The sequence below is a fragment of the Nicotiana sylvestris genome, chromosome 9 (genome assembly GCF_000393655.2).
Source record: "Nicotiana sylvestris chromosome 9, ASM39365v2, whole genome shotgun sequence".
NCBI lineage: Eukaryota > Viridiplantae > Streptophyta > Magnoliopsida > Solanales > Solanaceae > Nicotiana > Nicotiana sylvestris.
Genome location: NC_091065.1, coordinates 184,310,770 through 184,382,858, shown reverse-complemented (window position 1 = coordinate 184,382,858; position 72,089 = coordinate 184,310,770). Strand labels below are relative to the sequence as shown.

At 37.0% G+C, this 72,089-nt stretch overlaps 4 protein-coding genes across 4 annotated transcripts; 1 reads left to right on the top strand and 3 right to left on the bottom strand.

The window, feature by feature from the left end:
• The first annotated feature begins 11,632 nt into the window (after positions 1–11,632).
• LOC104221463 (uncharacterized) lies at positions 11,633–31,749 on the top strand. Its single transcript, XM_009772538.2, has 15 exons — positions 11,633–11,845; positions 12,389–12,563; positions 18,790–19,308; positions 20,043–21,128; positions 21,224–21,548; positions 22,383–22,638; positions 22,719–22,935; positions 23,304–23,659; positions 23,756–24,313; positions 24,508–25,699; positions 26,885–27,226; positions 27,344–27,581; positions 27,945–30,640; positions 30,937–31,082; positions 31,259–31,749. Exons 2-15 carry the CDS (start codon positions 12,444–12,446, stop codon positions 31,527–31,529), a joined length of 8,322 nt encoding a protein of 2,773 aa, XP_009770840.2. The 5' UTR covers positions 11,633–11,845; positions 12,389–12,443; the 3' UTR covers positions 31,530–31,749.
• Positions 31,750–39,337: 7,588 nt separating this feature from the next.
• On the bottom strand, positions 39,338–40,117 carry LOC138878701 (uncharacterized). Its single transcript, XM_070158386.1, has one exon. The coding sequence runs from the start codon at positions 40,115–40,117 to the stop codon at positions 39,338–39,340; it is 780 nt and encodes a 259-aa protein (XP_070014487.1).
• A 319-nt stretch (positions 40,118–40,436) lies between these two features.
• Positions 40,437–41,201, bottom strand: LOC138878700 (uncharacterized). The gene has a single exon (XM_070158385.1). The coding sequence runs from the start codon at positions 41,199–41,201 to the stop codon at positions 40,437–40,439; it is 765 nt and encodes a 254-aa protein (XP_070014486.1).
• A 19,739-nt stretch (positions 41,202–60,940) lies between these two features.
• On the bottom strand, positions 60,941–61,846 carry LOC138878699 (uncharacterized). Its single transcript, XM_070158384.1, has one exon. The coding sequence runs from the start codon at positions 61,844–61,846 to the stop codon at positions 60,941–60,943; it is 906 nt and encodes a 301-aa protein (XP_070014485.1).
• Positions 61,847–72,089: the final 10,243 nt, after the last annotated feature.

Genomic DNA, 72,089 nt, shown 5'->3' with positions numbered 1-72,089 from the left:
TTAAGAAGAAAACAACAGCAACAAGACAGTAGCAAGCGCAGTGATCAGCAGCGGTTTTCAATCAATTTCCAACCCAGAAAAGTGAAATACCAGCCCAGGAGAACACTTTCAATTCAAACAACTGAACAAAAGGACCTTAACCTGTCTTGACTTCAACTTATTTCAACTATCAACTAACCAGAAATTGTTTCAGCCTTAAGGAAACTTTAGAAATCACCAATCACTCAATGGAACAGTGTTACTCCTTAGAGTTCTCAGAATGTTCTCCTTTCAATCTCCTAAGCTCTCCAACTCTCCTTTTTTTCTTCTTTTCTTTTCCATCCCCCTACTCTGTCTCTTTTTTTAGCCCTCTTCAGGTCTGACCAACCCCCCCCCCCATTCTAAGGTCTGCCTTGTATTTTTATACCCTAAGACATACCCCTTTTCCAGCCTGTTTTAATACTTAGATCCTTAAGAAATGTCTTTCTTCCATCATATTCCCTGACAGCCACTACTAAGTGTCTAATTTCATTATTTAATTCAAAGGTGCATGGGCAGCCTGAATTTAAAACTCAAGCGTGCCCTGACAACCAGAATGGGCTTCCACTTGATTTTAACACTCTCACTTCAGTGATTTACACTTAACTTCATTAACTAATGATTCCTATACCGACTAACAAGCATGGTACAGATTCAAACAACAGCTAAAACAAACAAATTCACAAAACTCAATTGATTAACCAATTCAGTGTTTTATTCCAACGGCAAAAGAAACAAGACCACACTGAATTGCCCATAAGATTGTTTGACAATACGCACGAGCATGGGATGAACAAGTTCTATTAAGTTGAAATGAACCAGTTTTACTGACTAAATTATTAAACAAGGCAGGATTTCACACAACTGACTATACAGACTTCTAAGACCAAGAGCAGATTCCCCAGATATTATGATAAACAAAATGCCAAAACAGAGGACTGGCCAAGTTTCAACCCGAAAACGACCAGAGAAAAGAAAAAGAGACGGGGAAAGATTGACAACAGAATAAACAAAAAGGAAATAAACTCACCGGCCAGGCTCGAACTGGGAAATGACATTCTGAGTCAACACAATATAATGCCAAACGTTTGTTCTTGTTGGAGAACCAATGGGCATCATTATTTTATGCTGAAACAGACTTGAATAAACCAAGAAATCCAAACAAACGACCCCCTGGTGCATTGGTCCCAATTTAGGGTTCTAAGGCTTGAACATAGATTTGATATTCGACGAAATTTGGTCCGATTCGAAAGGAATCCATGACGAATTCGTTATGAAGGAGTCACGGGGGTATGTGGCGTTGACTTGGGGTCGATTTGGATGAACTAGGGTTTGGGTCGATTTCTTTGATCTAAGATTCGAGGGGCTCGGGGGTGATTCGAAGAAAAATGAGCATGGATTCGGAGAGAGGATGGTTTGGTGGTTCAGGGGTGTGATTTTGGTAGTTATCGGAGAAGGTGAGGTTTTTGGCTGATTCTTTGATTGAAGATTCGAGAAGATCGGGGATGATTCGAAGGTAGTGGTTTGAGGGGTTGGGGTGGGGAGGTTGAGGGGAAGCTATGGTGTGAAATTGGGGGTCATTGGACCATCGGAACCGCCGTAAGGCGATTTCCGGTGGGCGGAGCACGGTGGTAAGGGGCGGAGGGTTCGTTTGGTCTCTAAGGCTTAGAGACGAAGAGGTGGGGGGGGTTTGGCTTGGGGGCGGGGTATGGTTTGGGCTTATATATGTGGGAAAGTGATTTGATCCTAGCCATTAGATCAATTGAGATCGACAGCTTGGATCAACTCACTTAAAGAGACGGTGTCGTTTTGTTTACCTCGAGACCGGATCGGTCTTTGGATGGGAATGGGTCGGGGCATGGGGTCGATTTGCGGCCGTTGGATTAAATGAAATGAACGGCCTGGATCGATAGGCTTGAAACGGCGTTGTTTCTTCGATGCTCGGGGTGGACTGGATTGGGGTGAGTATTGGGCTAATTTTTGGGTAAGAATTGGGCTGTGGCAAATTTGGCCCAGTCCGGTTTCCATTTTGTTCCTTTTCCTTCTTTTTCTTTTATTTCCTAATTAATAAAACTAAAATTCTAAATTAAATTATAAACCAAATTAAAAATACTAATTAATTCCTAATAATAATTATCACACACAATTAAATACCAACTAAAATAAAATCACACAATTGGAGATTAAATGCTTAAAATGCCAAGTACATATTTTGTGATTTTCATTCTCGCAAATCCAAATATTGTTTAATTAATTTCTAATTGTATAATTAAATCCTAAATGCACATGCAACACATATTTTGTATTTTTTCTTAATTAAAGTAAAAATAAACATGCACAAACAAATATAAATAAATCACAAGCAACACAAAACTATTTTATTTTGAATTTTTGGGAGTAGTTCTTGTAGGGCGAAAATCACGTGCTCACAATGTGCACTATGCTAAATGGTTGTCCACTAGTTCCCTCCATCAAAGTTTTGGTGACCATGGCTAGCCTGGTGTGGATCCTTGATTTCTTCATTGGAAACACTATCATCCCCAAAAAGCAAAACATGAAGACAAAAACCTTTTGGTGAATATGCCCCAACGATGTAAGGGCGAACTCATCCGGATAAGTACGGTAGGATTTGCTGTGACCGTACCTCTCGTACAAATAATCAAAGGGAATGTAGGACTCCTTCAAACATGTCAAGTCTGGATTCTTCTTTAGGCCCATCATTTTGAGAAAACCTCTACCCTTGCGATTTTTCGGCATTAATAAGCCCGGGGTCTCCCATGGTATATCAGCCAATCCTCTTATTTCCTCTAGCAGAGGTGTCATCTAGCAGGATGGAAGGTATATTTCCTAGGTATTTCCGGACAAGAGTCTGATCACTGGAATGAAGATCCTCCCACTAGCTTAGCAACTTTGGGTGGATGTTTGTGACCATGCCGAATCTGGGGACTTCGTTCCTCATGTTTCTGCAAGACAAATGGGTTAGGCCCTTACCCCCACCAGACTCGACTATTAAATACCAATAATTGGCATAAAAGCATTTAGTTCTCCAAATAAATGCACAAAACGTGATAGTGTCAGTTTGGGTTTTTGGGAAACCCAGCGGACTTTGGATAAGGCTATCTTAAAGAGTCATTATGCGAACAACATAACTGACTTGGCTAGGTTTGACCATGATGCATGCACAATTAAACAGAGTAAGGTTTTCTATGGAGTATTAGACTGGTTCCCTTGAGCGAACAACTCAAGAGGGAAAGGCACAAAACCGTCAACTACACCGTTGATCGACTGGTTTTACCGCAAATATACCGTTGCCGGATTTAAGGGGTGATATCGGAAGAGCGCAACCATTCATTATAAGCGTTGCTATGGTATTTTGTTTGGCATGAGTGGAATATGATGTTGAATGTGCAGTTGCAATAATTAAACAAGTTGTCACGTATTTGCACGTTCATAAAGTAATAATTACAATTGGGTAAGGGCTTGAAATTATCCCGAGGGGAAGGTGTTAGGCACCCCTCAGGATCCACTAGTATGGTTCCCGGCTAGGCTATGGTTATGATTTTAAGTACAAATAACATATAGGCAAGTAAGGCTTTCAAATAAGAGGGGGTTTTCACATAATGGTTGCTTGCAAATAAATGAAGTTAAAAGAAACGAAAAAAAGTTGAAATTTTGAAAAAAATAGTTTGAAATTTGAAAGTAAACAATGAAATAAACAAGTCCTAGGTTTATAAATAATATGGATCACCCCATACAATGCCCGGTAATCGCTCCTCGATGAGGGGTTACACGTGATATTATCGTGTGGTCATCATATCTATATCTACCCTTCCCACCCCATTAAGGTATTAAAGCGCAGATCGGTCTCGTTTACTTATTGCATGCTATTACCCGCCCCAATCCTATCAGCCCCAGAGGTACTTGGGATTACTATTCCTAAAAGGGAGGAGAAGTCAGGCTTATTTGTGGTTTCAAAGGTAAAAATACTAAGGCGACAAGCAAAAACATATATATAGCAAGTATGGGGAAGCACATAAACAAATAAGGCTCAAACAGACCTCCTTAAATCAAAGAAAAACATATAGTTTAGCATGTCTTACACGTACTGATTAGGGTCTGATTAAACTTAAAAGTTGGGGAAAACTGATTTATTGCATATTTCAGATACGAAGCCCGAATCAGGCCTGCCTGCTGGTTGTAGTTAATAAAATTTGATTCAGTTTATAAACTGTCCTATGGCTTGCCTAAGTATTAGACGAAAACCTATAGGCATGATATCTACTGATTTCAGAAAAGATGAAGTATGCTGATTTTAGAAAAGATTATCAGTTATTCCGGAAAGACGAGTTTTGACAAAAGATCATAAATTATGCAGACGTTAGACAATGATTTTAGATTTGTAGGCGAGTGAGACGTTTCAGACTTGGTTATTAATTCCTATAGGCATGCTTTCTAGGTATTGTTGATTTTAAACACTTTTACAGACATAGCAAGAGTGCAGAAATCCTATAGGCATGGCATCTAAATGTTGTACTTCGTTAAAGCCTATGAACATGATATCTAAATGCAGTTAGTTATTTAAGCCTGATAAACAGGTTTGCCTAGTGATAGATACATATGCAGATTTTGGATTTCCAGTTAACTATGGCCATAGTATCTATATGAGAGATGCAGAAATTTAACTATAGGCAGGATATCCATATGAATGCAGAATTTCAGAAACCTATAGGCAGGATATCTATATAGGTGCAGAATTCCTTATAGGCATAGTATCTACATATGAAAGTACAGAATTCCTATAGGCAGGATATCTATGTGATATGCAGAAATCAGAGATTCCCTATGAGCAGGATATCTATATGGGTGCGGAATGCCTTATAGGCATAGTATCTACATATGAAAGTGCAGAATTCCTATAGGCAGGATATCTATGTGATATGTAGAAATCAGAAATTCCCTATGAGCAGGATGTCTACCCCTTTTTCATATATAGTTATTCCCCCCTTTTTCAGTAGTCATCCCCAATAGTTTATTACAAAGTTATTATAGTCCAGAAAAATAAAATAAACAAAATACATTAGAAGTCGAAAATTACAACCAAGGAGCGCCTGATTCTGACTTCCTGTCTGAAGTATGAAGTAAACCAACTCCAAAGATCATGTTTCAAAGCCTTTCTACCACTTAGGTGTGTCAGAGTTCCCTAAGAGTTTCATAAGAACTCCGGGCAGTGCTTACACCCAAATGTATCGCCATATTAAGCCAGTGCAGTATGGAAGGGCCAGCCCTCAAGTATACAAGTTCAGAGGGAACTCAAGGTCCCAAGGCAAGGCTCAAAAGAGGGGGGCGGGCAGAACTTAGAGACTAGGAGAGAGTGCAAGTGCAAAAGTGAAATTCTTAAAGGGAAAAGGGAATAACTTAAAATCAGTGCACATAGGGGTATAGGGGAGTGGGGGAATTTGCAAGAACACAAAAAGAGCAGGCTGATGGGCATACCCAACGATGGGATATGCTGGCACACCCTCCAGCCTATTTAGAGGTTAAGACCCCATTGGTTCAAAACTCAGTTCATGGACAACAACTCATATTGTCATGCCCTAAGCCACCATTTACAAACACATAGGGGTAATGAGATAGGGAGCAAAGATTCATAACAGAAAAAAGCAGTAGAACATAGGCATACTAAGCTAAATATCGAACTCTACAGAAAACAATGAAATAGACATGGATACAAAGACTGTAAGTAAACATATTGGGGTGATGCTGAAACTTAAATCAGGACATACCAGTTTCAAAGAAATAAGTAGAAAAACAGTAGTCTTGTAAAAGCAAAGTGCAAACAGGAAGACAGAATACTATAAGTGTGAGTTCAGAAGAGATTGTGAAATTGTGAAGTCTGAAGTGTGTGTTTGTGAAAAGGGTCGTGCCTTTTATAGTGTAGAAAGCAGGCAGAAATAAGGTAAGAAAATAGTTTGAAAACTGATTGTCAATCAATTACACAAGGCTTCCCTTAATTAAGGGATTCAGATTCAAAACGAGTAAAACCATTTAAGTAAAGGAATTGAATAAACACTTTGTGTAAAACATGAAATTGAGGGCAAATATATAAAGGTTATTTAAGGATAGGGTTTTGACAGTACACGGTTGTGCAAATAAGGTAAGAGAGTCAATTAACAGCCAGTAAATCACAAGCTCTGAGATTTGGTATGAATGAATCAAGTCAGAAAAGATGAAGAAGGGTCTTACTTAAGTCGAGTAACAAAGGAAATCAGTAAAAGATGGAAAGAAATCAATCAAGCTATATTCAGAAGAAAGTTTGCACTAATTGCAAATTTGAAAACTATTTAGAGGAAAATTCATCATATATAAGGAGCATGTGAGCATGAAAGAAGACTGTCATGTGAATCAGTAGAAAAAAAATCCAGTGTAGAAGAGTTTAGCAAAAAGTTCAGCATTGTATGAAAACAAAGACATCCAAACTCAGTTCAGAGACTCAAAGTCAGTCTGAAAGAGTTAAGGGTTCTAAAATAAAACCCTAGTTCAATCAAACCTCGGCAGAACCCCTAGATTCTAGGGTTTCCACCTTGAATCAAGTACAGAGATGAGGAGGCAAGTAATCAAACTGAAACATGTTTAAAGGTTTCAGAAAAGAACTGAAACTTCTAACATGCTTCTTCCAGCAACAGAACTCATGAATAGCATGTAAATACAGTAGAGGGGTTCAAGGCAAATAGAGTAAAGAAACTAATTCGAAACATGATGAGAAAAGACTCATAAGAACAGTAGAAGAAAGCATGCTTAAGAAGATCCTTTTAAAAGAAACTTAAACAAAGTTCAATAGAAGAAAAATAGTAAGAACACTTAAGAACATGGTAGAAGAATACAGTAGGCGAAACATACCAGAACATAGTAGAAGAAAATAGCAGGACATAGCAGAAAAGCATGCAAGAACATAGTATAGAAAGCACAATAGAAGAACATACAAGAATAGAATATAGAAAGCACAGTAGAAGAACATACATGGTAGAAGGAAAGCATAGAACACAGTAGAGGCAAATACACACAAAAGAAAAGGAAAAGAAAGTTAGAGAAACAATTAATCATTTTCAGAAAACCCTAGATCGTAAAAGAAAGACTTTGAAAAGTAATTTTTTTTAAAGAAAAGTTAAGGAAATAGTTTGAAAACTCAAGTAGAGTATAGATAAACAACAGATCTAAAAGAAAAATCGGAGAAAACCTCGAAGGGTTAGGGTTTCGGAAGAACCCTAGAAATGATAAAGGCTTTGAAAAGGTCACCGATCTGAGTCGGAGAGGTCAGAACCAGGCTCAAAACACCATGGTATGCCGGAGCAAGGCCGGCGATGACTCTGTAACCTTGAATTGGTAGAGGTCTGGGTGCAAACCTTCGAGGCCTGGCCTCGAACCTTCAGGTATCAGGTGTGTAAGAGTAAGGGGAGGTGAGTATAGGGCCCTCACAGCTTGGGAAGCCATGGTTTCTGGTAGGTTTCGAGGTGGAAGATGATGAGAGGCGACTAGGGTTAGGGAAGGTTCGAGAGAGTTTGAGAGAGGAGAGGGGTTTCGAAGGCGGCGGGTGAATAAAAATGATTTTAGGGTTGGGGTGTTTATGAATTAAAAAAAAGAAAGGGGGAATTGTGGCCATTGATCAAAATGATCAACGGCCTGGATCAAAAGAGGAGCCGGGCAGGTTGAATTAAATGGGTCAGGGGTCGGGTAATTTAGAAATAGGGCCAGGTAATTTGAAATGCAATTAGGTTCAATTAGGGGGGTTGATTTGGGCTACAATTGAAATGAAATAGGGCTAGTATCTAAATAGCCACTTTTCCCTTTTCATTTTATAAAAAATAGTAAATGATTTCTGGAAAATTAAAGGTACCAAACTAATCAATAATGTATAAAATATTAAATAAAAATACTGGAATCAATTTTGTAATTATAAACGCAATTAAATCTTACAATAGGCTGAAATTGCAATTATATGCAACTTAGCTTTAAAAATACTAAATAAATTTGTAAAAATTACATAACTATATTTCGGTATAAGTATGAGAATAATATAAGTTAATCACCAAAATGATAATTTGAGGAATAATTATTGGTTTTTGTACTGCTAAAATTGGACAATAAATTAATTTAAAAATCTTTAAAAAATTAGGAAAAATACTAAAACATTTGGACATACATATATATGCATACATATGATATTTTGAAAGTATTTTGCATATATATAAAAAATATACAGGAAAAAAATGGGTATCAACAAATACTGTATGTCAATATCATACACTCCCAAAACCCGGTGTCACTGAGTACATGGGCATCTACATGACAACATAGTATGACCGATAAAAACATTGTTTAGAAATATAGAACAATACAAAGAACTTGAAAGGAAAGAGAGTCAAGGTTTGCGGACGCTAAGGCAACTACCTCGATAGTCTCCAACAGATAAATCTCCAAAATCTAGCAGTCGTCGTATCCGGAAATACTTGAATCTGCACACGAAGTACAGAGTGTAATATGAGTATAACCGACCCAATGTACTTAATAAGTAACAAGACAAACATTCGAGATAAGAGTAGTGACGAGCTCAACAATGTAGTAAAAATACAAATTTAAACAATATAGGAGAAATGTAGACATGCTTTCAGGTTTAAAAGTTAAGTTCATCACATATAAAATATGTCAAGTATGACTGATAAGAGGAAAATGACATCTCTATATCCACATGCCAATATGAATACCGTATATGATACAACACAGTGAAACCCCAAGTACTCACACTTTCAGAGCACTCAATATGACTGTCTCAATTCTCGCTCGTCACACTCAATCACTTAGCACTGTACGATACCTATTGCGGCGTGCAGCCCGATCCATATATGGACCTAAGGCATGTTACGATGCACAACCTGATCCTCATATGTCCGTAAAGCTTGTTGCGGCGTGCAACCCGATCCAGATATAGGTAGCCATAAGGCTTGTTGCGGCCTGCAACCCGATCTACATATATATGGCCATAAGGCTTGTTGCGGCGTGCAACCCGATCCACATAGATATAGACATAAGGTTTGCTGCGACGTGCAACCCGATCCACACACACATGCCCAACTCAGTCATCAATCTCTCTAGTCTCTTGAGCTCGTAAATCTCATGCCAACTACCCAAACAATGATACATGACACAACAATAAAAGTAACAGAGACTGAGATATGATATGCAAATAATGGATGTGACTGAGCACAAAATTATAATTTAAGCAAATAATTTAACATTAACACGACCTCTGTGGGTCTCAATAATATTGGGATATAGCCTTAGCATGATTTTAACAGGAGTCTCAACTCAGTCTCTATAACACGTGGAGAAAACATGGATACTGACAAGATTATTTGACTTCATAACTCCACAGAATCAATTAGGCCACAATTTATACGGTGCACGCCCACACGCCCGTCACCTAGCATGTGCGGCACCTCCATACCATTCATATAACACGCAATTCATGGATTTATACCCTCAGAACCAAGTTTAGAAGTGTTACTTACCTCAAACCGTGCAACTTCTTTATTCCAATAAGCCTTTTCCTGGCTATTCGGCCTCCAAACGCCTCGAATCTAGTCACAAACAATTAAATATACTCAACTCGAATTATAGGAATCAATTCCATATGAAAATGCTAAATTTCACAATTAAAATCCAAAAAGTCGACTCAAAAGTCAACTTGTGGCCCACGTTTCGGAACCCAAGAAAAATAGACGCTCATTCAACCATGAGTCCAACCTTACCAAATATACCAAATTCCGACATCAACTCGACCTCCAAATCCTAAATTCTTATTTTCAAATCTCTATGTCCAAATTCTCAATTTACACCTCAAAATCACGTAAACTAGTTGGATAATTCGGTGATAATTCAATATTATTGAATAAAAACGATCACAAGTGACTTACCTATGAAAGTTCAGTGAAATCTCGCTAAGATATTTCCCCAAACTGAGCTTCTATCGTCCAAAAAGGCCAAATTCAAGAAATCCCTTCGAATATATTCTGTCCAGGAGTCTTCGCACCTACGACTCACTAGCCGTATCTGCGGTTTCGCATGTGAGGACATTTACTCTGCTGCGGTGCCCTTGAAGTCCACTTCTTTCACTTTTGAGAGACATGTTTCCCTTCTGCGGACTCGCTTATGCGAGAAAATGTCCCTTCTGCGGACCAACCCACTAGGCCCCTTCTGCTTCTGTGCTGCTTCCTCTGCATCTGGACTCGCAGGTGCGGAAATTTCGTTGCACATGGGACAACTGCCCACTCTGCTCCAGCACGCTTCTACGACCACATTGTCGCTTCTGCGGTCGCTCATCTGCGACCATTTCCATCTTAGGTGCGATCGCACTAGAACTGAAAAATTTCCAGAACTTCTTCAAGTCCAAATTTTAATCCATTAACTATCCGGAATCCACCCGAGTCCCCCAGTACCTCAACCAATTATACTAACAAGTTCTAAAATATCATACGAACTTAGTCGAGGCCTCAAATCACATCAAACAACGCTAAAACCACGAATTGCACCCCAATTCAAGCCTACAAAATTAAGAAATTCTAACTTCTACTATCGATACCGAAACCTATCAAACCAATTCCGATTGATCTCAAATTTTGCACACAAGTCATAAATGACATAACGGACCTATTAAAATTTTCGGAACCAAAATCCAAGCCTGATAACCACAAAGTCAGCTCTCGGTCAAACTTCTCAATTTCTAAAACATCTAATTTTCCAACTTTTGCCGTTTCAAGCCAAATTCGACTACGAACTTCCAAATAAATATCTGGACATACTCCTAAGGTCCAAAATTACCATACGGAGCTATTGGAACCATCAAAATTTCATCCCGGAGTTGTTTACACATAATTCATCATCCGATCAATTATTTCAACTTAAACCTTTAATCTTGGAACTAAGTGTCCCAATTCATTCCGAAACATCCCCGACTAGTCACATAATCGAAGCATAAAATAAACGGTAAATGTGGAACGGGGCTGTATTGCTCAAAACTACCGATCAGATCGTTACATTTACGAAGTTCAATAGTTTTTGCATAGATAAATTTAAGAATTTACTAAATATTTATAAATATTTGATTGTGTATCTAAATATATATATATATATATATATATATATATATATATATATATATATTAATTATTATAATTTAATACCATAACTCTACATGCTATGCTATTTTGTAAAACAAGTGTTAAAATAAATATTCCTTCCATTCCAATTTATGTGAACTTGTTTGATTGAGCACGGAGTTTAAGAAAAAATGAAGACTTTTGGAATTTGTGGTCCTAAACAAGTAAAAAGGGGGCCAGAGTATTTGTGTGGTTATAAAAGCTTCTCGTTAAGAGTAGAATTGTAAGTTTAAACTAAATTGTTTCCAAATTTAAAAAGGGGTCATTCAATAAATCCACATAAACTTAAATTGAGGGAGTATATTAATAAGATAACTCCTTCACATCAAACGAATATAATCGTGGATAATGACCCAAGAAAAGAGAGGAATAATTAAAACAAAGTTAAAAAAAGCAGTAAATGAAAAGACCGCACTTCCGATTCCCAAGAACTAGTGTCCTTTCACTCTAAGAAGACTAGATTGCTGTTGTTTGCTTTTCCTTTGCTGTTAAGAAAGCAAGTGAATTACCAGGAAAATAGAGAAAGACAAAAAGAAAGTTTGATCATTCCTTTGGGTAGTAGAGAAAGATAAAGAAAGTTTGATCATTCATTTGAGATCATCTCTTCTTTGATAATGGTTTGTACATAATCTTGAGATTGATTTCTCTTTTCCTTTATTGTTTTTTCTTTTGTTTTTGCCTTCAGTTCATGACCTTCTCTTTTGTTTTTTGTGGTCAATGTGTAATGTTTAGATCACCATACACTACAGGTCACATGTTGGAACGATGAAAGTAGCTGTTAATCGGGGTGTAGGCACCTTGCTTGAAGTTGTGTCACGTGAAACCACTTCGTCCAATATTTTTCGTACTATTTATGTATAAATAAAATTAAAATATTGGATATAAATATAAAAAATGACACTGGTCTTGCGATAATTTGTCATTTTTTCAAATATTGATACCGCTTGCTGAAAATCTTGCTTATACCTTTGTTCTAATTCTTGCTTTAGAGTATGTCTACGTCACACCCTTGAGCTGCTGTCCTTCCGCAACCCTGCATGGATACGTAATGCTTTATATACCGGGATGTCTTTTTTTTTTTTGTATGGCCTGGATGTAGCAGTTTTGACAGTAATATTGATGTGGGGTTTTGTTTTTTCTCTTTTCTGTGTGTGTTTCAGGTGTGTTTGAGAAGAATCTGATTTGTATGGTAGATTTGAGTGATTTCTTATTAGGATGGGAGGGAGTTCTTCTACGGAGAAGAAGAAGAGAGAACGGCCTAAAGATGATTTTATTGATTTGATATTCAAATGGTCTATTAAAGATATTTTTGATGAGACTCTATATGAAAATGAGGTAAGTGTACTTTTTTTCAATGCTTTTATCATCTTTCTTTTTATTTATTTGTTTTAATCACGGGAAGAGTAAAATGGAATTAAAAAAGGAATAGGGAAAAATAGGCTGTCGGAATCGAACAGATGACCATCGCATTACAAATGCGATGCTCTAACCTCTAAGCTAAGCGGGCCCTTAACCCGAAATGGCTGGGAGAGGAAAAGTTCCTTTTTTTAGGGTACTCCCTCCCGGGAACAGATCCAGTGGAGACGGGGTGGGGCCTGTAGCTCAGAGGATTAGAGCTCGTGGCTACGAACAAAGTGTTAGGGATTCCAATCCCTCCTCACCCACAACCGGCCCAAAAAGGAAGTACCTTTCCGTATGGGATAGGAAAATCATGATCGGGATAGTGAACCAAAAACTATGGAACTTGGGTATGGATCTTTTGTCGAAATGTTAGTGAACCAAAAGCTATGGAACTTGGGTGTGGATCTTTATATATATATATATCAACGCACGTGTATTTTGCGTTTGTTAATAAAAAAATATATGGAATATAGAATAAGAATAAATTGAGCCTTCTCAGCCAATTGACAAGCTTTTACTTCAAAACCCCTCTAAATGCACCTCTTGAACAATTTGCTTTACGATGGACCAAAAGTCATTCTTTGTATTTTGGAATACCATTTAATTCCTCTTGCGCCAAACATAATATACCACAACAGTCATAGCCATTCTAAACACTTAAACCCCAGAAGATTTTTCTCCAACACACTCCTCATAATACCAATTCCGAATTAATATGTACACATCTCTCTCTAAAATCCTCCTCATTCTCTCTAGGAAGAAGGGTGAATAGTAATTCCGTCACTATTCACGCGCAAAAGGCAGCAAAATTCCAAGAACATAGGTGATCATCTCACTATTTCGAAAGACATTTTTCGTGTTGATAAGCAAAAGGCAGAGGCACACAGTTCAAATGCACCTACAATGCATTTTTCCAACCCTCAAGTAGAACAAATCATCAAAGATGCTCAGAATGAAATGATGAAAAATTCTACTGTTGTGAAACAACATGTGGTCACTTTGAACACCTCCTTATATGATATCCCTTCTCAATCTGCGGAGTCGTTTGGGGAATTAGAAGGTGAATCTAGGCAGTTTATGTTGTCAACGGGGAATAACAACGAGGTTATACAAACAAACGTGAGGCTTAAGGCTATTACATCCAAACTGTGGCAAGATCAACGAGACAAAGATGAAGAGGAGGACTGGGGCGATGGTTTTGCAGGATACTCAGCTGAAGAAGGTAACGAGGAGGTGGATCAGGAGAGTGCAGGTGAGGAGCTTGACTCTCTAGTTAAGTCAAAGTCTCATGGGAAAATTGCAGCAGTCCCCACGAGCAAATTAAACCTCCATGCTCCTGCATTTGTTCCCAGAATGTCTCCTAGTGTTGCAATTCAAAATGCCCCAGCTGGAATTTTGCCTCAACATGTAGCAACTTCTTCCAAGCAGCTTACTATAGGTGCTAAGAGCTGTTCCCCAAATACAAGTCCAAGTCAAGCTGCAACAGCAGGTACAAGGCAGACTGTTAAAGCTGCACATCCTACAGCTGATCGGGCAAAAACTGGGCAGCAGCAACTGGTCACCACTAAACCAGTTATTTCAGAGGAGGAGAGAAAGCTTTTGGAAGCTATGGTAAGTTCCATACCTGTAAATCCTATTACATCTAGCACAGGTCCTGTAGGTAGGAATAACAACAAATTACAACACATTGGACAACAACAAAGTAAGGCAATGGTGGTAACTGGAGAATCTGCCTTGGTGTCACTAGATACGATTCAAAATGAACCACAACCTGCGAATTTAGGGAGAGAGTTTTTTGAACAAGGAGAAGAAGATGCAATGTTACAACAGTGTAGAGAAGAGGCGGCAAGAAAAGGGGATTTATCACCAATGCATAGTGGAAAAATTTGCAAATCTCATACAAGGAAGAATAGTTGGGATGACAAGGTTAGTGATTTTTTAAATGTTAGGCGACCTCCAATGAGAGTTGCCAAACAAAATAAGGCCGCCCCAACTACATCAACAAAGTCCAATCGTTCAAAAAAGAAATCATGAATTTTGAATACATCTTGAAGAATTGGGATTGTGATGAAAAAGAGTTACAAATTGAAGAAATTACAAGTTCGGACAAGAAGGGACAACATCTTCATCATTTTATTCTACCATTATGTTAGTATACTCATTTGTAATATCATCACAGAGTATGTTATAAACTCTGTGATGATAATTAAATATTTGGTTCTTTCCAGTTCTTTCATTTTACATGCTTGTTAATAAGCGAGACTTTTTATTTGCCTCAATAGGATTAGTAAGGTAAGGTTTAGCCCAGTTTGTGTTGCCTTGGTCCTATGCCTTTGGAAAATATCCACACAGTTATGAGATTATATGACCTCGTGAGACGTTGCCGACATCTACACCATGAATCCTCTACATGAGGCTGTCATCATAAGGCAGTGTGAGGCGCAAAGGAGTGATTATATAGCCAAGGCATATAGGTAACAATACCGGTGCTATTGTCCCCCTTATTTGTACTTTTCCTATTTGTTGTATTTTTCTGTTCTTTTATTAATAAAAAACTTAGCCCTAGGCGCTTGCCTAACGGATTGCCAAAAAAATAAAAAATAATACCAATTCCGACATCAAAATAATTATACTAAATATCTTGGACATCTAATCTAGACCATAGACATTCTACCCATTTTTCTTCACAAAGTTTCTACACATGGGATTTTCTTATCTTTATTCACAGATTTAAAAAATAGGCGATATAATAATGATAACTATTGAGGATACTCATTGACGAGCGCAAAACACAACACGAAATTCATGCTCGCTAATCAAAGATAGTATAGTATAATATCGTCTCCACATGCATTGGATTTAAACAATGTTCGAGTAATTCTTGGTTTAATTGCTATTCAAGAGGATCAACACTTGAGTTAAATGATTATGAACTAAGTTTAACTACTAAAATAAAGCAAACAATTGATTGCAAAGATCTAAAGATTAGCAGAGTTGGTTTCTTATAAATGTGAGGAATAAAGGGTTGCCAATATAGCTGCAACATAGCTATTTGAGACTTAACTCTATTTTAATTCACTTTAATGTTCTAATGATTCTCACGAATTCACTCGATGATTAGTTCAAACGTTTAGTCAAGACTTCTCTCTCAATTAAATCTTAACTCTACGAGATGAACTAGTATAAGCACTGTGAAGTATGCAAAAATGCGTAAATGGAAGTTATCTCAATTGTAATTGAAGAATAAAAAAGCATCAATCTAACTTTATAATCCAAACTCTAGTATTGAATCGATGGGAAGATGATGGATTCCCGTGTCTTGTAGCCTCCAATGCTCTCCCAAATGTTCCAAGTTCAAAAGTCCTCTAAAAATCGTGTTTTTGATGTGTTTATACCATGTAGAAACGAGCCGGATGAAACTACCCTTTCCAAGCAGAAGTGGGACACTTGGACCGCGAAAATACACTTGTGCGCCGCCCCATGCGCCACAGTAGTGAGGATCTTAAGAGAATTGATTTTTTTCCACTTTGTAGGAATTTTGCACTAGCGCTATGAGCCCCGCGGCGCGGTAGTGCAATTTTATCAGAGTAATTTTTGTTTTCTCACTTTTTGATATCTAGACTTGGTCCTCACTCCCCGAACGTGGTCCCGACTTAATTTCTTGGTCTTTTACTCTGACTTCAAAGCTCCACCTTGTTCGATTTTGTTCTAAATTATCTTTTTATCTCGGAATCACTTCTTGCAAGGCATAAAACACATAATAAGTGCAATACACTAACATTTAAGCTCAAACACAAGTGAAATGCAGTAATTGGAGTGCAAATTATTACTAATACACGGGTTTCTAGCCTACCATCACTCATAGCCACATTTTTCAATGCTCCGTAAAACTTCTTTTGTAGCTGCCAGTTTTATTTAGACTCTCGTCTCCAACTATCACATATCGTTTTAGATACTTACAAATCATATTCAGATAAACATATTATTATTGAGGTTAAAAAACGTACACTCCTTAAGAGTTTGTTCTCTTCTTGACAACATTGTAGAGAAAATTACTCGACATATTTATGAAATACTTCATCTATGTGCGTACAAAAAGTCTAGGAGAAAAAGAACGAAAAATATTTTGATTATTTGTTTAAGATTGGCTAATTTTAACATAATTAATGAAAGATAGTGATTCGCTACAATTTAAGTGTATTAATGTAATAATAACTTCAAAGCAAAAAAAGTTAATTAACGAACCTACAAAGAGAAATCCTCTAAATGATTGGCATTTTAAACCTAATCAAAATTTTAAAAGCCACAACACAACAAATCAGTGAGGTATTGAAATCCAAATAATATGAGGCTACTTGACTATGTGCAACCAGATACTAATAGATTTGTAGAAAATGCACATTTGTATTGTAGAAGTACAAATTAATAACTTATAGTTATTAAAAATACAAAACAACTATAAGAATTCTGCAAAACAACAACAACAACAACAACAACAACAACAACAACAACAACAACAACAACAACAACAACAACGACCCAGTATAATCCCACAAGTGGGGTCTGGGGAGGGTAATATGTACGCAGACCTTACCCCTACCCCGAAGGGTAGAGAGGCTGTTTCCAGGAGACCCTCGGCTCAAAAAAGCAACAGGAGCCGATATATTAGTACCATAAAAATGCATAATAAAATAACAGCAATATAAGAGATATGAAATACAGAATACGAAATACGAAATAGATGGCTGGTATAGTAAAACTAGCAGGTAAAGCCCTGCATCAATAGACGACCAATGACATTCTTAGTCTAACTCCTAACTGGATATGCTTCTAGCAACATTAGCCTTAGATTATGTTGGTTATTAGATGAATAATGAGTGACATGTTAGAAGATATTCTGAAGATTAAGAATGTTACTTCTACTTTATTTTATGCCCGTTATGTGTTTTCTCAAAGAAATCATGTAAGAAAGTTTCAAACGGATTATGCAAATAATAAAGTTGGTCTGATATTGCGAATCATGTCGACTCCTGAAAGAATTACCCTACACATGTACAAAAAAAGAATCATAATTTTCTAAAAAATAAAAATACCACGGGCAATAACATTGGAACTGAATTGCATACAAAAGAATCTTGAATACACCAATAGGTTGAGAAGGTTTTATATTATTAGGTCATCCAAAAGATATCTATAGGTAACACTCCATAAAAAAGAGATTTTGTAACCTAACAAAGGTAACCTAATTATATTAAAAAATTTGACATTAGATATCATACGCCATATAATTTAAAACTTTTTAACATTTTGTTTAATGATCCTTCAAAAGTTTCGAACTTGTGAGGTTCTTTTTAATCTTTAAAATCTATATGCTTAGACAAATTTTTTGATTTGAGAAGAATTAAGGTTGATTGATCTTCAAGTTCGATTCTTTCCTAATGATTAAACAACCCATGAATACAACACTATTATAAAAAATCTAGGTATTATTACTCATAATATTGTAATCCCATGCATTATATTCCTTGCATAACTTTAGATGGTTGTTGCCTATTGTATTGTATCGTACTGTTACTTAAAATGCAATGTTTTGTTTTGATTGTTACTTAAATTTTATTGTATCGTATAGTTAAATATGTCGTGACGTAACAACGAAAATTGCCTTTTTATGTAACGACGGATTTGGTATGGTGGCGTCGCTATCTTCCTTTTTTCTCTCATCTTGCCCTTTTTTATTATTAAATAAATATTTTATCCTTTACTTTTTACATAATATTCTACTCCATATTCTATTTTTTTTAGTAATGTTACAAGTTTATTCTTCATATTGTTGGTGCATGACATTATGAAACGACGACAAACAATACATTGTATCCAAATATTGTATTCATCAAACAATACAATACTATGTAGTAGAATACAATACAATACATTATGAAACGACATGTAACAGCCATCCAAACAAGTTGTAGGTTTTTAACTTTCAAAAAGTTCTCTTTTTCTATTTGAGAAAAGGTTACTTTACTTTTGAACTTTAAAGATAGAACCTGAAAATATTGTAAATTTCTGCCCCTAGTAAATAGTATGTTTGTAATTGTCTCATTTATTTGCTCCTGTTACCATGTGAATTTAATTTCAATTTAATTTGGTTGGTGTCTAGGTGGAGAAGATTCCACAATCATTTGAATCAGTGGAACATTACCTTGGTTCATTTTTCTTCCCCTTACTTGAAGAATCAAGAGCAGATATTGCTGCTTCCTTAAAAGACATAAACAAAGCACCTTTCGCCGAGTTGATTTCCATTGATGAAGTAAAGCGAAATGGATCGTTGGTTTTTGATGTTAAGGTTGACTATTGGAGGAATACATGTAGTGATGGTACACGTTATAGGACGTCGCCCGGAGATATTTTTGTTATGTCAAATGCTAAACCTGAAACTACTTATGACTTGCAGCGACCGGGATGCCATTGGACGTTTGCATTTGTTACTGATGTCAATAAGAATGAAAATGATGCATCGGCTAGTTTTAAAGTCAGAGTTCCTCCACATAATGTAATGCGACGAACGTTCTATATAGTGTTTTTGGTAAATGTGATGCCTAATAGCAGCGTATGGAATGCATTGAGAATGCAAAAGAATTTGAATATAATTGAGGAAGTCCTGTACCCCGTGCACGAGGTAAATGATGTTGGTGATTTACTTATTTTTAGTTTCTTTTAGAAGCCTCATCTCGAGGTTTCTCTCTTATCCAAAGTATGAATTTGAATATCGATGAAAGCAATGCCCCCTTTATTCTTCTGATATTTTGCTGTTATGATAAAAGTGGATTTTGAAATGAAAATGGTATCTTGGTCTAAAATGATCCGTGCGATTAGTTTCAAGTTAGTGTATTACGGTTATGTCTCTCAATTGTGACCAGTAAAGTTTTTAACAGAGTTATCTTAGCATTCTTTCCAACATTAAAAAGAAAAACTGGTGTCAAATGTATGTGTGTGGATATCTGTGTGTGTGTGTGTGTTTCTGCTTATATGTATGTCATCTACTGCAGGATCCAAATTTGTTTTTTTTTTTCCTTTCTATTTTTCCATTGATAATCAGTTTTCAAAGTTGATTTTTTTTTTGTTTTATGAATGTTCTTTTATCATAATTTTGCAATGTTGATGCACCAAAACCTTTTTTTGGGGGACTTGAATTGCATTTCTTTGTCAACCTTTTTTTCCCCTTGGCCTATATTATTATTATTTTTTTTAATATGTTTTCTGTGGACATTAAAGACACTTTGTCTCTTGTTAGTTTACGGATTAGAACACATTCTCTTGGACTATATGCTTCTATTCTTCTCTCCTGTGTATCTTTGGATAGGTGGAAACCAAGAACGATATAAACATTTGTTGATATTTGTCTTCTTGCAGAAACGAATCGAACAGAAATGCGAGGTTTGTTCCACATCCACTAATGATGGATTAGTTGGAGAAGTTGTGTGTAGTCCGTGGTCCAAGTTGAACGATTCCCAGGCTAATGCAATCTTTACATGTCTTGCCACTATGAAATGTCACCACAAGGCTTCCGTCAAACTTATTTGTGGTCCGCCTGGTACAGGAAAGACTAGGACACTAAGTGTAATGCTCTTTACGCTGTTGCAAATGAAGTATAGAACTGTTACTTGTGCTCCAACGGACGTAGCAACAGCCCAAGTTGCTTCAAAGTTGGTTAAACTAGTCCGGGAATCATCTAAGAATGAATTTGAAGGCTTTTTTCCTTTAGGTGAAATTCTCTTGTTTGGGAATAACAACTATGATGAGGGTGAAGATATTGGGAAGATTTCCCTCAATTATCGTGTTGACAGGCTGGCGGAGTGCTTTGAACCAACAACCGGTTGGAATCATTGTGTTAGTTCTATGATCGGTTTTCTGGAGGATTGCCAATACATCTCATTGATTGATTTTGCCAGAGCCCCATTTAGGTCGACAGCTTCATCTCTCCGAAAATGCATGCTTATAATCTGTACTCATTTACCAATATGTTTCATTCGAAAAGAGAACATTGAAAGAATGACGAGCGTTTTCTCCTTACTGGATTCTCTTGAGGGGATGCTATTTCAAAAGAATGTCGTATCTCTTGAACTATGTCAGCAAGCATTTGGAGTGTCTTCTTCTAAGTCATTTTTGGGTGACTTGTCTTTACACAGTTTCTGTAGCCGGTTGCTTGTCCTTCTGAAAGATCTTCAGAAATCTCTCAGGAAACTGGATCTTCCTTGTGCAACGAGTAAGGGTCTTATAGCGGAGTTCTGTATCCAAATGGCTTCCTTGGTTTTCTGCACTGCTTCTACTTCATATAAGCTACATTCAGTGGATACAAAGCCATTTGACTTATTGGCTGTTGATGATGCGGACAAGTTGAAGGAGTGTGAAGCAGTAATACCCCTTCAACTTCGAGGTTTGAGGCATGCTGTTCTGGTCGGAGATGAGTGCCAATTATACGCAACAGTGAAGAGTAGAGTACGTATAACGTTTTTACGTGGAATTTAAAGGAACTTCAATTGATAATAATTTTACCATATTTATATTAATAGAAGTTTATTACTCCATTCTAGATTTCTCATGAAGCTGGATTTGGAAGGAGCTTACTCGAAAGACTCGGCTCGTTAGGTCATGCAAAGCACCTGCTTAACGTACAGTACAGGATGCATCCGTCAATAAGCCAGTTCCCGAATTCAGTTTTCTATCGTAAGCAAATCCTTGATGCACCTGATGTAAAGCGTAAAGGCTACGAGAAAATGTATCTTACGGGACAGTGTTTTGGGCCGTATTCTTTCATAAATGTACCGTGGGGAGAAGAAGAGTTGGATAATGTTGGATACAGGCGAAATTTAGTAGAGGTTGCGTTGGTACTGCAAGTAGTGGAGAGCTTGTTCAAAGGTATAATCATATTAAAAATTTTGTTAAAAATTTTCTTGAATGCTCCCCTTGTCCTTTTATCTTCTTAATTTATCTTTATCGACACTAATTAATTAGTTTTTAATCCTACATCTGCTTGGTAATGTGATTTCATCTATTAATATTGCTAAAGTTAGGACAATGGACGACTGCTCTTGCATTTCAGGAAGCATATATGATTAGTCCATGATAATACAAAAACATTTTGTGGCTATATTTTGCCTCAATGATGTGTTGCTTCATTTAGATGTTGGGGACTCTCAACTCTCATGGTGCTTATCTAGTTGGACATAACCTACTAAACGGCTTTTAAATAATGGTCTTTGTCCATAAGGACGATAAGACTTTCCAAAAGCATAAAAAAAAAAAAAAAAAATTAGAGGGAGTTGTGGATTATATATGTAAATAATAGGGAATGTAGTCTTAAGACAAATACAGGGTTTTGGACCAAAGTGACTGGGTTCGGCCGAACCCGTATTGTCAATGCTAGCTCCGCCCCCTGCTCGTTACTAGAAAAAAAGGAAGAGGCTTGGGCATTAGGAGTGTGAGGCAACACAATAGTTGGCTACTAATGAAGTGGCTGTGGAGATTCACCACAGAAGAACAAGCTTTGTGGAGAGAAGTAATCACGGATAAATATGGTCAAGAAAGTTTCTGGTGTTCAAAGTGTGATTTCAACATATGGGGTGGGAGTGCGGAGAAATATCAGGAATTTATGGTTTTTAGTAAAGTCTTGCTATGCCTCTACAGTTTAGCACAATCTTAGTTCTATAGCAATCTCCGCCTCTGAATGTTAGGCCGATTCTAATTTTGCAGCTTGGAGTGCCTCCAAGAAGAAACTCAGCATTGGTGTTATATCACCGTATGCTTCTCAAGTTTTGGCCATACAAGATAGACTTGGACAGAAGTATAATAAGGATGCACATTTTGAAGTTAAAGTGAACACGGTTGATGCATTTCAGGGAGGGGAAGAAGATATTGTAATAATATCTACAGTGAGATCTAATCGTGCTGGGTCCATTGGCTTTTTGTCAAGTCTTCGTTGGACTAATGTTGCGTTAACCAGGGCCCGGTATGGATAAAATTTATACTCATCACAATTTGTATCTTTCTGCTTCTAATACGATGTCTAAGATTTTCAATTCTTTCTAGGCGTTGTCTCTGGATATTGGGAAATGAGCAAACATTACTTGCTAGCAACTTCATCTGGGAAGCACTAGTTCTCGATGCCAAGGATCGTCAATGCTTCTTTCACGCAGACGACGATACTGACATGAGAAAAACAATTTTAGATGTGAAGAAAGAACTTGATCAACTTGATGATTTACTAAATGGGGATAGTATTCTGTTCAAAGAACAAAGATGGAAGGTACATACATTTATTAATTTCTCTTGCTTTTGTTACATAAATAAATGGACAAAGTCACATTTTGGTCTTTTACATGAGATTGGATAGACATGGAATAGAAAGAATTAGAGATGGGTCATTTTATAATGAATTCATGACACCGTGAGGTGTGAACATTACATGCACTCGGATTTTTGGGCTTCGAAGCTCGTATGTTCTAACTTACATTGGTTATAGTTTGGAACATTTGTCATTGTGTAAAGAACTTTGGTCACTATCATTAGTCACCCGCAACTACTTCTTTTGGTTGTCTGTTGTCTGCTAAAATAGTCGTGTATCAATCCTTTTACTTGGTCCTCAGCTGTATTGTCTTCTATATGGTTCTTCAGGTAGTGTTCAGCGACAATTTTAGAAAATCATTTCAAAAGCTGGCATCCTCCTGCTTGAGAAAGTATGTGTTAACTCTTCTGGTTAAGCTTGCTAGCGGATGGCGGCCGAAGAGAAGTAATGTAGAGTTAGTTTGTGAAAGCTCATCTCAGGTGGTTAAGCAGTTCAAGGTGGTTGAAGGGCGTTATGTTGTTTGTACCATTGAAATTCAAAAAGAGTTCTTTCATACACAAGTTCTAAAGGTTTGGGACTTATTGCCTTTGGAGGAGGTTGCGGGTTTCTTAAGACGTCTTGATAGGATATATTTAATGTACACCGATGAATTCATCAGCCTCTGCAAGGAGAAGTATTTTGAGGGGTAAATTGGTTCTTTTACGCTCCATTGTTCTTAATATTATGATAAAATTATCTCCTTAAAAATTTCTTCAAATTTAACTTTTCATCTTCTGTTTAGGGATTTGGAAGTTCCAAAGAGTTGGAAGGTTCATCGTGATATAGTTCAGTATAAAAAGGATGTCGAGAGCAAATTGATTTGTGGCTCAACTAGTACACTCGATGACATTGATTATGTTGAAAAATCAAGAGTGAGTGAAAGTTTGTTGTTAATGAAGTTTTACTCATTATCATCTGGTGTTGTCTCGCATTTGCTCTCCGATCACCATGGTGAAGAAGTAGATATCCCTTTTGAAGTTACTAATGAAGAGAGGGAGGTAATCCGTTTTAGTAAAAGCAGTTTCATCCTTGGCCGCTCAGGCACAGGAAAAACTACTGTGTTGACAATGAAGTTATTCCAAAAGGAGCAACAACACCATAGTTCTGTTCAAGGATTTAGTGTAGCGGAGGGAAAGGAGGTAAATCAATGTGCATGGGAAACGAGAATTAGATCATACAAGGAAAATGAAGAGAGCCAATGTATTGGAGAGACTAGCAGGACAACCTTGCGCCAGCTATTTGTGACAGTTAGTCCCAAACTATGTTACGCTGTCAAAAAACAAGTTTCTCAGCTACAAAGGTGATTGATCTAATCTGCTTTCGAGAGTTCCCTGGTGAAAATAGGAAAAGGATAATTACTATATAGTATATTCTTATTATCGTTATATGTATAATTCATTAATCATTATAAATCCTTCATCTTATGCTATTTAATGTAAAAATTTGTTGATCCTAATTGTGTTCCTCTAACACTTACCACTCATAAATCTGCAGGTTTGCCTGTGGAGGAAGTTTTTGGGCGGAAAGTAGCTTCGAAGTTGATGATTTGGATGGAATGAAGCAGTTTAATGACATACCGAATTCCTTTATTGACATTCCATACCAAAAATACCCTCTTGTGATCACATTTCATAAATTCTTAATGATGCTTGATGGAACTGTAGGTTGCTCCTACTTTGATAGATTCACTTTGAAGTGGAAACTTTCCAATGAAAGAAATTTGAGGTCAGTTGCTGTACAAACTTTCATAAGAGAGAAGGAGATCAACTATGACCGCTTCTGTTGCTTGTATTGGCCTCGCTTCAGTAGTCAGTTGACCAAGAATCTTGATTCTTCAAGGGTCTTTACTGAAATAATCTCTCATATAAAAGGAGGGCTGCAAGCAGGGGATTCTCATCACGGAAAGCTAAGTAGAGACGCCTATATTTCAATGTCTGAATATCGGGTCTCCAATCTCACTGCGGAAAAAAGAAACGGAATGTATGATATTTTCCGAGCTTATGAAAAGATGAAGATGGAGCGTGGTGAATTTGATATATCTGATTTAGTTAATGATCTCCATCATCGACTAAAATGTCATCATCTGGATGGTGACAAGATAGACTTCGTATATATTGATGAAGTTCAGGATCTAACAATGAGACAGATTTCTCTTTTCAAATACATTTGCAGGAATGTTGATGAAGGTTTCGTTTTCTCTGGAGATACAGCCCAGACAATTGCGAGAGGAATAGATTTTCGATTTGAAGACATAAGAAATCTATTCTACAATGAGTTTGTCATGGACTCAAAGGGTGACAAAGCTTCCAAAAGAATAGATAAAGGACACTTGTCATGTGTTTTTCAGTTGCTTCAAAATTTCCGCACTCATACTGGTGTACTCAAGCTTGCTCAGAGTGTGATTGATCTACTTCGTCATTATTTCCCTCAATCTGTAGATGTCTTGAAACCTGAGACAAGTCTTATAGATGGTGCGGCTCCAGTGTTGCTCAAGCCCGGAGATGATGAAAATGCTATTATAACTATTTTTGGGAATTGGGGCAATAATGTTGGCAAAATAGTAGGCTTTGGTGCAGAACAGGTAATATTAGTTCGTGACGAATCTGCCAAGAAGGAGATCTCTGGTTTAATTGGACAGAAAGCTCTTGTTTTGACCATTGTGGAATGCAAGGGCTTGGAATTTCAGGCTAGTGTTCTGCTTGCTTGTTGTGCTTAACATTTCAGTTAAAGTTGAATTCACTTGTCTTTTTTCCTTTAATTTCACTGATAGTTGACAGAATGTTGTGGCGTGGCTATTACTTAAGAGCTTAGTGTAGAACCTTTACATGTCATAACTCGAGGGTTTAACAAACATGATAACTGATTAATGCACGTGGATTAGCATACTTACTACTAGGGTTGAATAATAAGCTGTTTACCTCTTTCTCCCGCCTTTCTTGACCTTAATGTAGGTAGTCTGTGGCATAATTATCATATTATAGGAAGTTCTGTTGTATTGAAGGATCCAAAAACAGTACCTCTACTCTGTGGTCGTACATGATAGACGCATGCTATGGAAGTACGAAAATACTTTCATGTGCAATGTCTATTTCTATAAGGTTCGTGATATGTATTATTCATGTGCAAGGTGTCTTTTTTTATAATTAAAGTTGAGAAGAAGTAATGTCATTTTTTTTTCTCACATATAACTAATAGAATCTGCTACAATAATTAGAGAGACATTGCAAATCTGTCATTTGATCCCATTATTCTAGAAAGTAAATTCCTTATTTTAACGGGTATGTATGACTAAATTATATTGGAACTAATGCAGATTTAAATTTCTTGACTATCTGAAGATTATACATACTATACACACACACACATAAAGTTCATTTGACTGAAATATTGGTAGACATTATAAGACAGAACAGGTTGGTTTGCGGCACTTAACTTACCTTGTTACAGTTTTAATTCTACTTATAAGGAGGGAGGTAGAATAGGTTTAAATAAAGATATGCTACTGGTAAGATAAGACCTGGCAACAGAGGCGGATCCAGGATTTAAACCTTATGGATTCAACTTTTAAGGTTTATAGTATTGAACCTATTATATTTTTAAAGTTATGGGTTTATATCTACTATTTTTGCAATTTTAATGAATTTTTACGTATAAAATTTTACTCTGCGTCAAAGGTTATGCGTTCAATTGAATCCGTCGGTAGAACATTGAATCTGCACCTGGCTGGAAAAACGAGCTAGTATCTCCACCCACTTTAAACTTGAGTAGGTAGAACTAACGTATGTTGCAAATGAAGAATAAAATTGTGGAAAAATTGCTGAATATATTACATTTTTGCTGTCTTTTACTGAATTCTGCTCATCATTTGTAGGATGTACTCCTATACAATTTTTTTAGCTCATCGCCACTTGGAAATCAGTGGAGAGTTGTATATGAGTTCATGAATAACCAAAGTTTAGCCGATTTATCCTTCCCAAGTTTCTCTGATACAAGACATAATGTCTTGTGTTCTGAACTGAAGCACCTTTATGTGGCAATTACTCGAACGAGGCAAAGATTATGGATCTGTGAAAGCGCAGATGAGTTTTCTAGGCCTATGTTTGATTACTGGCAAAGGTTGTGTCTTGTGAAAGCGAGGGAGGTCGATGATTCAATTGCAGAATCTATGCAAACTTTTAGTACTCCGGAGGAGTGGAAATCAAGGGGAATGAAGGTCAAGTTGATCTTCCTTGTTCAATTGATTCAACGTTCATTTCTCAGTCTCATGTCATTAAAATATGCATCTCAATATTTCCCTGTCCTCATAAAATGGTTTATGTTATAATGCCAGCTATTTTGGGAAAAGAATTATGAGATGGCAATAATGTGCTTCAAGCAAGCAGGAGAAATGAATTGGGAGAAAAGAGCAAAGGCAGCTGGTATCAGGGCAGCTGCTGGACGAGTTCTTTATTCAAATCCCGAAAAAGCTCGCGCCTATCTTCTTGAGGCTGCTGAACTATTTTATTCTATCGCCAGGTTCGAGTCTGCAGCTGAGTGTTTTTATGACTTGAGGAACTATGAACGAGCAGGTATGACATTGGTGATATTTCCTGTAAATTTTCCTTTCTTTCCCCCTGAGTTCCTAACCTATTGGGGTTTTTTTCTTTTCTTTTCCAACTCTGCAGCTTTCTTGTGTTTGCATTTTAGGTCATTTTTGTACTTTTGTTTCTTAAAGTGTAGACATCTACTTTATGCGTTGGTTATATCTGGTATTTACTGCTATAAAATGCATATAAACCAGTGTCTCTGCTTCATCCTTTCTCATTGAGCTATTTTTGATCTTTTGTGCTAATAAGTAAAGATTTCCTCGTCATCATTAATTATACATAAGTAAATCTCATATGTGATGGTGTTTTTGGTCAATCTGTATAACGTGAAAATCCTATCTGCAGGAAGTATTTATTTGGACAAGTGTGGTGAATCTAAACTTTTAGAAGCTGCTGAATGTTTTTTACTGGCCGGTCGCTATAAGCGCGCAGCAGCAGTTTATGCAAAAGGAAATTATTTCACAGAGTGCCTGTCTGTTTGTACCAAAGGAAAATGTTATGACTTAGGTCTGAAATATATTGAGTACTGGAAGCAACATGCTGCCCAGGGTACTAATATCGGGAAAAGTGCTGATGAAATTGACAAAATTGGGAAGGAGTTCCTTGAGAGTTGTGCATTTAATTATTTTGAGCTTAAGGACACATCATGTATGATGAAATTCGTCAGAGCTTTCCCATCAATGGACATGAAGCGCAAATTCTTGACGTCTCTAAAGTGCCTTGACGAGCTGCTTTTGTTAGAAGAAGAGTCAGGAAACTTTGCTGAAGCTGCAGAAATCGCACGGTTGAAGGGAGATATTCTTTGTGAAGCTGATATGATCGGGAAGGGAGAGGAATTCGATAAGGCATCCTCACTCATCCTCTTGTATGTACTCTCTTACTCCTTATGGATGGCCGGAAGCAAAGGTTGGCCTATGAAGTCGTTCGTACAAAAGGAGGATCTTTTAACGAAGGCGATGTCATTTGCGAGTCATGGGACAAGTTTTGAAACCACGTGCATTGAGATTAAAGTTTTATCAAATGAGTCAGGTGATTGGTCTGACTTGAAGCATATTTTCAGCGCCTCTCAGAAATGTAGATGTCTCGTAGGTGAAATTTTATGCTGTAGAAAAATGTTGGATTTTCATTTCCAGAATGATGCAGCGAAGTATGTTTGGGATGATAAATTATCGGTCAATCTACAGAGTTCAGGAGAACTGCTTTCGTGCTGTAAGGTTACTGTTGGAACGCTGGTTCAGTTTTGGAATTCGTGGAAGAAAAATGTCTTTGACGTTCTTGATTCTCTTGAGTGCCTCGGAGAAGTAAATTTTGGTGAATTTAAGGGAGTTGGTGAATTCTGCTTAAAATACTTTGGTGTAAGGCAGCAGTTGAATGGTCTCAACGTTTCATATGTTCTGCTGCATCCAGAGGCCGAATGGGTCAAAAATATTCACAACTTTGTCATTAGACGGAACAAGCAGATTGTATTTGTTGATGCTCGGCATTTTATTTCTGCTGCTCGGATACATTGGCATACAGAATTAGTCATAGTCGGTCTGAAGGTTCTCGAAACTCTTGCATCCGTATATGAGTTGGCTGCAAAGTCAATGCCTCTATTTTGTCAAAGCATGTGCCTACTAAATATATACGAGATTGCAATGTCTTTAAGTGAGTTCAAACACCATGATTTGAACAATTTTGAGGGGAGAATTCAGAACTTTCTGACACTATCTACAGAGTACTTTGAAAAGGTATTCCCCCTTGACCCCCGACAATCAATGGTTGAAAGTATGATTTCTTTAAGGAGAACAAAGCTTTCCTGTGACTTACTTCAAGAATTCATCGTTCAAGATATTGGCAGCAGTTATCCTCTTAGCTATGGACAGATTGGAAGGATTGTGATCATATGGCTTAGTTCCGGAAAAATTTCCGACGAGCTGTACAAGATGATTGTTGGAAGAATCCCATCAGATGCTCCCTTGAAATCATTCATTGAAATTCTCAGATGCACGAAACAGAGAGGTAGCGTGGAAGATTTTCAGTCTGGCGATTCTGTTGGTGGCGGCAACTTGTTAGAATTTCAAGACATTCTATCAAGTAACTGTAATCTTGAATGTTCTTTGGAATCTCTGAATAATCCAGTTGAAACTATGGAGGTTACGTTATTGCGGATATTTTATGAAGATTTGCAGGATACCTTCAGTGCGAATTGGAAGAAAATGGATGAGAATTGGATGAAAATAGGTGACTGTTTATCTCCTTGTTGCTTCTTGTATCTCGTAGAACGCTTTCTGATTTTGGTATCTCAGTGTCGTGGATTCTTCTTCACCGCGAAATCTTCATTTGTGGAATGGCTGATCTCTGAGCAGTTTGAAGCCCGACCAACTTACGGGCATGCAATTAACACACTGCCTTTAGAAGAGTTTTATGACTCCATTCTTGTAATGGTACAAGAAGTCATTTATGATAAGGCTGGTAGAGTTGAGTGGATTGCACGATCTAACATTAACGTTGATCTGTACTATAAGCAAATGGTCTTGAGATTGGTTCTTATCCTGTGCGTACTGTGTGTGAACTGTGAGAAATACTTTGATGTTCTTTTTAAAGCACTCAGCATCGATGATGTTAGGAGCCAACTTCCAGAGGAAATTTATGCCATTCTTCAACGAGGAACAGAGAATAACGATCTTCAGATTAGTGAAATTGGACAAGCTTTTCAAAAGGGCGGAGATCCTCTTCTGGTTGTCAACCTTGATGAGACTGTTGCAGAAATTGAGTATTCCAATGTCATTTCTGTCCGGCTGGGAGCAAACTGCAGCAGAGAAGACATCCTGAGTTTGTTGTTTCCAGCGAAAACTTGCAGTTCACTAATTCAAACTTCCACTGTTCGAGAAGTCATTTCTGATCCATGCGCTAACTTTTCGTCACATTGTGGTAATCAACCAAAGAGTTCAACAATGCGACTGAATTGGTTGTCGTTTCAGGAAATATCAGATGTCTTGAATTCTAGTGGTAGTGATGAGTGTGGAACTTCAGCAGATTTCTCAACTCTTAATTTGAAGGTGAAGCTAATCCTAATGCTCTCTTATGAACTAGAACTCAGTAATACTGTGTACTGGGCTAGGTGAGCGTTGGCGTAACTGGTAAAGTTGCTGCCATGTGACCAGGAGGTCATGGATTCGAGCCGTGGAAAGTGGAAACAGTGCCTTGCAGAAATGTAGGGTAAGGCTGTGTACAATAGACCCTGTTGTCCAGCCCTTCCCCGTACACCGCGCATAGCGGGTGCTTAGTGCACCGGGCTGCTTGTGCTTTTCTCTTTTTCTATTATGTTACTAAACTTTTCTTTTGTTATTTTAAGGAGGAAATGAATGCTAATGTGAACTATTTGACTGCTGCAATTAATCTATCCTTGAGTGAGACGCCTTATGCTTGCGAGAACATGGTGGAGGAAGCACGTAATATGCTTCAGGAGTTGATACAACTCGATTCATTGATGAATACGAGGTGCGATCTTGTTCTTAACCACTGTACTCTTCAAATTTACCCTGCTGGATTATATCATGCTGCCTGTAGTTAAGAGTATGCCTTTAGATCAACAAAATGGAGTTCCACCCGCCCCTTGACATATTTATTTGATTAGATTAGCAAGGGGCTAAAGTTTTTTGCTTAATGTTATGCAGCCCTCTGGATAGGGGAAGCATTGAAAAATTGTTAGAGAGCTTGTTGTCAAAAAAGCCGAACCTAGAAGTTTTCTTGAATCAGTTCATTGTGCCCGAGGATAACAGCTGGAGCGTTGCATTAAAGAACCAATGCGAGGAAATACTTGATGTAGTGTGTAATGAAGTTGCTGCAACGGATTCTGAGACCCGAGTTGGCGATCAGGGCGCGGGAAAAAAGCAGGGTAAAGCGAAGGGCAAGTTCAAGAAACGGAAAGGAAACAGGAAGAAGTGAACTGTACTTTTTGTGCATCTTTGTGCTGTGAATAACTATGAGTTGAAATGAACTCTTCTGTAAGATGTTCTAAAGGAAATGATATGTAAGATAGTCAAGTAAAAGAAAGTAGAAAGGAATATATGTATCTGTCCTTTGTTTGCAATGATTCTTAGGGTGAGTGCTCTACGAACGAAATGTTTTTCAATTTTCCTATGTTTTGTTAGATTGAATATTTTAATTTTTTTTTTTTATGAATTTATTTTCCTTCAAAAAAGAATATATATTTCTATTAATTGGAGGAAAATATCTTCTCTACCAAGAGGGGGAAAAATATTTTTCAAAACTCTCTTTCAACCTTCTCATCCCACCCCACCTCTAAATCCACAAACTCACCACCTCGCCCCTATACCTCGACTTATTATCTTGCACCCCGATCACCTCGATCCACCCCTACCACAGCCATCGTCCAACCGTCTGCCCCAGCAAATCTCTTCTTCCCAACCCAAACCTCACCCTAGTCTAGGGGTATCAATGGATATTTAAAAATCGACTAAACCGATCGAACCATACCACATCGAACCGATTTTTAGGTTTCTTTTAATAAAATCGTAGGTTTCTATATAAGTCTATAACTGTATTGATAATTAGGTTAGATTTTTTGTTTTATGAAAACAAATCGAAAAATACTGAATCGTACCGAATAAATTTACATAAAAAATATATTTATTTTAAAAATAATAAAATATTACTCCCTCCGATTCAATTTAGACGAGGTAATTTGACTCGGCACGGAGTTTAAGAAAAAAAAAGAATACTTTTGAAACTTGTGGTCTTAAAAGCTTTGTGGAGCCAAAACATTTGTGTGGTTATAAAAGCTTCTCATTAAGAGAATTTTTTTTGGGCCTTGAAATTATGAAAACAGTTACTGGCCAACAAGTAATTAAACTTAAAATCCTAATTCCCAAACCTATTATACTACTATTGAAACTAAATTATTTCCAGTATATTCACTAGCAAGACACAAGGTATTCTAGCAATTATGAGTAGCAAACTACAATGTATTGTATATTTTTTCTTTCGTATTATTTAAATTTAAATTTTCGAATATTTAATCTTCTATAGACTTTATTCTTGAGTTCCAACTTACTTAATATCTTTCCATTCGTATGATTTATATTTTCTTTGTCTTTGCATAGTTTCTTTTACGCTTGTGTAGAATAATTAATGGATCTATACTTTGACCATCTTTCATATTTTCATAATTCATCACCCTTTAAATAGTAAAATGTTTAGATAGTTTTGTGAAGTCCTATAAAAGTTCGTATGTTGTTGCATTCTGCTTCTACTAGTGACTTTTAAGTGTCATTTTAAAAAATACCGAAAATTAACCTCACCGAACCGTACTGATACCGAAGAGAAACCGCCATGATTGGTACGGTTTCTAAAAGTCTAATTTTAGTTATACATAACCGAAAAATTGATACGGTGCAAATTTTATAAAATAACCGGCCGAACCGATTGGCACCCTACCTCGGCCTACCACCCACTCGTCCCTCAGCCCCTTTCTTCTGCCCCGTCCTATCCCTCCCCCTCCCCCTCCCCCATCCCTCATCCATTTCGTCTTCTATAGTGTTTGCCTAGATTATATATTTTTTCAAAAATATTTTCTTGTAGCTAACCAAATAATAGGAAATAAGTAAAAAAATAACTTGTTTTTAAAGAAATTATTTTTCACGATAGTAGTCTTGCTCATACCAAAACACACCTTTAGTCTTTCATTTTAAAAAGGTAAAATGATATGGAAGATAGTTCGGATATTGGGTGAAATTTAAAAATAGGCAGAATTACAAGTGGTAGTTAAAAAATAGTCACAATTTCAAAAGTAACCGAAATTTTGGTCACTTTTCATGTAAAGATAAGTCTGAACAAAAACAGTATTCAAAATCCGGAAAATATTCCAGCATAATATACTGAAGTTCGAATTTTTAACACGTGAACTTCCATCATAATATACTATAGTTTCAGCATAATATGCTGGAAATTCATACACATGTGCTCCAATCTCCAGTATATTATGTTGTAACTTCTCGTGTGTTGGAGTTCCAGCATAATATGTTGGAATTGTCCACTCTCAAGTATATTATGCTGGAACTTTCCATGTTGCAACAAATAAGTAGTTATTTTTTAATGACTTTACAAATTCTGGCTATTTTTTAATTACCAGTCCGAAAATTGGCTAGCCCGTGCTATTTTTACTCAGACATTAGTTAGTGGGGTAGGTGACCATAAAATAGGGAGAATGACACAGTTACCCACAAAAACAAAACTATTTACCCTTATCTACCAATTTATTTTTCTACCCATCAAACTAATTACATTTCTTACCCATAGTAGTTTTTGTGGGAAAATTTTTCTTTACTCTCCAATTCTTTTTTATTTCTATGGTTCTTTTTTTTTCTTTTCTCTTTTTCTTTTTTCTCATTTTCTTCTTGTGCTTTTTCTTTTTTCCTTTTCTAATTCCATTTAACTTTTTTTATATTCCTTTTCTCTTCGTAATCTAATTTCATTTACTGTTTTCACTATTTTTTATTATTCTTTTTTTTTATACTATTACTAAAGAAAAATCAAATTGTGTATCAATTAAATGTAGCTAATACAATTACAAAATATTAACTAACATATGATACCAGTATAGTATATAGCTACACCAACATGGTATACACTTGTACGGAAAGAGTTAATTTTTTTTTTCTTTTTTTGAGTTTCAAAATAACCACAAACTCAACAAACCCAATTTATGAGTTTTAAAGCTTCAAGGTCTTCCAATGGCAGATTAATGTATTGCAGAAGTCAGAAGTCATGGAATTCAAGTCATAGAATAAATCAAAACGAAAAAAAGATTTGCATTTTGCCCCTCACGCTGGGTAAAAGCTTAAAGCAAATTAAAATGGAAAAGACAAGTGAATTTACGGGTAATAAGTCTACTATTATGGTATAATATATACTATTACAGTATATTACATATTATTACAGTATACTATTAACAATATATTGTATACTATAATAGTATACTGTTGTAGTATAACTATATACTCCTATAATATATTGTATACTATAGCGGTATACTGTTAGGTAACTGTGTTCTTCTTTGATTATTACAATATACCGTTGCAGTATTTTGTAAACTATAATAGTATACTGTTGCAGTATAGCTATATACTCCTACAATATATTGTATACCGTAGCGGTATACTATTGGGTAGTTGTGTTCTTCTTCGATTTTCAGCTGAAAATTTCGATCTCAATCACCTCAAATCAGCTCCAAATGCTATCAAATTTTAGTATGAACTTCCAGAAGGTATTATAGTCAAAATAGCACGGTATAGCCAGTTTTCGGACTGGTCATTCAAAAATAGCCACCGTTTACGAAGTTAATGAAAAATAGCCACTATTTTGCTGCAACAGAGACCGGTCCCGTATAATATACGGGAGTTCGGTGCATCTGTGTACGAACTCCAGCATATTATGCTGGACCGGTATACTTTGCTGACTCCTGTATAATATACGGGAGACTGGAGCACCGGTGCTCCAAACTCCAGTATATTATACTGGACATTTATACTTGCTGGAACTCCAGTATATTATGCTGGAGTTCTAGTGTACTTATGCTGGAACTCCAACATATTCTGCTGGAGTACCAGCATAGTTATCCTAGAATTCCTGTATAATAAACTGGAGTTCAAGCATACTTATGCTGGAACTCCAGTATAATATACAGACGTATTTTTCAGGTTTTGAACAGTGTTTTCGCTCAGATTTATCTTTACATGAAAAGTGGCAAAATTTCGATTACTTTTGAAATTGGGCTATTTTTGAATGACCAGTTGTAAATCTGGCTATTTTTAAATTTCTCCCGGTATTATAAGCAATATTTTACAACACCTACTTTGAATTAAACAAGAAATATTCAAAATAAAAATTTTAAATTCAAGAGTTTCAAGCCCAACAATGGTGAATATTCAAATACACATAAAAATTCAGATCCGAGAAGCTTACTTGAAGGTACTATAATCAATATTTTATAGCATCCACGTCGAATCAAACAATAAATCATCAAAATAAAATTTTAAATACAGGAGCTTCAAGCTCATCAATGGTGGATCTTCGTACACACACAAAAATCAGAGCTGAAAAACTTAATATATAACTGCAACAACACATGGGTTCAAAAAAAAAAATACAAAAAAATACTAATATAGAAAGAGGATTTTGGAGTGAAACTCATGTACAAGAATATTAAAGATAGAAACAAAATCGGAAGAAAAATTCACAAGTCAAATCAGTAACTGCTGTGTGAAATATGATTTCTCATGATTTGACTATAGGATTTTTAAAATGAAAGAAATGGCTAGGTGAAATAGCGTTAACTGAGGCATTAAATGAGGGGAATAAGCTAATGCATGGGCCAGGTAAATAGTTTGGGCCACATGAGTAGAAGAAGTAAATAGTTTGGGCCTGAACATTAAATGATAAAGAGATTTTTTCATACATATACACTATTTGAAACCTTATTACGAAAAATGTCCATGTTTTATTATTTACCCGACCTACACAAGTTTTGTTTATAGAATATATACATTCCACCTTAAAAGGTTCTCAATCCAGTATTAGTGCCTTCAATCAAAAGATTTAGTTACACCATTTTTCCTTTTTTTCTCCTCTTTCCTTATTTTTCTGCAATCATCGACAATCTCTTCTCTGCAATCTTCACCTTCTTCTTTGCTTTAGGTGCGTATCGCTTGCTAGCCATTCTCGTAATCACTTTCTCATGTGCAATATTCCCACAGGAAGAAGACAAGCTTAGATATGAAAACAACCAAAATGATTCCTGCTCCTCTCTGCCTTTGAATCCCAATAACCAGATAAAACAACTTGGTATATTCTTCTTTTCTTTACTTCTTCTTCTGCACCAACCAGTGGAACTAGAGATGCTTCTGCAATTTTCTTCAATCTTTCTATATTACTCCAGCATGGAGGAGCCAACTCGATTAGTAGAAGAAGCAACAGTTAATATAATGGACGGACAACAGAAAATTATTGAAAATAAAGAACATTAGGAAAAGGGCTACAAAGAATTTGTCAATTTGAGAACTCAACATTATATATACTGCACTCATAGTATGGAAAATAAGTTGACTTTAAAGGTCCTACTAATTGAGTTAAGAAAGCAAATTAAAGTAGAAGATTCGACCTAACAATAAGAAGAATGTTATATATACATTGCTCACTTCTTGGTCTTCAGTTTGAACATGCAAACGAATTTCGGGGATTCCAAGTCTGAATTGCATAAAGACTATGTAGAGAGTAATTAGTATTTTTTGTTTTTGCTCAGTTACGTACAACTCACCATTACTCCTAGTGTTCTGTTGTTATATATAGTAAAAATAAATTTAATATAACTGATTATATATTATACAATATATTTATAACTTATCTATAACTTTCACACATTATTTCTACTCAGTTAAATACAACTACATACAACTTAAATACAAATTTTATACAATATGTCTTTTGTATATTTTGTGTCTGATTTATAGATAGTAAAAACAAATTTCATACAACTAATTATATATTAAACAACTTATCTACAATTTTTATACATTATTTCTACTCAGTTATATACAACTACAATATCATACAACTTAAATATAATTTTAATACAATATTGTTCCACTTTCATACAATAGTTAAATAAATTAAAAATAAATATATAAACAACAGAATATAATTTTTCTATAATTTCATAAATATAATATATATCATGTCTTCTTCTTCTTCTTCTTCTTCTTCTTCTTCTTCTTCTTCTTCTTCTTCTTCTTCTTCTTCTTCTTCTTCTTCTTCTTCTTCGGGTTTCAATCTGAAATTCAGCCAAAAACCAAGTCTAATCTTCACCAAAATCCCTCAAAATTGAGATATAAACTACAAATCATATTCCCAATTGTTTGCAACAATACCCAATCAAAACACATAATAATTTTTAAAAACCCAAATTCGAATTCAAAGCTTCAAAGCTTTTTAATGGCTGTCAATGGTGTAATTGCTTCTCTCTTTTCCATTGCTTTACATTACTGAAATTAGGAATTGAGAGATAGAGAGAATTTCCAATTCTTTGCAACAACATCCAATTTAAACAAATAATATTTTTTGAAAACCCAAATTCGAATTCAAAGCTTTTTAATGATCGTCAGTAGTGGAATCGTGGGTGGATGCAAGATACGTGGGGGAGAGGGATGGGATGTGGAGAGAGAAACGTGGAGGAGTGGAAAATATGTTAGAGTAATTTTAGGACACTAATTATTATCATTAATTCCCTTAAAATGTACATAAATGGTAATTGAGTATATAAAATGTAATTATAGTAAAATTTGAGTAGGGAGAGTAATATAGTTTTATATAATGTATAGGAATGTGAAAATCTCAATAATAAATATTTTGAAATTAATGGGTATAAAGTGAGATTTTCTCCGTAAAATACTCCGATACATAATGAGGATTGTATACAATGAATCCCAAATAAATTCGCAAGTTAATCTTTTTTCATAATTTGCTCCAATCGCACAACTTGAAACATGTTGGATTATGATCTTTGATTCAATATGAAGAACTTGTATCTATTCATCAAATTATTGAGTCAAAATAGTGTAGTACGGTTCAAAATACAACCAAAGCAAACAAACTCAACATTTGGAGATTGTTTGGTACGAAGGAAAATAGTATTTAATTTTCTCATGTATGGCTAGCTTAAATGTTTTGAAAAATATTTTCTTCATGAACTCAAAATGTATTCCCTATTAAGAGAAGGAAAAATATTTTTCAAAACTTTTTTTCAACCTTCCCCACCCCTATTCCCCATCCTCATCCCCACCAACCCAACCCCCACACCCACCCACATCAACCCTACCCCAACTCCCCGCCCTACCTCACCCCCCGCCCCCACCCTAAATAAAAATATTATTAATAATACTTTTTCATGTTATAGATAGATTTTTTTATATTTCAACGAATGAGTTTTTTTATATGATATAAAAAAGTATATTTTTCATTTCAATAAAAAAATACTTTCTTTTCATAGAAAAAGTATTTTCTTTCATTTCAACAAAAAAATATTTTCTTTTTATGATGTAAAAAAGTAATTTTTTTCATTTCAACAAAATGAGTATTTTCTTTTCATGATGTAAAAAAAGTATTTCTTTTATTTCAATAAAATGCGTACTTTATTTTCATGTTGTAGAAAGAGTATGTTCTTTTTCAACCAAAAAAAGAGTATTTTCTTTTTAGTTATGGAACACAAATTTTAACATTATTTTTGCGTAAAAAAGTAAAGCAACACATTAGTTCATTTGAGTTTGTGTGAATTTTTAGAAGAATAATTAAATTCATTGAAGAAAATAAAGTTCTGAAAACGTTGAGTATTTGGAGAGGGGGAGGGGGGAGAGAGCAAGGAACACATGAGGACTTGGGGGAAGGGGGGTGAGGAGAGAAAATATTTTTCGAAATTTTTTTTTCACTCACCAACCAAATAAGAAAAATAAATAATAAAACCACTCATTTCCATGAAAACATTTTTCGCGAAAAATATTTTCGTTCATACCAAACACACCCAAGATAACCTTTACTTTTCTCGATTACAGGTCCAACAACAAAAACCATCATTGTAAAACACCACAGTCGTGGACATCACTAAAAAGCAGGGGCGGCCCGACGTATTTTGGGGCCTAAAGCCAAACTTTAATGAGAGGCCTTAATGTTTTTAATTTTTTTTATTATTTGAAGTCAATTTTTCTAGCTTTTTTAGATGCAAAGTTACTAATAATTTTCTTATAATCAATTTTTCCTAATAGGTCTTTCTCAATTGACAATATAGCTAACTCATTTAATCTCTCTTGAGACATTGTTGATCTTAGGTAAGATTTTATCAATTTTAATTTTGAAAAGCTTCTTTCCGCCAAAGCAACAGTAACATGAATTGTTAACATTATTCTACAAGCAATATAGACATTTAGAAAAGAATCAAGTCTCTTTATTTGATTGAGTATATCGATTAAACTATTATCTTCTACTTGTACTATTTCCCTTAATACTTTCAACTCAGAAAATGAATCTAAACCATCAATATCAGATTGATTATTATGCTTTAAGAAAAGTTCAAGATTAAGACAATGTGTTTTTAAATTTCCATCATCTAGTGATCTTAGTTTTTTACCACTAAATAGAAAACCAAATATATTTTCATACGCTTCAAATTGTTCAAATCTATTTTGAAGTGAAAAAATAGCCTTGTCTACTATATATAAAAAGTAATCAACTCTAAAGGACTCTTCAAAAGACTTTGAGATTTCATTATCATCATTCTCATCAAATTGTTTCTTCCTAGATATCACATGTTTTTTACGAAATTCGGGTTCAATATTCATTTCAAATGCAATTTCCTTGGCAGAAATCATAGCAGTTGCAAATCTTTCTTCTCTATATTTGTTAAAAAAAGAAATCAAACCTTTTAATTGATCTATGACAACATTAATATGCATGTCTTTTGACTGCATATTTTTTACTAACTGAATTAACAACAAATAATATATCATACCAAATAGTCATACCCAATAAAAATTCAAAATTTTCGAGTTCATATGTTACTAAGCAATTAGCTTCACTTTTAGTTTTTGGATCATCACTAATTTCTACTAATTTCAATAAAGCATCTCTTATTTGTAGAGTTTGAAATCTTATTGCTTTAATGCTTTCAATACGACTTTCCCAACGAGTTTGTGACAATGATTTAAGAGTTAGACTGGGTACACTATCCTTTAATACTTTCCATCGCTTAGTAGAAGATGAAAATAGTGACTATATACGTTGTACCACTCAAAAAAGTGATATAGCTTTTGTACAAGAATTAGCTATATCACAAAGTAACAAATTCAGATTGTGACAACCACATGGTGTATAAAATGATCTAGGATTTACATCAAGAAGTCTTTTTTGCACTCCTTGATGTTTTCCCTTCATATTTGACCCATTATCATATCCCTGCCCTCTTAAGTTATCAATATCAAATCCAATATTTTTTATTTCATCTATAATAACTTCAAAAAGACCTTTTCCACTTGTATTATCTGCTTTTAAAAATTCTAAAAAATATTCATTAATTTTTATTGGAGTTGCTGAAATATCCACACTCCGCAGTATAAAAGACATTTGTTCTTGATGACTTATATCTAGAGTGCAATCAAGTATGATCGAGAAATATTTGGCTTCTATAATTTTTTCTATAATTTTATTCTTAATTTCACTTGCCAATAAGTTTATCAATTCATTTTGTATTCTATGACCAAGGTAATGACTATGAATTTCATCATGCTTAATTCGTTGAATATGTTCCTGCATGACGGGGTCAAATTCTGCAATCATTTCAATTAAACTTAAAAATATTCCATTATTCTCTTGATATATCTTTTCATTTTTTCCTCTAAATTCCAAATTATTTTTTCCAAGAGTTTTGATCACGACAATAATTCTTGATAATACATTTTTCCAATGCTCTCTATCTCTATTGATTTGTTCGTGAACATCTTTATCGATTGTTTTATCTTTTTGCAGTCTTATTTCTAAATCAATCCATGCAGCCATGTTAATAATATGTTCATTTGTTGTTTCATGAGTTTTGAGCTTAGTACTGATATTTCTCCAATCATTACTACCTTCACTAGCTAGTTTACTACTACAAGTTCCGAAACTCGAAGTAAACAACTTACAACAAAAATAAAATACTTTATCTAAGTTTTTAAAATAAACTAACCATCTTCTATCATGTCTTTCACCGTTTGCCAATTTTTGAATATAATGTGCAGTAGAAAAATGTCTTGAAAAATTATCATTCGGAAACTTTGTGTCAATTATACTAATCGGTCCCTTTTCTACTAATAGATCTCTCAACTTTGTATCTACATTAGTCCATTGACTAGGATCATATATATTTATAGGAGTTGAATTATCTATTTCATTTATAATCTCTTGATTTTTTTGAGGATCTATTTCTGACTTGTCACTTACTTGTTCTTTTTCTACTTGAATATTATTAATTTTAGAATTATCTAACTCAATTGAATTACTAACTTGCTTATCTGGAGAACACTCTCCCAAATTTTCTGATTCAAGATCTTTATTATTCAATAAAAATTTATCAAGAGCACCTTTTTGAGATTGTATTAGATTTTGAATTCTTCTTTTTTTTTTCTTGAGTTTTTCATAACCAGATTCATACTTTCTATTTGACATACTTATCTTCTAATAAATAATCTAAAAATACACTAATGTAAATATTAAATTTTAGATGAAAAAATAATAAAAAGATAGAATGATAGAACCTGGTTCAACAACGGATAACTTGATATCAAATTAAATTTCTGCTCGAGTATGCTTGTCGTAAGACTTGAATTATGATAATAGAACGAACAAAAAACACTCCACTATTTTTTGAATCAATACATTGAACTCTGAAACTCCACAATAATCTTTGGCTATTGCAAAATAGATGCTTGAATTGAAGAACAAAGTATAAAAGTATAATATGGAATAGTGCACACGTTTTTGTTTTCACTTTGATTGAGAAAGTTGTGACTTGTGATAGAAAAGTTAAAACTTTAAAGTAAAAGTTGTACTTGTTTACGTACTACAATCAATAAGAATATATTCCTACCTAATTGATTATTTTTCAAGATATCCTCCTTAAAGAGGGAGTCTTTCCACTCACAAAAGGACTGTTTCTATTCCCAAAAAGTTAGTAACGTTGGTTCTTACCATGTAATTGTACTTTCAGATTTTATTTTATTTTGAAAATAAATTACCATGAGTAATAGAAGTGGGCCCCTCCCATTGGCATTCACTATCTCAAATTTGTGTTCTCTTTTTATGCAAACTTCCCACGTATTGTTTCACTTTATAGTTTTTTTTTGTTTTTTATTATATATATATATATATATATATATAGAACTTAGGTATAATAAAAAAAATAGCTCCCCCATAAATACGGGGTCTAAAGCGATTGCTTTACCTGCTTTATGGACGGGCCATCCCTGCAAAAGTGTCATCTATCTGACTGCTAACATCTGAGATATTTTCAGCTAACATCTGCTCGGACTTATTTTACAGGCCCGAGCAGGAAACCTACCTTTACCAGCTCCATTGGGTATAATCATTTTCTTCCTCCAAGTTAAGCGCCTTCCTCGCCACATGCATTTCCAAAAATGTCAAAATTTCAACTTAGTACTATATCATAATTAAGCATCCTCTGCTCCCAACCAACAGTTTGTGACTTCGAGGCACCTCAAGAGCAAGGTGGGGAATTCTTGGAGGGAGGGATGCCGAAGGTCTATCGGAAACAACCTCTCTACTCCAAGGATAATGTCTGCATACACACTACCCTCCCTAGACCCCACTGATAGGATTATACTGGGTTGTTGTTGTACTGTACCATAAGCCTAAAGGTAGGAATTTGTATACTAATAATGTGCTGAAGAAAAAGAACATTTGGAACATACTAATAAACTTTTCTCATAAGAACACTAAGAGATCATAAATTGAAATCACGAGTATATCCCATTTATTACCCAAACCATGGACATCAAACCATCTTAGTTGTAGGCATATCCTTCTCTGAGAAAGAGAAGGATGAACACGAAACTATACTTACCTATTCAAAATGTAACTTAATGCTAGAGCTTTAATTTTGGTTGGTTCTCTGCTTTCAAAACATAGTTCAGCTGAATATTTACACAGATTTTACAGCAACATCCCAGCTTCATCCGAGGGAAATATACATGTATTTTTATAAAGTTCCAAAGAATAAGTCTGCATGTGTTACTGTGAATATTTACCATATTCAGGATGTAAAATACCTTGCTACATATACATTATTTTTTTTAATTTTCTATCTGCATGTATTTATGTATGTAGTTCGAGTCCAAGATATTAGCGAATGCGCCTGCAGCCCTGCTTATATCCTAACTTAATCTTTGTGTTTTATGCAGACAAAAAATAAATGAAGATAAAAAGAAGTAAGAACAAAGAGGAATTACCAATTGTACGGAGTTTGTGTTCAACCAGTGGTGCAGTGTAGCAAACCTAACATTACTGAATAACATTCCTTCTTCTTGCAACTGTTTTTGTTGGAACACTGTTTAACCAAAAAATAGAATTTTAGTCAAAACTAGAATTTAGAAGAACACGGGTTACTGATAATCGAAAGAATGTAGAAATTGGCTTTCAACAATAACAAGATGAGCAGAAGAAAGCAAAGTAAATCAGTATATTCCAATAATCTTCTCTGTGTCGTACAATTGTTGGTTCTTTACCCTTTTATAGCTTTTTTGAGACTAGGAGCCTTGCCTTAAGCTATAATGAGGCAATAATGAGTAATGAATGTCATTTAATAATATGTTACACAATCATATATTAAACAAATATTCTCTAACGTTTTTAGTATTTAATACGCATTAAATACTGTATCTGGTCTCTCATAGACTACCAGGTTCATTCCTTTTATTCCCTTTGATCTTTGTGCTTTAAATGTCTTGAATAGGTGCGGGCTCTGCATCTTCTGAGTAATTGCCCGTGCCTCTTCCACAACCTTTGCTCGCATCTGTTATTGCTCGTGTCTCTTAGCTAACTTTGTTCCTTTGACTATTTGACTGATCCACGTGTTACAACACGTCATCTCTAATATGTAAACTTGATTTTTCCCAATACAAATAGTCCCCCCACTTTCCATTTATTTATCAATTAAATATTTGGGAAGTGGATGCATTAAAAAGGGAATTTTTGCTACCATTAATGCTATGACATCATTGACGCTTCAATTGTCTTTTCTATTAAATGCTCTGTACACGTGTCATTTTCCTATCTATTCTGCAGTTTTGCAGCCTTTTTTCAAGGCTTTTACGGCTCCACTATTCACGAAGAGCTAGTTGCCTTTATTATAGGCTTTCCATCATTGCGCTTCTTGCCTTTGACGGTCGCTTTCTCACATAAATATAACCTTTTTCTCTTGTCCTCTTCTTCATAAAGTTTTATTGAATACTTTACTCTTCAATACTGTTCACTTCTTCCTTAATTCTACCTTCTTCATCATGTCTTCTTCAAACCCTAACCCTAGAAGAGTTCCTATCTTGGATAACTTCCCCAATGCCCCTGTTAGACATAGAAGGGGTAGGGGTGATAGACTCCGTAGTTTAGGATCTGCCAGTGGCGTCAGTTCTTCTATACCTTCCTCTAGTTCTCGTACTCCCTCTAGAATTAGAGGTTCTTTTACTCAGAAATCATCTTCTAAGGTTAAAGAAATTTCTGAACCTTTACAAGAACCTTTGATAGAGGAAATAGTTCCTAGCGACTTATCCTTTACCCATGACAGAGAATCACTTCAAAAACAAGTTTCTGAGTTGAGTCGTGCTGATACTTATCCTACTATGATTACAGAGGTTTTAACCCCCATAGTTTGTAACGACTGTCATTGGAATAGTGACTTCCCAATTGTTGTTCCTAACCCAAATCAAAGAATTACTTCTTATATGACTGGTTTTCTTTCGTTTATACTTATCCCTTTACTCTAGGATTTAAACCAGCCATTGATCCAGTAATTCTTGATTTTTTCCATTTTTTCCAAGTTTGTTTAGCACAAATCGGCCCGCTCGTTTGGAGAGCTGTGGCTTGCTTAAGACATTTATCAAACAAGGCTGGTGTTGATTTTACTTTCCCTCATCTAATTCATCTTTACTCCCTCAGGCTCTTTCGCATCTGTATTTTTACTTTAGTAGCCAGGAGTAAAAGGGTTTTGGTAAGCCCAGAATATGATAAGGATCGTGGTTGGTATGCTTGATTCGTTGCTTCCCCCCACTGTTGGTTTAGTGGGTGAAGAAAACGTTCCTTTCCCCGAGAAATGGAATTTTGCACGTAAGTCTTTTATTCTTCTCGTACCTTTTTCTTTCAATTTTGAAATGTTTTTTAAAATTTTCTCTCCCTCTCCTCTTTGTAGCAATCATGGGAGTTGTGGATAAAGTTCCCAACTTTCGTATTTGGGTAGAGAAATTATTGAAGGCCGCACCTATGGTGGCCAAGTCCTGGAAATCTATTTCTAATCAGTACAGTTGGAAAGTGAAAACTTATGGTAAGGGTTTTTTATTTTCTCATATGTAAAATATTCTGTTTATCACCTTAATTTTCATCCTTCTTTTTGTCAGAATTTTCAATTCGAGGCGTTTCTGTTGAAGCAGTCGCGGCCTCTCGAACCTCTACAGGAGCTCAACTCACTTTAAAGAAGGCTCAGGACATACTTGTGAAGAGGAAGACCATCGATGAAGATTCTGAGGAGGAAGATGAAGATGGATCTTTGATAAAGAGGCCAAGGGCTAGAAGACGTGTTATGTTTGATGATGAGGCTGAAGTCTCTCCCTATGCCTCTTCTGCCGAGCCTGTTCATCTCGTCTCTGATGACGATGTTACCCCCCAAGATACTCGTGAATCCACTGACCAACTTTTTGCTAGTGGTTTTGATAGTGGTGACATCGGGCCTGTTTTAGATGAAGTGCCTTTATCATCTTTTTCATCACCCGTGCCTGCGACTCTTTCTTTACCGGCCCCTGTTATTTCTGTTCCTTCTTCTATTGCATTCAACTCTTCTCCAGCTCCTCCTTTGATTATTCCCCCTCATATTGTTCATCGTACTGAAGTTGGTTCTACAAGCAAAACTACTTCCATGAGGAGCGTGACTATTGAAGTTCCCGCCAATAACAGCCTTTTAAGAAAATCTGGTCAGGCAGACGTTTGGCTCGAGCCTTTGATTGGCTTAATTGAAAAGAGAAGATAAATAGCCATAGCTGTTTGACTTTGATGAACGACATTGTTCATGCCACTTTGAAGGTATTTTACTCCTTTATTTAAAAAGAATTCTTTTTCTTTTTATTCTTGAATTCTTACTTTCCTTCTTCACTATTCTCAGGTCAACCTCATTGGTATAGAGTTGATGGGCAGAATTTCTCTTTTAGAGAAAGTGGCCTGTGACTCCGAGAAAGCAATTCTTGAGGCCGAGAAAGTGACTCATGAAGCTCAACTAGAAGCGGCTAAATGGTAAAGGCAATTTGATAGTGCACAAATCGCTATTGAAGATATGCAAGAGAATAAGAGTAACCTGGAGCAACAGGTGCGTGCATTGACTTTGGAATTGGCAGTGGCCAAGGCTTCTTCAAGCCAAGCAGAGAGGGACAAAGAATACCTCGAATCTTCTTTATTAGATCAGCTATCTAAGGCAAATGAGGAGATTAAAGAATTAAAGGCACTCCTGAGTCAAAAAGAGGTTTATGAGAAAGATCTTGCACAGAGCTTGACCCAAACTCAAATGGACTTGAGGGCCTCTACTAATAAAATCCGTTCTTTGGAAAGTTCCAATGCTGCTCTTCAAATCTCTTTTAATTCCACCTTGGCTAAAAATGAAGAGCTCAAAAATGAAATTGCTATTTGGGAAAGAGACTACGAGCTTCTAGAGGATAAAATGGTTGTTGAGGTAAGCTGGACTTTTCTGAACTCTCGCCGTGATGCCTTAACCGAGGCTAGCCAAGAGAACTTTAATTTAGAGTTAGAATTGGCTAAAGTCATGGAGACTATTGAGAAGGCTCAACAACCACTGGACTTTATATCTCCCGCAATTGAGGCTCCCGTGGTTGAAGCTCCTGAAACTGATGTAGCCTTGGTTCAAGTTCCTGAAGTTGAAGCTACCGTGGATCAAGCTCCCGAAGGTGAGGCTTCCGTGTCTCTTGCTCACCTCAACGATCCTGCTATTTCAAGTCAAGTTGACACCGTGCTTGTGGCTGCTCCTTCTGATTTTGGCACCGTTACTTCTGATGCTCCTGCCTCCCAGTGACCAGTTTTTTTTAACTTGTTTTTTTTTACTTTTTAGAAGATAATGATCAAACCCTTAGTTTGTTTTTAAGGGGTTTTTGAAGGAAAAAGTCCCTAGTTCTTATTATGGTGCATCTATAAAATAATTTTGATGACTAGGTTCATACTTAGTCTTTAGATTTTAAATATATATTAAGAAGTTTTTATTACTTCTATTCGTTCTATTCTTGCCTTTTATTTTTAAGGACTTAAAGAATAGCTTGCATTTTTATCCTTTAAAAATGCTCTATGATTAATCCCATAACTAAATAACATAAGTTTTATAAAAGAGGGCCCTTTTATATTTTCGACACTTAATGAAGAAGATGTCTCAACTTTATAATGGTGTTGTAATACGATGAAAAGAATAGGAACACACATGTTTTGTTTGAAATAACTTTGACAGGTTTTTATTTATGAACTTTGGCAAGTTTTTTTGAATAATACTTTACATGTATTTGGATTATATCTATAGTTTTCTCGTAACTGTTTTTCTTGTAACAGATTCTTACAAAACAAAAATAATTCACACAAGGTTTTTCCTTATAACCCGTTTCAGTACAAGGTTTGAGAAGTGACATCATTGTTCTCATGAGAAAAAACACTATGATAAATGCCATAGTCTTCAAAGCTTTGCTTGAGATTTACACATATGTCTGTGTGTATTAGGTAGTCCCCCAAGTGTTTGAGCGTTGAAGATTGAAGCCTCGAGCACTTGTTTGTTCCTCTTATCTTAGTCCGTTTCCTGAAAAGGAAAAATATACGGGACTCGGAGGGACGATTATAGATGAAGACTGCATAACCCGTTTTCGTTTCTATCAAAATAATTGTAACCCTAGGCCAGGATTTTTAGGTTACTCTGTATGCCTTACCGGTCGTGACTCATCATTTAGTACGGGTTAGCTTTTTGCCTATAATCTAAAATCGTTAGTAAAATTAATAATTCAAAAATGAAATGTAAAATGGTTATACCTGACCGTGGGTTTTCCTTAGAAATAGTATCTCTTCAAATGAACAATATTCCAATGTGAAGGCAGTATCTTGCCATCCATTGTCTCCAGTTCATATGCTCCCTTTCCTACAACATCACTAATTTTGTAGGGTCCTTCCCATGCTGGACTTAAATTCCCTGAGTTAGTTACCTTTGTAGATTGAAAGACCTTTTTAAGCACGAAGTCCCCAATTTTGAAGAATCTGAGGCACGCTTTTCGGTTGTAATATCGTTCAATGACTTACTTTTGTGCTGCCATCCTTATTAATGTAGCTTCTCTTCTTCCCTCGAGTAAATCAAGATTGACCCGCATCTCTTCACTGTTAGACTCCTCCGTTGCCTATATGAACCGTGTGCTTGGCTCTCCTATCTCAATTGGAATCAAGGCTTCGGTTCTGTAAACCAACGAGAATGGTGTTTCGCCCGTACTTGTTTTAGCAGTTGTTCGATATGCCCATAAAACCCCAAGTAATACTTCAGGCCAGTTACCTTTTGCTTCTTGTAAATGCTTCTTCAAATTAATGATAACCTTGTTTGTTGACTCTGCCTGTCCATTACCCACTGAATGGTATGGTGTTGACGTAATCCTTTTAATTTGCCAACTTTGAAAAAATTCTGTGATCTGAACTCCAATAAATTGAAGGCCATTATCACATACGATCTCCATTGGTACGCCGAATCGACATATGATATTTTTCCAAATAAAATCTCTAACTTCTTTTTCTCGCACCTATTTGAATGCACCTGCCTCTACCCATTTAGTAAAATAATCAGTGAGAACAAGTAAAAATTTTACCTGTCCTTTTGCTTGCGGTAATGGACCCACGATGTTCATCCCCCATTTCATAAATGGCCATGGTGCAATGACCGGATGTAACAATTCCGCAAGTCTGTGTATATTGTTACCGTACCTTTGGCATTTATCACATTTAGCCACAAAACTTTCTGCCTCCTCTTCCATTTTGGGCTAGTAATAACCTGCCCTAATCAAGGTTCTCACCAGTGATCTTCCATCTGCGTAATTCCCGCGATGACCCTCATGTACTTCTCTCATTACGTACTCTGTTTGTGCAGGTCCAAGACATCTTGCTAATGGACCACCAAACATTTTATGATACAAATTACCTTGTTTTAAGCAGTACCGAGCAGCTTTTCTTCGAAGCGCACAAGCCTTTTTCTTGTCATCAGGAACAGTACCATACTGCAAAAAAGCCACAATTTCGTTCCTCCAATCCCAAGTTAAATTATTAAAATTTACCTCATTAGCATCAGGATCAATAACTGAATGAAATAAATGTATCACTGAGGCATTTACATCATTTGCCACGTCAGCTGTAGATGCGAGATTAGCTAGGGCGTCTGCTTCAAGATTTTTGTCCCTGGGTATTTGTCTAATTTTCCAATCTTGAAATTGTTTTATCAACTCCCGTACTTTCTCCAAATATTGTTGTATCCTTGCTTCCCTGGCTGTATACGTCCCTAGTATTTGATTAACTACGAGTTGTGAATCACTTTTGATTATAATCTGACTTATGCCAAGCTCCCGTGCCAATTCTAAACCTGCAATCATAGCTTCATATTCCGCCTCGTTGTTAGTTATGGAATGACATTTGATAGCTTGTCGAATGGTTTCGCCCGTAGGCGGTACCAATACGACTCCCAAACCTGCCCCTCTCACATTAGATGAGCCGTCGGTAAATAAAGTCCAAGTTCCTAGGTTAGCCCCATTGAACACCTGCAATTCTTTCTCTGCTTCTAACTGTATTCCATGACTAAAATCAGCCACGAAATCCGCTAATACTTGTGATTTTACAGTAGTTCTAGGTTGATATGCAGTTTCATATTCACTTAACTCTATTTCCCACTTAGTTAACCTACCTGATAACTCATGCTTGTGTAATATGTTACATAAAGGGTAGGTAGTTACCACAACGATAAGATGACACTGAAAATAAGGTCTTAACTTTCTAGATGCCATGATCAATGCAATGGCAAGTTTTTCTAATTGGGGATACCTTGTCTCCGCATCCAACAAAGATTTACTCACGTAATAGATAGGGGATTGTTTACCTTGCTCTTCCCGGACCAAAACAGTGCTTACTGCCACTTCTGAAACAGCGAGGTAGATGAGTAGCTTTTCTCCAACTTTTGGTTTTGCCAACAAAGGTGGGTTTGATAAGTAAGTTTTTAAATTCCTAAGTGCTTGTTGACATTCCTCATTCCATTCAAAATGATCTTGCTTCTTAAGAGCTGAGAAGAATTTAAAACATTTTTCTGATGATTTTGATATGAATCTTCCCAAAGCTGCAATTCTCCTTGTTAACCTTTGAACTTCTTTTTTGTTTGAAAGTATATCAGGGATTTCTTCAATGGCTTTAATCTGCGTAGGATTCACTTCAATTCCACGGTTAGAAATGAGAAAACCCAAAAACTTACCTGATGTAATGCCAAATGCACATTTTTCGGGATTTAACTTCATATTAAATTTACGCAAAATTGAAAATGTGTCAGATAAGTGTGATATGTGATCTTTTGAATATTGAGTTTTAACTAGCATATCATCTATATATACCTCCATAGTCTTTCCTAAATATTCCTGAAACATTCTGGTTACTAACCTCTGATACGTCGCCCCTGCATTTTTTAGACCAAAGGGCATTACTTTATAACAATAAGTCCCCTTGTCTGTTATGAACGAAGTTTTTTCTTCATATACGGGGTCCATTTTAATTTGATTATACCCTGAATATGCATCTAGAAAATTTAGTAATTCGTGACCTGCGGTTGCATCAATCAATTGATCTATGTGTGGTAACGGAAAAGAATCTTTAGGGCAGGCTTTGATAAGATCTGTATAATCTGCACAGAGCTGCCACTTACCATTTTTCTTTGGAACCACAACAGTGTTAGCTAACCAATTAGGGTACTTTACCTCTCGAATGGAACCAATTTTTAACAATTTTTGGACTTTTCTTGAATCACCTGATTCTTGAAAGATCACTGCTTTCTCTTCTTTTGCTTCACATGAAGATATGATGGATCCTCATTTAGTTTATGAGTCATCACCCCCGGTGGAATTCCAGTCATGTCTGTGTTACACCCCGCAATATTACGTCAATATTACATCCTGCAGTAATAAGTTACGAATATGTTGCACCCTGTAGTATTTTGTGTTAAATTTGTCGTAAGGTAATTGACATCAGTCCAAGGAAAATATTATTTGGAGATTATAAGGATTATGCTATTTCACAAGTGATTAGTAAATTCATGAAGGTGAAAGGGGGAGCAAGTCTAAGAAAAATGAATTTGGTCAGAGTTTGGCATTTTGGGATAAAATACGGCACGAGCTAAAAATCCCGGTATTTATGGACTAGTGCCATACAAAGTACTACAATGCCATGATAGTAAGGTATTCAAGGCATGTTAAAAGAGAGTAGTATTTAATTAAGTTGAGACAATTTTTAAATTATACGGGTAATTGATTAATTACCGGGTAACGGAACATTACCCGATTAACTAATAAGTGGATAAGAATATTTTGGGGCTGCCACATGGCATTAAGCCAAGCAAGTGGCATAAAGGTGCATGATGAGTCAAGAGACTCAAGTTTCCACGTAAGGGTATTTTGGATAACCCTTGGTTTATGTCTTATTTTGAAGTGCAATTTAAGATCAGCAAAAAAAAAAAGAGTTAAAGCTACTCTAAATATAATGACCATTGTCATGTAAGGATGGATTTTTTTTCACAAGAAATTAACTAAATGGCTTAGAAAGGAAAGGTTTGGAAAGAAACACATACAATCTCATTTGCTTGTATGTTTTCTTATTTAATAACTTTGATGTTTCATAATGCTAACGGAGGAATTCTCAAAAAACGCATACAATCTCAGTAGCGTTGTTACTCTAATGGAGGAATTCTCATAAATAGAATTTATATGATATGAATTTCATAACGCTACAGCACGTAATTTAGAGAGAGCATGGTACAATCTTTCTCAAGAATATCGTACGAAGTTTTTCCTACTCCAGGTATGTTAAGGCTATCCCTTCTTTCTTTTGGCATGATCCATACGATATGAACGAAACGTGCAAATGCACAAATTCCATAAGTGACTCTACTCATAGAAGTAATAGAAATATCTATGTTCTTTAATTTCCATGTGTCATAATATTTTATCATCTGTTCATGGGTCTTAGAAAAATACGAAAGTTGAAAAGAGTTTACTTTATGATATTACTCAGAGGGAAAAATGGTCTTATGACATTCCGAATAATTTTATTAACGTACTTTTTATGCACTGCATTCATGTGCACTGACCCATGACCAGATGTCGTTATATACGCGTATATATGTAAATATATGTATATGGGATATGGTAAAAGGTTATGGCGTTATATATGCACCACCACCTGATCAGCTGGTATATGATGATGATGTTGCCCACAGTGGCTGAAATATGATTCAAACGACGTTATATACGCATATATGGGTATGTATTCAAATGGCGTTATATACGCATATATATGTATTCAAATGGCGTTATATACGCATATATATGTATGTATTCAAACGGCGTTATATACGCGTATATATGTATGTATATATATGTATATGGGATATGGGAAAGGTTATGGCGTTATATACGCACCACCACCTGATCAGCTGGTATACGATGATGATTTTGCCCACAGTGGCCGATATGATATGATGGGATGCCCTCAGAGGCTGATGATGTTATGAAACATATACCTATGCACGACATGACATTCATACGCATATGCATGACGCTGAAAGTAATTTATGATTTACAAAGTTATTCAGACGTACGGGTTGAGTCATGTACTCCATATGTCTTCCATGTCTCCTATGTATTTATTTATGTGCCTTATATACTCGGTACATTATTCGTACTGACTTCCCTTTTTCCTGGGGACGTTGCGTTTCATGCCCGCAGGTCCCGATAGACAGGTCGAGAGCCCTCCAAGTAGGCTATCAGCTCAGCGAAGGATGTTGGTGCTCTCCATTTGCTTCGGAGTTGCTCGTTTGGTTAGTATGATTTAGACGTGTATTGTTTGGTATGGCGGGACTCTGTCCCGACCCTTATGACATTTATGTATTCTTAGAGGCTTGTAGACATATGTCGTGTACATAAAAGATTGTACGGCCTTGTCGGCCTATGTTTTAAGTTTATAAAGGATCATGTTGGCCTATTAGGCCCGTATGTATGTATATATGATGATGTATTAAGAAAGATACGTTACGTTGGTACTCAGTTGAGTAAGGTACCGGGTACCCATCCCGGCCCATCGGTTTGGGTCGTGACAAAAGTGGTATCAGAGCAGTTCTTTCCTAGGGATGTCTACAAGCCGTGTCTAGTAGAGTCTTGTTTATGGGTGTGTAGTGCACCACACTTATAAGCAGGAGGCTACAGGACATTTAGGACTGTCAGTCTTTCTTCTTACTCTAGATCGTGTGGTAGAGCTCACTTATGAGAATCCAAGTTCCGAAATTCTATTTTATTCGTAATAAGACGATGCCTACTTCCCGAAAGAGGGTTGGAAGGAGAGATTGTTGTGGAAAAGCTGAGTCAGAGGATTTGGATTTTTGTATGATGCCTATGATAAGTAAATGTGAGGTCTTTAGCAGATCATGGGTGTACTGAAAGGTACAAGCTTCTTGATAAGAAGCCTTAAGGCAATAATATCTATCTATCTTTATGGTAAAAGACAATGGGAGATTAAGAAGATAAATACAGGTTTCAACAAGAAAAAGAAGCAATATGAAGAAGGGTACGAGGCACCCAATTAATGAAGGCTAACAACGTTTGTAATTGAGGCAGAGGAACATAAGCCTTTTGAGTTATAGTCAATAGTAACAGAGGTATATACAATTGGTCGCACCCCTTCCAGATACGCCCTATGAGGGTTAACAAAAATAGTATAAGAAGATATGATAGATGAATTGATTGTGTTAGTTGATATTTCCGAAGGATATTGCAAGTGTGCTAGTAGATCTCCTTGTGAGACACCCAGATGGTACACTCTAAAATAGTGCAGCCAGATATGAGTACTACAAAGACACGCACTATAAGCCTTGAAGGGATAAATATTACCTTAGTGTGGCTCGCGTCCCTAGTAAAGCGAGAACGTTAAGAAACTTGAAGAGCCACTAGCAAAAGAATGTCGTATTGAAGATTTCACAAGAAAAGGGATATGCAGAAATATTAGAAGAATAATGAGAAGAGAGATAAGGAAGCATTATGAATAAGGTGTGATACATGGATGAAAACGGTAGATTGTTACAAAACCTATAATCAAATGAAGGAAGAGACGAAAGGTGATGGGCCTTAAGACAACAAAAGAATATAGGCCATAAGGTTATATCCTCATTTCGAGAAATAAGTCCGTGACTCCAACGCGACTACTAGAGGGGAGAGTTATTCCCTATAGTAATAGAAATCAGTATGAGCTGGTAAACAAGATAAATAAATTATGAACTAGGGACCGAATGATTTGAAAGTACTCGGCATCATGGTAATTTTAGATTTCGTTCCGGCAGTAATTGAATGGACCACAGAAGGAGATTCATGATGAATTCGGAGAATGGTCATTCAGGGAGATGCTTCCCTAGAGCAAGCAATGTGAACAAAGTTAAGCTTAAGAGACTGTATGTTCCAGTTACGCTAAGTGTCACCCTCGCGAGTAAGGGAATTTGTCATCCTTGGTATAGAAGGATTACCGCGAGGCGAGTAAGGATCATTGATGTTGAAAAACGATGCCAAAGATAAAGAGAAAAAACATCTATTGGTAGATCCTCGTGGCTTCAACTTTTATTACATCCCTAAAGGGGGAATATGGAGTGATGTGATATTAAGTCAGAATTAAGTGGTTCTAGTGACTATGGAATGATAAAGGAAGAATGCGATAAATGAAAGAGGAATGAGATGGCACTTATCCAAATCTTACAGGTACACTACAATTCAAGAATATTGTGCAAGCACGACATCAAGAAGAGGAAGTAAAGGTTCCTACCCGAGCTGTTATTAATAAATAAGGAGCTAGTGCGAGACGTAAGTTAAAACAAAGTAAATAACTCAAGAAAGCTTACGAGGAATATTACTTTGAGAATGGGCCAACGAATAGTTAGCAATTAGTCAGGAAGATCTCAATTATGGCTAAACAGGAGGTTACAGATGAGTCATCAGATCGTGTAAGATAAACATAGTAGAACCCAACATGGAGAATTTAGCCTCGGAGAATATCATTATAATACTTGAGATATATTCAAACAAGAGATCGGGTAGTTAAATATATCGTATGTGTGTTACGGGGATAAAAGAAAGTGCCACTGGGAAGGCAGTCAAAATATCAATTCAGAAGCAACCATACAAGCACAATAACATGGAAGTAAGCAACTATAGATGATTATAACAAGTAAGGACATCAAAAAGGTTCGTAATAAGCTCACAACTTTACGAGAGTCAAGGGTTTTCCCTAAATACTACAACAAAAGACTAGCTGAAGAGATAAGAAAGAAGGCTTCAACCTAAGCACAACGACCTAAAGAGGAAATGGTCGTGTAACAACAATCTCGTAATAACATTGTAAGCATTCCAAAGGAAAATGGAACTTAACGTGGCTAATGAATGGGAAGTATGAATTAAAAGTAATATTCAAGATCATATGAGTTGTACGAAAACTCTGGTAAGTGTGGGCACTAAGATAAGCTAAGTATGGATGAAACCAGGAGCAGAAAGACCAGGAAAAGTAATAGCTTACATTGAAAGAAAGCTAAGATGGAACAAAAGAATTATTCGATCAATGATCCAGAGCTAGTACATTATGGATACACTCAAGATTCTGGAGCATTATCTAGGCAACATATTTGTTGACAATCATACAGCCACAGAAGACTCCGATATAAGTTAAAAAGAAGAATTGAGCCCATGGCGTAGACACATGATTGAATTGTTAGAGGATTATATCATGGATAGATATTACATGAAAGATTGTATCATGGATGTATATTCTGTAACACCCATGAAAGGCTAAGGTAATAACTGATACCATGAGCCATAAATCGGAAAATAGCTTAAGCCTACATGAAGGCTGATCGAAAGGAAGAGGATGCTAAAGAATTACATCACCCAATTATGGACGTAGAAAAATTATAGAAGTTGTGCTTGAGAACATGACACAATCACTCTTAATATCAGATGTTCTAGAGAAATCATAACGACCATAATCTATAATGGCTCGATAAGGAAGCCAGTTAGAAGAAGTACCAGCCTCATAGGAAGACAGTATGAAGCTCCCACCGGATTGTGTATGTACCAGAGGTGCAAGTATTATAATAAAGCTTCAAGTAATGGATGTGAATTACACCTAGGTGGAAGGGAGGTTATGAAAGAGATAGAAGATATGATATGAGATTTTAAGCAAGTAAGGTAGAAGTGAACAACGTACAAGATACTCAAATGCAGAAAACTGTGAATAGTCCATACTTTGGATAGAAGGTTATAAGCATGAGGATTCAATATCCAGGAATGATAGCGCCATTGTTAGTGGCATATCTTCTAGGCTATGGTTTCTACGTACCGAGAGGTGCAGTTAAATGAGAATAGAAGAGTTAGAGACGATGAGATGTCTCACTTGATGTTTCGGAATAACACAAAAAAATCTATGGTGCAAGCATGTTGAAGAAAGGTTGCAAGTATTATAAATGGATATGTATAGGTTGCAAGCTAAAGTATGATAGAGCGAGAAGGTTTTAGAAGACAGGAGTAAGGATAAGAAAATGCGAGTGAGAAGGTGACGAGAATAGATAAGCCCTCGGGATTGAGCCCATGAAAACAAAAAGAGTTGATGGTTTCTCTAAGTTATAGAAAGCTCGGTATAGCCTGAATGAACTCAAAGGAGTCCAAGACTAGTAGTATTTAAAAAAGATGGAATGCTGCCCTGATAATACAATGACTGTGTAATTGTGAAGGATAAAGGATGGCGTTTAGGCCTTCAAGTGAGTAATGATTTGAAGAGGATTTCATGGATTGTACGAGATTAAAGTACCCACATAAGTGAATCACATTGGAATGCTATAAAATATGGTGATTGAAGTATAGTATCACCCTTGAGTGGATCAGGAAAATCACTTCAAATATTCCTCTATGGAACGTAAGCCCTAGTGGCAAGGTATGACATAAGAAGTTTCAAGTTATCAGTGGTATATTGTAGATTAATATTGAGGTGAATCAACAATGGATGGATAGAAGTTACAATGTATCAGATGAGATTAAGCCGCCATTTTTAAGACGAACGGTAATGAAGGAGCATTGAAGGACTGAGATTTATACCCAAAGGATAGGCAATAAAAGTAACTGGGAGCTTGGTAAGCATACCTCAGTAGAGGTAGATTGAAGTAAAAAAAATTATCGTATAGTATAAACCATGTAATGCAGTAAAGTCATATGAATGGATAATTAGATCTATGAAATATGATATGGCCATATTCACAAGTTATACAAAGTATCGAGCAAAGGACTTCAGTATACCTATATAGGCCCAAAGAGGTATCCTATTAAGCCTTGTATATACAAAGTAAGACCTACAGATTGAATAAAAGATAAAAGGAAAAAGGAAAAAAGAGTAAAGAGGGGAATACCCTAGACTTTGGATTTATTCCCAGAGCAACTGCTTAAATGGCAAGAAGAGTATTAAAGTATTCACAAGAGCTATAACTTACGAAAAATGATAAAAACATCAGTCAACATTCGAGGACGAATGTTCCAAAGGGGGGAATAATGTTACACCCCGCAATATTACGTCAATATTACATCCTGCAGTAATAAGTTACGATGATGTTGCACCCTGTAGTATTTTGTGTTAAATTTGTCGTAAGGTAATTGACATCAGTCCAAGGAAAATATTATTTGGAGATTATAAGGATAATGCTATTTCACAAGTGATTAGTAAATTCATGAAGGTGAAAGGGGGAGAAAGTCTAAGAAAAATGAATTTGGTCAGAGTTTGGCATTTTGGGATAAAATATGGCACGAGCTAAAAAACCCGGTATTTATGGACTAGTGCCATACAAAGTACTACAATGCCATGATAGTAAGGTATTCAAGGCATGTTAAAAGAGAGTAGTATTTAACTAAGTTGAGATAATTTTTAAATTATACGGGTAATTGATTAATTACCGGGTAACGGAACATTACTCGATTAACTAATAAGTGGATAAGAATATTTTGGGGCTGCCACATGGCATTAAGCCAAGCAAGTGGCATAAAGGTGCATGATGAGTCAAGAGACTCAAGTTGCCACGTAAGGGTATTTTGGATAACCCTTGGTTTATGTCTTATTTTGAAGTGCAATTTAAGATCAGCAAAAAAAAAGAAGAGAGAGTTAAAGCTACTCTAAATATAATGACCATTGTCATGTAAGGATGGATTGTTTTTCCAAGAAATTAACTAAATGGCTTAGAAAGGAAAGGTTTGAAAAGAAACGCATACAATCTCATTTGCTTGTATGTTTTCTTATTTAATAACTTTGATGTTTCATAATGCTAACGGAGGAATTCTCAAAAACGCATACAATCTCAGCAACATTGTTACTCTAACGGAGGAATTCTCATAAATAGAATTTATATGATATGAATTTCATAACGCTACAGCACATAATTTAGAGAGAGCATGGTACAATCTTTCTCAAGAATATCGTACGAAGTTTTTCCTACTCCAGGTATGTTAAGGCTATCCCTTCTTTCTTTTGGCATGATCCATACGATATGAACGAAACGTGCAAATGCACAAATTCCATAAGTGACTCTACTCATAGAAGTAATAGAAATATCTATGTTCTTTAATTTTCATGTGTCATAATATTTTATCATCTGTTCATGGGTCTTAGAAAAATATGAAAGTTGAAAAGAGTTTACTTTATGATATTACTCAGAGGGAAAAATGGTCTTATGACATTCCGAATAATTTTATTGACGTACTTTTTATGCACTGCATTCATGTGCACTGACCCATGACCAGATGACGTTATATACGTGTATATATGTAAATATATGTATATTGGATATGGTAAAAGGTTATGGTGTTATATACGCACCACCACCTGATCAGCTGGTATATGATGATGATGTTGCCCACAGTGGCTGAAATATGATTTAAACGGCGTTATATATGCATATATGGGTATGTATTCAAATGGCGTTATATACGTATATATATATATATATATATATATATGTATGTATGTATGTATGTATGTATTCAAACGGCATTATATACGCGTATATATGTATGTATATATATGTATATGGGATATGGGAAAGGTTATGGCGTTATATACGCACCACCACCTGATCAGCTGGTATACGATGATGATTTTGCCCACAGTGGCCGATATGATATGATGGGATGCCCTCAGAGGCTGATGATGTTATGAAACATATACCTATGCACGACATGACATTCATACGCATATGCATGACGCTGAAAGTAATTTATGATTTACAAAGTTATTCAGACGTACGGGTTGAGTCATGTACTCCATATGTCTTCCATGTCTCCTATGTATTTATTTATGTGCCTTACATACTCGGTACATTATTCGTACTGACTTCCCTTTTTCCTGGGGACGCTGCGTTTCATGCCCGCAGGTCCCGATAGACAGGTCGAGAGCCCTCCAAGTAGGCTATCAGCTCAGCGAAGGATGTTGGTGCTCTCCATTTGCTTCGGAGTTGCTCGTTTGGTTAGTATGATTTAGACGTGTATTGTTTGGTATGGCGGGACTCTGTCCCGACCCTTATGACATTTATGTATTCTTAGAGGCTTGTAGACATATGTCGTGTACATAAAAGATTGTACGGCCTTGTCGGCCTATGTTTTAAGTTTATAAAGGATCATGTTGGCCTATTAGGCCCGTATGTATGTGTATATGATGATGTATTAAGAAAGATACGTTACGTTGGTACTCAGTTGAGTAAGGTACCGGGTACCCGTCCCGGCCCATCTGTTTGGGTCGTGACAGTCTGAATGGGACCAAGCAAAGCAATCCATGTTATTTTTCAAAAATTCAATTAACTTACCTTTCATTCCTTGGTCAAGATTAGCCCCAACATAGACTTTTTTATCAGGCCATTGAGCATATAACACGACAGGCTCTAATTACTCTATCGTTGTTTTGATATTTTCATTCACTTCTGGTTCTTGTATAGTGTTAGGCCTTGAATCTACATTTGTCTGTCCTTGTTCAGTTGAGGTTTGCATTGTGTCCTCAACTGCCTTCTGTGATTTCTACTTACCTTCACTTCTCGTGCTCGTGCCTGCAACGGAGTTGATAGCCCTGGATGGATGTTGATCCCCACGAATTTGACAGATTCCCCATGGCGAAGGAAACTTAATAACATGATGCAATGTTGAAGGAACAACATCCATTTCGTGGATCTACGGTCTCCCAAGAATCATGTTGTAAGCCATTTCCATCTCTACTACTTGAAACTTTGTATCCTTCGCGATCCCTTCAGCAAATGTGGTGAGTGTTACCTTTCCTTTTGTGACGACACTAGAATTATCAAATCCAGATAGAGTATGCGCCTTTGGTATTATTTTCTCTTCAACTTGCATCTCACGTAATACTCTTAGAAAAATAATGTTTACGGAACTACCTGGATCAATTAAAACTCGTTTCACATTAGTATAAAAAACAATTAGAGATATTACCAGTGCATCGTTATGAGGGGTTAATACGCCGTCAACATCTGCATCATTGAATGTAATATTGTCTTCTTCTAGAACCTTCCTCACCCGTTTCCCTTGGGTAATAGTTACTTTGGAAACTTTGTTGGCTGCAGTATATGATACACCATTGATGCCTTCACCCCCACTTTTAACATTAATAGTTCTTTTGGGAGACGGGGGATTTTGAGGCTCCTGCCTGTTTTTCATATAAGCTTGCTTGCCTTTCTCATTGAATAACTTGGTGAGATATACTTGTGTTAATAAATGATCAACCTCACTTTGTAAAAATCTACAATATGCTGTTTTATGTCCATGGTCATTATGGAACTCGCACCAATGATCAGGGTTGTGCCTGTTTGGATTCGACCTCATTTCCTTTGGCCATCGAACCTTATCTCCCATACTTCTCAAAATGGCTACAAGCTCAGAAGTGCTAACGTTAAAGCTGTAACCTCCAAACCTCGCTTTTAAACTTCTATCATCGTCCACTGACTCATAATGGTTTCGCTCGTTCCTGAATCTCGATGAGGAACCTGCTTCTCTGTTCCTTGGTTTGCGATCGTGCCTTTGGTCATCCTGTTTTGATCGTGAGTCTTTTCCCGCAGGTCCCATATAAGGCTCGTACCTGTTTTTACCGGACCTTTTGTCGGTCTCTGCCCGTCTCTGACGTATATTTTCTTCTTTTTGAGACGTGGCACAATATCTTCCTTAATCCTCAACTTCGTACTATACCTGTTGTAAACATCATTCCACGTTGTAGCTGGGAATTCACGAAGGCTTTCCTTGAGCCTCCTCGTAGCTTCCGAACTTTTTTCATTCAAATTACTTGTAAAGTCTATAGCTGCCCAGTTGTCAGGTACATGCGGCAATGTCATTCTTTCACGTTGAAATCTGTCCACGAACTCTCTAAGCAATTCTGAATCTCCCTGCTTGATTTTGAAAATATCCTCCATTCTTTTTTCCACTTTTTGAGCTCCCGAGTGTGCTTTGTAAAAGAATCTGCAAGCTCAATAAAAAAATTTATAGAATTTTCAGGTAGAAGATAATACCATGTTAGTTCTCCTTTGGTGAGTGTTTCACCAAATATCTTGACTAGAACCGATTCAATCTCCTACTTAGTCAAATCGTTGCCCTTTACACTCGTTGTGAAGGCAGTCACGTGGTCTCGTGGGTCTGTTGTTCCATCATACTTTGGAATATCAGGCATTTTGAACTTTTTTGGGATTGGTAGCGGAGCAACACTTGGCTTCCAGGGTTGTTGTGAATACCTATCCATGTCTACCCCCTTTATTATAGGTGGCACCCCAAGTATCTGCTCTATGCGTTCACTTTGCTCCTTGAGCTGTTTCTGCAAGGTTAGTACTAAAGTTTACATTGCATTACCTGGTTCTCCCTCCTGTGAGTTATTGGGGGTTCCACCACTGCCTGAGTTAACGAGCCCGGAACGAGGGTTTTCTATAGTGTTATTATTTTGAGTAGGTGCGGGTGTTGCAACAGGTAACCGGTTAACAAGTGCCGCAACGACTCTGTTGACCTGAGCAGTAATTAATTTCTGCAAAGCTTCATCAGCGGTTTCCATGTTTTGAAATTGAGCATACTCGTTTGTTTGAGATTCATCAGGAGAACCCTCGCGAGATTGTCGTGGAGAGTCTTGCGGAGCAGGAACTTCAATGTTGATATTTTGTAGATCCCCCTGAATTTGTTGGTTCTCTTGGTTTCCTTGAGTATTGACATTGTTAGTCGACATAGTTGATGCAACAAGGAAGGTTAGGTGAAAAGAACATAGATTATCAGATTCTCGGTAACAGAACCTATTTGTTTAACCAAAAAATAGAATTTTAGTCAAAGCTTGAATTTAGAAGAACACGGGTTACTGATAATCGAAAGAATGTAGAAATTGGCTTTCAACAATAATAAGATGAGTAGAAGAAAGCAAAGTAAATCAGTATATTCCAAGAATCTTCTCTGTGTTGTACAATTGTTGGTTCTTTCCCTTTTTATAGCTTTTTTGAGACTAGAAGCCTTGCCTTAAGCTATAATGAGGCAATAATGAGTAATGGATGTCATTTAATAATATGTTACACAATCAGATATTAAACAAATATTCTCTAACATTTTTAGTATTTAATACGCATTAAATACTGTATCTGGTCTATCATAGACTACCAGGTTCATTCCTTTAATTCCCTTTGATTTTTGTGCTTTAAAGGTCTTGAATAGGTGCGGGCTCTGCATCTTCTGAGTAATTGCCCGTGCCTCTTCCACAACCTTTGCTCACATCTGTTATTGCCCGTGTCTCTTAGCTAACTTTGTTCCTTTGACTATTTGACTGATCCACGTGTCACAGTGACTATTATATGAGTCTACCAAATTATAGAGTATCTGGTCCTCTATGATTTTCTACTGATAATATTAATGAAACAGTAAGTAAATGAGACACGAGATTTATACGTGGAAAAATCCTACTCAAAGTGACAAAAACCATGACCTACACTTGTAGGATTTCAACTTCACTAACTTGTAAACATTCTATTACAAGCCACTTTATAGTTGCTCTATTACAAAGACTTCAACTCAACTAACTTGTGATACACTTATTACAAGCCACTTTGTCACTCACTAGTTAGAAAGACTTCAACTTATGACTAACTCTAGTCACAACACAAACTCAGAAAGTTTATGGTTTTACAAAGGGGTTCCTAAGCAACGCTTCTAGCTAATCAATTTAGGAATTACAATAAGAACAATCACAAAGTTACAAATTAAATAACGACAACAAAATACTAGATTTAGGAACTGGTCCATAGTAGCATTTAACTTTGTTCTTCAAGCTTTTGAAAATTGAGTTCGCTGTTTACAGAAGGCTTGAATGCTTGAAGTGAATTCTCAAGTGTTCAAATGATGTTTTGTTATAATGCTCTAGTTAATACACCCTTGATGACATCACTTGAATGATGTAAGCACTGGGTAGATCAAAGGCAAGTGACTACAAAACTGCTACACTGTTTGCACTGTTTCTGTGGCAGTCACTTTCCAGCTGTGCACAGTTGACTTTTGTATTGCTGTCAAGTAAACATAAGGGATCGGGTCCTTAACTTGTTTCTTCATTTTCTAAAATTGTAGCAGTTCACATTAGCTGGAGTCCAGGCTGGAATCCGTTCATTTGTAATGTGTACCAAGTGTGTCAGGTTCCCTATCTGGTTCATGACAGTAAGTTTGTTAGATCATCAAAACATAAGGCAAAGACATTGAAAACTCATCAATTTCCCCCTTTTGATGATGACAAACTTAGACATTGATACCATGTATTTAGAGCAAAGAACACCAGATGATGTAACAAGAACTTCACAAGTTCCCCTGACTTTATGCTTCCCCTTGATACCTGATTCAATTAAACTTCCCCCTTTTGGCATCATTAAAATGACACAAGCAGGAAAACAACATAAAGAAGTCTAGCCTAGCTAACTCATGCCACTTATGTGCACACAACATGATAGAGAAGAGAAATAGAGAGTACAAGTAATGATATAATAAAAGAGGATCGATTTTATAGATATAAAACATAGGCCTTTGCTTAAAAAGTAAAGGCAGAATTGGACTGTTGAAAATGGGAGCATTACTATTACATCCCAACCACATCAAAAGAAAAGAAACAAAACATTTGCCAAGTCATAAAAACTAAAAAGAGACAATCCAAAAACTGGTCACTGAAAGGGTTACTTACGGGGTACTAGGAGTAGAGGGCTTGGAAGCTGCAACAAGAGTTTGGAGAACTAGGTATATCCAGGCATTGGCCGACTTTTGCTCATTGAGCAGTTCTGCTTTTAGGTTCTCCACTTGTGCCCTGAGATCATCATTCTCTTTTGTCAAACGAGCCACTTCATCATTTGACTTCGAAGCCCCATGGGCCTGCTGACCTTCCAGGATAGCATTCCTAGCCTTCAACCTTCGAATCTTTTCAGTTGCACTATTTTGAGCATTAATGAGCTGTGAGATGGTTGATGTACTAACTATCCCCCCATTCTTCTCTATGCACTCACATTCTTCCAATGTTGTCTGTGAGAAAGTCTGCTTCTTGGTTCCTACCTTGCCTTGCCCCAACGGCACCTTGAAAAACTTAAACACTTGCGTAAGCAGAAACTCGTATGGAAGATTTTGATTACCATCCTTGAAGGTTGCTACTTTTTGCATGTGTCCGATCATAATAGCAGGCATGTTGACAGGATTAAATCTATCTAGTTGCTCCATTAAAAATAGGTCAGACTTAGAGGTCATGTACCTCCTCTTAGCACGAGGCAACAGAACTTTGTTTACCAATTCGAATAGCAACTGATAAACAGGGAGTAATGCCTTCTTGTGAATCTGGTCCCCTTTTTGGTTTGCATTGTCCTTTACCACAACATTCCGGAAATTATACTGAGATGCATCCTTCACACTAGACACATCATCTATAGGGACCTTGAGAATATCCCCAAGCAAACTTACGTCAAACACAATGTCCACATTATTCACCAAGGCACAGATATGGTTGGTATCAACGGGGAAGAGGCTGGCATAAAAGCTTTGAACCTCATCCTCATACACTTTGGGTGCATCCATTTGAAACAGATGCCCCTATCGTTGAAACTCAACCATTGCAAGAACTTGACGCATACCAGCTATATCAGAGATTGCTGGGTCAAAAGTATGACACATCAGAACCATTTGGTGCCTTAGGTGTTCTGAAGCAAAACTACTTTCACTCCTCAGCTTTTTCATAGAACCATTTTCCTTAATGGTTTCAGACTTTCGTTTGCCAGACTTCACACTACTTGATTTTTCTTTTCCCTTAGACTTGACTAACACCTCCTCTTCAGAAGCGGCGAGCTCACTCCCAACATCTTTCAACTGGAACTGGGAGTTGTAACATTCTCTATGGAAGCAGATTCCTTCTTCTTCTGGAACCTTCTCACTACGGAACTGGGTTCCTCAGTTGTTTATTCTTCAACCTCCACCAGTGGAACAATCCTATCACATATGATAACATTGTCTTTCACCAATATTCTCCTATTCGTTTTACTGCTTTTTCTGCTCTTTTGAAGGGCAGAGTCATAGTGTACCTTTGCTTGCAACCTGGTAGTAGGTTGCTTAGTAGAAGACATAGGAGTGGACACCACCTTTTGCTTGACTATGAAAGCATCAAGAGCAAGGTTGTCTAGATCTTCCTCATCACTAGACCTCATCTCAAGGACTTGAATGTCCAAGGGCGCAACAACAAATGCAGGAATAGAACTAGCCTGGGTGTGAGAACCCTGACATGTTTCCTCCGGAGAGGGGTCAGGTTCCTCACGAGAGGGCCCAGTAGTTTCTGCTAGTGCAGAGCACTACACAGTCACCGTGGCTCCTTCTTCCCCCATACCTTGTACATCGCTTCTCTAGGAAATTATCTCATGCAAGTCGCCATCAGTAGATACCACAAATATGGTTACGACATTTACTTCCTCAATATGCTCCATGGCCGCCACGGAATCTGTAGCAACAATGGCGGAAACCTCTGCGACCTCACGACTTTGACCCTGTTCTCCACTTTTTATTTGATCAATGGGAACCTCAGAAGATAGAGAGGAAGGATCAACAATTTTAGGGGTTTCTGGGATGGAGAGAGACGGGGAATCTGGGTTAGGGGTGATTTCAGAGATGAGAGCAGGAGTAATTACAGAGGACTCATTGGGGACGGAGAACTCCATGGGTTTTTCAGTATTAGAGATGACTGAGGCACGGATTTTGGAGTTTGTATCAGCCATTGAAGAGATAGAGAGAGAGTTATTTGGTGAAGTTCTAATGGAGGACTTATAGTTTGTGGAGAAAAGAGAAGGGTTTTAATAAGAGTGAATAATATGAAGAGAGAGATAGGAACCAGTTCTGAAACGACAGCTGTGCTTGGAGAAATGCAACATTTCAGAGGGAGATAGAATAATTTGAAGTGAAGAGACGTGACAACAAGGTCTGAAAAGGTGAATGACATGATAGTTGATATTTGTACCTTTTCAAGACGTGTATTAAAAAATGCACAAAACTACTAACCTTTGGTACAAGAACTAGGTTCTTGACCTATTTTTTTGAAAATATCAATCCTCTTTTATCATCTATGCACTATATCTACATCTTCTATAGTCATCATGTGTGTCTACCTGCAACAGTATTGAAGTGAGTTAGACTTGGGTAGAAAACAATTTAGCTAGTTTTACCTGAAGGTAATTTTCATGGCCAATTGATGAGGAATCAAGTTCTCAATTGGGCTTCAAAAGCCCCAGCTTCACCCTGTTTCTTTCAAAATGTTCCCTACTCAATGCTTTGATAAAGATATATGCAATTTGATTTTCTGTGCTGGAGAACTTCATACAGATCAGCCCTTTCTCCACATTGTCCCTCAGAAAGTGACCTCAACCAAAAGCACAAACATATCCTAATACCTTATTCAAACTTGTACCAATCTTTAAAACATCTCGAACAACATCGAATCAACCTAAACACATCGGATTCAAGCCAAATTTTCAAAAATCTTCCGAATTCCGCTTTTGATAAAAAACCCAACCAAACAACGTTTGAATGACCTAAGATTTTGCACGCACATCCCAAATGACTCAACGGAACTACTGCAACTCTCGGAATTCCATTCCAACCCCTATATCAAAATCTCGCCTACCAACCGGGAATCGCCAAAATATCAACTTCGCCAATTCAAGCCTAAATCTACTCCGAACCTCTGAAACTCATTCCGATCATGCTCCTAAGTTATAAATCACCTCCCGAAGCTATCCAAACTATCGGAACTCAAATCGAAGCCATCTAACACATAAGTCAACATTCGGTTGACTTTTCCAACTTAAACTTCCTTAAAAGAGACTAAGTGTCTCAAACCTTACAAAAATCATTTCGGATTCGATCTGACCAACCTGATACCACATAACACAGATAAACAAAGAAAAAAGAAGCAAAAATGGAGAAAACGAAGTGGTAACTCATGATACGACTGGCCAGGTCGTCACATCATCCCCAACTTAAACAAACGTTCGTCCTCGAACGAGTCAAGAAACATACCTGAAGCCTCAAATGGGTGAGGATATCTGCTCCGCATCTCCCGCTTGGTCTCCCAAGTAGCCTTCTCCACGAGCCGACCTCTCCACTGCACTTTCATTGAAGCTATATCCGTTGTCCTCAACTTTCGAACCTGACGACCCAAAATAGCTACTGGATCCACATCATAAGTCAAATCTTCATCCAATTGAACTGTGCTGAAATCCAAAACATAAGACAAATCCCCAATATACTTCCGGAGCATAGAAACATAAAACATCGAATGCACACTCGACAAGCTGGGTGGCAAAGCGAGCTCATAAGCCACCTCCCCAATCCTCCGAAGCACCTCAAAAAGCCCAATGAACCGGGGACTCAATTTCCCTTTCTTCCCAAATCTCATAACACCCTTCATGGGCGAAACCTTCAACAAAACCTTCTTGCCAACCATATAGGACACATCCCGAACCTTCCTTTCAGCATAACTCTTTTGTCTCGACTACGCTATACGAAGCCTCTCCTGAATCACCTTCACCTTTTCTAAGGCATCCTGCACCAAGTCTGTCCCCAAGAGCATAGCCTCACCAGGCTCGAACCAACCAACTATGGATCTGCACTGCCTCCCGTACAAAGCTTCATATATAGCCATTTGAATACTCGACAGATAGCTGTTGTTATAAGCAAACTCTATAAGTGGTAGAAACTGATCCCATGACCCTCCAAAATCAATGACACAAGCACACAACATGTCCTCCAATATCTGAATAGTGCACTCGGACTGGCCGTCCGTCTGAGGGTGAAAAGCTATGCTCAACTCAACCTGAGTACCCAACTCTCGCTGCACAGACCTCCAAAACTGCAAAGTTAACTGAGTGCCCCTATTTGAAATGATGGAAACTAGGACACCATGAAAACAAACAATCTCCCGGATATAGATCTCTGCCAACCGCTCTAAAGAATAGGTAGTATACACAGGAATGAAGTGTGCGGACAGGTCAGCCGATCCACAATCACCCAAATTGCATCGAGCTTTATCAAAATCTGTGGAAGTACAACAACAAAGTCCATAGTGATCCTTTCCCACTTCCACTTGGGAATATCCATCTACTGAAGCAAGCCACCAGTCTCTAACGCTCATATTTCACCTACTAACAATTGAGACACCGAGCTACAAATCCCACAATGTCTTTCTTCATTCTTCTCCACCAATAATGTTGTCTCAGATCCTGATACATCTTTTTGGCACCCGGATGAATGGAATACCGTGAGCTATGGGCCTCCTCCAAAATCAACACCCAAAGCCCATCCACATTGGGCACACATATCCGGCCTTGCATCCTCAACACCCCATTATCACCAATGGTCACATCTCTAGTATCATCATGTTGAACTCTGTCCTTAAGGACAAGCAAGTCTGGATCATCATACTGGTGCTCTCTGATGCGATCATATAAGGAAGACCGAGAAACCACACAAGCCAATACCCTACTGGGCTCCGAAACATCTAATCTCACGAGCCGATTTACCAAGGCCTAAACATCAACTGCAAGAGGTCTCTCCCCAACTGGAATATATGCCAAACTCCCCATACTCATCGCCTTTCGGCTCAAAGCATTGGCCACCACATTGGTCTTTCCTGGGTGGTACCATATAGTGATATCATAATCCTTAAGCAACTCCAAACACTTCCACTGCCTCAAATTAAGATCCTTCTACTTGAACAAGTGCTGGAGGCTACGATGATCAGTAAACACCTCACAAGATACTCCATACAAGTAATGCCTCCAAATTTTCAACGCGTGAACTATGACAACCAACTCCAAGTCATGGACGAGGTAGTTCTTCTCATGGGGCTTCAACTGACGAGAAGCATAAGCAATAACTCTACCCTCCTACATCAAAACACAACCAATGCCAACTCTCGAAGCATCACAATACATGGTATATGAGCTTGAAGCTGATGGCAAAACTAACACTGGAGCTGTGGTCAAAGCTGTCTTGAGCTTCTGAAAGCTCTCCTCACACTCGTCCGACCATACAAATGAAGCACCTTTCTAAGTCAACTTGGTCAAGGGTGATGCGATAGATGAGAATCCCTGAACAAAATGGCGATAATAACCCACCAAACCAAGAAAGTTGCGAATCTCTATGGCTGAGGATGGTCTAGGCCAACTCTGAACCGCCTCTATCTTCTTCGGATCAACCTGAATACCCTTGCTGGACACCACATGCCCCAAGAAAGCCACTGAACTAAGCCAAAACTTACACTTGGAGAATTTTGCATAAAACTTCTCCTCCCCTAATCTCTGCAACACAACTCTCAAATGCTTCGCGTGCTCCTCCTGACTACGCGAATACACCAGAATATCATCAATGAAGACTATGACAAACGAATCGAGATAAGGTCAGAACACGTTGTTAATCAAATACACAAACACTGCTGGGGCATTGGTCAGCCCAAAGACATCACCAAGAACTCATAATGACCATATCTGGTCCTGAAAGCTGTCTTAAGAATATTCGAGTCCCTGATCTTCAACTGGTGATAACCTGAACGAAGATCAATCTTGGAGAACACTCTCGCTCCCTGGAGCTGGTAGAATAGATCATCAATGCGAGGCAAAGGATACTTGTTCTTAACTATTACCTGGTTCAATTGCCTATAATCAATGCATATCCTCATAGTGCCATCCTTCTTCTTCACAAATAGAACCGGCGCACCCCAAGGTGACACACTAGGCCAAATGAACCCCTTATCAAGGAGCTCCTGAAGCTGTTCTTTTAATTCCTCCAACTCCGCTGGTGCCATACGATACGGCAGAATAGAAATGGGCTGAGTGCCCGACACCAGGTCAATACCAAAATCAATGTCCCTATCCGGTGGCATGCCGGGTAGGTCTGCAAGAAACACATAGGGAAAATCCCTCACAACTGGAACAAAATCAATACTGGGAGTCTCAACACCGACATCCCTTACAAAGGCTAGATACGAAAGACATCCCTTCCCAACCATATAAGGAGCCTTCAAGAATGAGATCACTCTACTAGGAACATAGTCAGTCAAACCTCGCCACTCAATCCGTGGCACACCCGGTATAGCCAATATGATTGTATTAGCATGACAGTCCAGAATAGCACGACACAGAGATAACCAGTCCATGCCCAAAATGATATTGAAATTCACCATACATAATAATAAAAGATTTACACGGGTCTCCAGACCCCTAATAGTCACCACACATGACCGGTACACACGGTCTACAATAATAGTGTCGCCCATTAGAGTAGATACATGAACAGGTAAAACAAGAGACTCACGGGGAATATCCAGATAACGGGCAAAGTATGATGACACATAAGAAAAGGTGGAACCGCGATCAAATAATACAGAGGCATCTTTGTGGCAGATTGAAACAATACCTGAAATCACAGCATTTGAAGAAACAATATCTGGTCTACCCAGAAGGGCATAGAAACGGGCCTGACCACTACTTGATCGACCTCCCCCTCGAGGGCAGCCCCTGACTAACTAATCTCCACCCCTAGCTGGCTGGGAGGGTGATGAAGTAACTATAGTAGAAGTCGAGGGCTGACCCCTCTACTGAGATTGACCATCATGAAGACGAGGACACTGCCTCCTCATATGCCTAAACTCTCCACACTCATAACAACTCCCCAGTGCTGGAGATGGGGACTGAAGGGAACCCCTAGCACCAGAATGACTAGTAGAAGGACCTGACATGGAATAACCCTACACTAATGGAGCACGAGACGAACTCTGGGCTGAGATAACACTGAA

What these genes read in the sequence shown, in the direction of transcription:
- LOC104221463 (XM_009772538.2), top strand. Translation starts at nt 12,444, where the DNA reads ATGGGAGGGAGTTCTTCTACGGAGAAGAAGAAGAGAGAACGGCCTAAA. An exon ending in GCAAGGGCTTGGAATTTCAG is followed by an intron (nt 25,700 to 26,884) that starts GCTAGTGTTCTG and finishes CATCATTTGTAG; the next exon opens with GATGTACTCCTATACAATTT. An exon ending in GATTCATTGATGAATACGAG is followed by an intron (nt 31,083 to 31,258) that starts GTGCGATCTTGT and finishes AATGTTATGCAG; the next exon opens with CCCTCTGGATAGGGGAAGCA.
- LOC138878701 (XM_070158386.1), bottom strand. Translation starts at nt 40,117, where the DNA reads ATGCAGTCAAAAGACATGCATATTAATGTTGTCATAGATCAATTAAAA.
- LOC138878700 (XM_070158385.1), bottom strand. Translation starts at nt 41,201, where the DNA reads ATGGCTGCATGGATTGATTTAGAAATAAGACTGCAAAAAGATAAAACA.
- LOC138878699 (XM_070158384.1), bottom strand. Translation starts at nt 61,846, where the DNA reads ATGGGACCTGCGGGAAAAGACTCACGATCAAAACAGGATGACCAAAGG.